This window comes from Panthera tigris, chromosome D2 (genome assembly GCF_018350195.1).
Source record: "Panthera tigris isolate Pti1 chromosome D2, P.tigris_Pti1_mat1.1, whole genome shotgun sequence".
Classification (NCBI taxonomy): domain Eukaryota; kingdom Metazoa; phylum Chordata; class Mammalia; order Carnivora; family Felidae; genus Panthera; species Panthera tigris.
The window spans coordinates 19,482,287-19,554,375 of record NC_056670.1 but is presented as its reverse complement, the minus strand read 5'-3'; the positions used below and the strand labels follow the sequence as shown (position 1 = coordinate 19,554,375).

Genomic DNA, 72,089 nt, shown 5'->3' with positions numbered 1-72,089 from the left:
CCAGCCACTATATGCCTCTACCACAACTCATAAACACTAGAGTATCTGTTTAATAATCTCTCATTTCATTTCCTTCCTTGGTATCTCTCAACTTTTAAACTTCAACAGATGTGTTAAATTCAATTCTTTTAACTAGGTACCAAAGGACAGAGGAGGCAAGAAATAGCAAATACATGTATCCCTTATTGTTTAAGTTAGTTTAGTTTCAAGGGGCACCTGGGTAGCTCAGTCAGTTAAGTGTTCGACTTCAGCTCAGGTCATGATCTCACAGCTCTTGAGTTCGGGCTCTGTGCTGACAGCTCAGAGCCTAGAGCCTGCTTCAGATTCTGTGTCTCCCTCTCACATTCTGCCCCTCCCCCACTCACACTCTGTCTCTCAAACATAAATAAAAACATTAAAAAAAAATTTTTTTAATGTTTACTTTCTGAGTTTCAGAGAATAAAGGATGCTGCACTATTCTATTTAGTTTTTTAATTTGGATAGTAGTACTTGTAATTCATAAATTATGTGGTTTTTAATGGCAATTTGGTTAAAGTCAATAACAAACCCAATTTTATTTCATAAATAAAGTACAGCCCCTGTGATTAACCTCATTCTTCCTGGACTTCTCAGACACAGAACAACTATAAAACTACTGCAGACTCCAGGTACTTCATAACGTAACTGTTTCCCCTTTTGTTTCTAGAGCTTGGAATTCATCATCCTTCCTAACAATAAGTATACAGCTGAACAGACTGAAAAATCAACAACCCTCTTGGATCCCTAAGGGAGAGAAGTTTGTTTCAAACTGCTGCCCCCTAGACTGGAGTGACACACAAGTAAATACAGGGAGTCGAAGCAACCCCTGCTGGAACCAGTGCTGGGGTACCAAAACCTCTACTGTAATTAATTAATTGCTGGATGTTCTGGCTTCAGGGGGAGCCAGTCATAAGAATGTCCTCACAGGACGCCTGGGTGGCTCAGTCAGTTAAGCGTCCGCCTCTTGGTTTCAGCTCAGGTCACCATTAGTGAGTTTGAGCCCAGCATCGGGCTCTGCGATGACAGAGTGGGATTCTCTCTCTCTCTGCCTCTCCCCTGCTGGCTCTCTTGGCCTCTCAAAATAAATAAACTTAAATTTAAAAAAAAAAAAAAAGAAGACAGTCCTCACAGTATTGTGATATACTTCTAGGAGCTAAACCAGATTTCCACAATTAATACCAGAAAAAATATTTCCCCTGCTTCTGTAAGAAAGGAAGAGAGGAAAAGAAACTATTTTGAAATGCCTGAGCACTCAACTATTAACAAGGCCTGCCTTCAGGGGAAACTAGTTAACCAGAGCCTAACTTACCTGCATGAAGGGAAAACACCCAACTCCTGCACACTCTAGTCATTCTGACTCACACCTAATGGGGAGGGGGAGTGTGGAAGAGTGAACTGAGAAACTCTTGTGAAGTTCACAGACCAGTTGCATAGGCTCACTAAAAGATCGGGACCTAATTGTAGGACTACAGAATGCTTTTCTTGACCCCCACACCTCACCACCACATTGCTAAGGCCTATTTACAGCAGTTCCTTTTATTCAGTACATTATGTCCATCAATCAAGAAAAAACTTCCAAGGCAGACTAAAAGGCAAAAAACATAATATGAAGAGACAAAGCAAGCATCAGAACCAGATATGGGAGGGATGTTGAAATTATCAGACCGGGAATTTAAAACAACTAGATTAGTATGCTAAAGGCTCCAGATTGCATGTAAGAACAGATTGGCAATGTAAAACTCGGAGATGGAAATCCCAAGAAGTAACCAAAAAAAACCAAAAAACAAAAAAAGTTAGAGATCAAAAATGCTGTAACAGAGGCGCCTGGGTGGCTCAGTCAGTTAAGTATCTGACTCTTAATCTCAGCTCAGGAGACTGGGCTCCAAGCTGGGTATGGCACCTATTAAAAAAAAGAGAGAGAGAGGAGAGAAAGGAGAGAGAGAAGAGAGACAAGAATGTTGTAATGAAACGAAGAATGTCTTTAATGGGTTTATTAGTAGACTGGACATGGCTGAAGAAAGAATCACTGGGCTAAAGGATGTAATAATAGAATCCTCAAAAATCCAAAACAAAGAGAACAAAGACTGAAAAATAAACCAAAAACTGAAGACTATCCAAGGACTATAGGACAACTTAGAACAGGTGTAACCAACATAAGATGGGAATACTAGGAGGAGAAAGAGAAAAAGAAATATATGAAAGGGAAATCCCATTATTACTGCCCAATCCTCATTTCTGGTCTCTCCACTCTTACATTGGATGGGTGCATTAAAAAGGAAGGGAGAATAAAGGAGGGAGAATAAACTTCAGTACCCACCCCTCCAAATACCCCTATGCAGACACTGTATTTCTATTGTCTTTTCTAGCTCCTTTTTACTAATTGGATCAGAAGACTAGATTGCTATCTAGATTACTGACTTAAAATGGGTGAGTCCTGAACTCTGGTGCTAGGAGAGCTCAACAAGAGTCAGGGAGACATATGTTGTCATCTCACATTAAAGTCTCAAATTTACTTTTTCAAAGAAATAGTTTTAACTCTGATGACCATTTTTTACAGTATATGTACTGGACCAGCAAGCTGACCATCTCATACCTAACACTGTTCCTACAGAAAAATGTAGTCTTTCAAGCAATAGTATTTATGTGGATTAATAACCTTAAACTGGGACCAGACTACAAATCTGAACCATGTGGGGTGTTTAATGAGGAAAAGTAGTTCATCCTATAGGACTTCTTATTTGACTAGATACAATAAAGGCATTTTTTCCTGATGTGTTAATGAAATCAGTCTATTTAGCAACATCCATAATGAAACTCATCCATAATCAAACTCACCATTACCTATAAAACAATTCAAATCAGCAGGTTATCCTAGACAAGACACAGACACAAAGATTCTTGCTATTCCTGATTTGGCTGTTTCATAACTCTGTTCCTTCAGCTTTCATTCTAGTCCTAACTACATATCTTAAATTTGGATACATTCAAAAGTAGTAACAAGGGGTTCCAAGACAGACTCAATGCCAAGTGGTCCTAGTGGCAGAAAAGAGTTATCCCATTTTTTCCTAACTGGGGTACTCCTGATGACATTCTACCATTTAGCCACATATATCAAAATAAGAAAAACTCCCAATATTCATTGTTCTATAAATTTCAGTTCTTTGCCAAAGGAAAAAACTATTTCACTGATACTCACTCTCTTTTTTATTAATGCTTTCTTTTTCAAACGTTTTTGCTGGATTTCTTTTTCCAAAGATACAATCTGACTTGGAGTTAACTGTTCTTGAATTCTGTTTATCTCTTCTTTGTATGCCTGCCAGTCTGCCCTGTAAGCATCTTCATATATCTATAAATAAAAACCCAAACATGAAGTCAATAAATTACTGCTGATAAATCAAACACAGCACACCCGCTAGGGAAAGACAATTGCATGACTTCAGATAAAGACAGACTAGGGGCACCTAGGTGGCTCAGTCAGTTGAGCGTCCGACTTCAGCTCAGGTCATGATCTCACAACTTGTGAGTTCGAGCCCCACATCGGGCTCTGTGCTGACAGCTCGGAGCCTGGAGCCTGCTTCTGATTCTGTGTCTCCCTCTCTCTCTGCCCCTCCCCCACTCATGCTCTGTCTCTCTCTGTCTCAGAAATAAATAAACATTAAAAAAAATTAAAAAAAAAAATAAACATTAAAAATAAATAAAAATTAAAAAAAAATAAAAAGACAGACTAAACCATCAAGTGAAAAATGTGCTCTGGAATCACATGTATATGGACTAAAAACATGTTTTTTTCATAAAAATGTTAACAAAGGTGAGAGTCTAACAACTAGTCTTCAGTTTCAGATACTGCCAACCCTTTGTTGCCACTGCCATACATCCATTTTCTAATCATTATGAATCAGAAAGTATGAAGTTCCTTTATAGGTAACAGATATTAAAAAAAATTTTTTAATCATCTAGTCCCTTAAAGGACATGACTATTATTCTTAACTGCAGAATAACTGGTCAGCAATACTGAAAACCAATATGCTTACTTTTTTCTCTGAATCGGGAAGTTCCCTCCATAGCTGGGCAATTTTTCTAATTAGTTCTGAATTTTTCGCATCTATAGATTGAAATAAAATGAAAAAGTCACAATTTTATGTCTCAGGATTAATTTCTAAAGACTTCTAGGAAGTCTAGCTTTAGCTCTAAGTTTTATTACAGACACCTCTATACCACATATAATTTAATACAATGATTTAGGTTTTCTTTAATTTCATACTTTATCCAGAATTGTTAAAGTCTGTTACCTAATAATTAAGAAATATGTCACATACCCTCCCAAAATTATTAGTTTAAGCAGTTGGGTAATCACTGTCTTCAAGCTTTTTTACTTCATATTTCAAACAAAAATTTTTTTCCCATCTTTCAGGAATTATTAAGTTCATAAAACCTGACTCAACAATAAAATATAATCTTGATTCACGTAACACTGCCTTGTATTTCAGTTACAGAAACACTACTTGCAACAAGCTATTCTAAAATCAAGTCATTATTCCCCATTTCCTTCCTCATCTTAACTGGAGTGGCATTTTAACAAACCACTTAGTTTGAACTACAACATTTTAAAACATGTGAGTACTTCGTAAACATGTCTCTTAAACCAATTCTTTATAATGTAGGAATTTTCATTACAGTTCATTTGGTTTTCACAAGTACCCTGTGAAAGGGCTCTAGAAATCATAAAGTTGACTATTCTTAATATAGTTATTATCTTTACACTACTATAATCACAAATGAAGGCCCACAGCCTTTCTAGGGAGTCAACAAAAATCCTACCTGGAAATCTTTTTTTTTTCAGGAAGTCAACCGATTTCCAGTGAAAAAGCTCTTGGAATTAGCAATTTGTATAGAGCTTTACAGTTTACAGAACACATCCACATAAGTTATTTCATTGCAACTTCATTAACAATTCCCTGAAGCAGGAGCTAAAGCAAGTAATAAAATGATTCATCAATGGTGCTCCAGGCCAATGGCAACTAGACCCCCAAAATTCAGCTTTTTCATCTTCTTCCCTGGGTGCTTCCACTCCACATGCTGCTATTTTAACTTTTCATTAAATGAGTAAGTCAGGAGGATAAAGTCAATGGTATTGTAATAGTCTTGTATGGTGATTGATGGTAGCTACACTTGTGGTCAGCATAGCATAATGTATACAGTTGTCCAGTCACCACTATGTTGTACACCTGAAACTAGTGTAACACTGTGCTTCAACTATACCTCAATAAAATATACATAGTAATAAGAAATAAATAAAAATACCTTTCATTAGCTCAATTATTTATAAGGAATTTGTACTTGGTAAAAAATGTCATACTTTACAGACCACTAAACGTTAATGGTTATTTTTCCGCAGTCACTGGATGCTTTCAAAGTGCAAATCAAGTTTGAAGTAAAACTGTTTAGTGGCTTCTTTATTACATCAGAAAACAGTAAATGCTCCAAAACTCCTTACCTGGGTTCTGAGCTTTAAATATGGGTAGCTGTTCTTTAGAAAATCGAACGTATGAAGTCAGAGGCTTCTTTGGATAACTATTCACGGTGGATGAAAAACATCTCGGTACATATGCAAAACTACGTATAAAGAAAATAACCAATATCAAGTATTTAAGTGCCAATATTCACTTTTAGATGAACACAGATTCCCCCCAAAAAGACGCTATCAGAATGCTATATATGGCACGGTGTTAGTGACTTTTAAAACCCTGTCCTAACCAGAGAAAAGACCTGCAAAACTGAACTCTCAAAGCTTCATCTATGCCTGTTAAGAAGGGCAGAGTGGAGGAAAGCATCTGCACTTCAGCTCCTGGACCCTGCTTTCTCAACGCCTCTACTGATGGAGGGAGACTCTGGCGCGCGACTTCGCAGAGAACTCTGAACGAGGGCTACAAGGTTGGGACAGCGCGGAGCAGCGGGAAGGAAGAGGAAAGGTGGAGGGTGGCCGGAAAGTAAGACTGCTGGATAAAGGCCTGGTCGCAAAACCACCAGCCCCTTCGCAAAGTCGCGGCATGATTCAAAGCGCCACGGTGGCCCGGACCACCTAGGAGACACAAAAAAGTGTACGAAAACGTCTACACTCCAACCCAGACCGTCCTGAGCCGTGCCGCCTCCTGAAGTGCAGGCGAGAGGTCCTTACCTGAAGGGAGAGCGCAGTCGACTTCCACAACCCGCGCAGAGGTCCGCTCCGGACTTTCCCAGTGCACTCAGCACGCTCCACACGCCCCGGAAAAGCGCCATTGCACCAACTTACAAGGCAGCGACCAGGCGCCAACGTCCTACAGCCCCGCGGCACAACAGAACTCCAACAATGACGAACAGAACCCGCTGGTGACCCTCTGTAGTTTACTCTCATGCCCGCCACTCGCAAGGCACTATGGGAAATCGGCTAACATCCGGTCAGTAGCCGGGGAGCTAGGCAGGGCAGAATTCACGCAGGCGCTGTAGTAGCTTCCCGGTGGGTGAGGTTGCAAAGGAGGAGGGCTCGGGGGCGGAGAAGGAAACCGCAGCCCGGCTTGCCTGCGGAGAGCCCTGGCCTAGAGGAGGCGCAGCTGAGCCACCTCTGCCCCCGGCCCTCCCCTCCGCATTCGGTTCCTCCGCCCGGCCTGGAGGCTGATGGAGGCACTGTGGCCACCTCACCGCAACAGTGCGGGGCTGGCTGGCGTCCGCCTGTGACGACCGAAAGGGCCAGTACGTAACAGTTTTACCGCGAGGACGCGGGATAGCTGTGCGGCCTGCGCTGCTCCGAGGTCAAGCTGGCGGGTGCTGCGCGACCAGCAGAGCCGCTGAGTTAAGGCCGCAACTGGCGCTCAGTATCCAAAACACTGCTGGGGCGGGGGAAGTGGGGCACGTTTCAAACCTAAAAATGCAGATTTCCTGGACTTGCTGCAGTGCCTGATTCAGTATATCTGTGAGGCCCGTGACTCTGTTTTCAACAGGTTCCTCATTGTTTAACAATTTCTGATGCCAGTGGTCATAGGACCACATTTAAAGCAATACTGAACTAGACCCTCGTCCCCTCCACTGCAACTATCCCAGACCCAGTCTTCAACCCTGACATCCAACCCTGCTTAATTAGTAGGGAGGAAACTTTGGCTGATTAGTCGTGCAAAGACTCTATTCCCATTATTAACGTTAAAGTCTTGATCCGGAAATGTAGCATTCCCTAAGACTCACTTTCCCCCATTGCAGATGAGGATGTTAGACTAGATTAGTTTTTTCGAAGTCCTGAGAAAGTGTGACAAATACGCCTTGAGATATTGATCAATATGCTGTATAACCATTTTCTGTGTCGGCAATGGCATGAAAAAGATTGGGAAGACCTAAACTAAAGGTACATAAGGATCAGCTTTTATATTCCAATTATTTCCTTCTGAAACAGCCTCTATTGGGTAGCTATATTTGTTAGAAAATTCTTACCACTGTAATATTAAGCTGAGAGTCAACTGCTTTCTGTAGCTTTGAAACATTGGCCCTTGATGCAACAAAGGAAAAGCCCACTTTTAAGTGGTATGTAAACAACTATCACTACTCCCTTTTCTTAGTCTCTCAGGGTTGAAAGGAACTTTCCAGGTCATCTGTTCAAACTTCTCATCTTGACATGGAAAAACAGCTTTTTTTTCTGATTACATAACTACGTACAAGGCCCCAAACTTAGGTAAAAGACACAACCTTCCCCCACTCCCAATAAAGTCTGACAGAAGGAAATAAACAATTATAATGCACTAACAAGGCAGAGGTAAGTATAGAATATACTTCCTTATAACATTTTAGCTGGGTTCTGAAATAATTTGTTTTCTCTATATTTTCTAGAATATTTTTGTTCTTTCAGTTATTTGCTAAAAAAACTATTGCAGGTTCGGCTTATCACACTGGGGTCACCAATTGCAGGTTTAGCCTATCATCAATTGTGGGTTCAGCAGAAAAGATTATTCAAGACTCCATGCAAGTCAAGAGAGATGAGAGGGAGGCTAAGGGAAATCTCCCCGACCTGATCTCCAGCTCCTGTATATATTAAGCATACATTATAGGGAGAACATTGCACAATATGTCTTTGGCTATGTGCCAGTAAGATCTATAGAAAGTGTGCACAAAAAACAAGGCATTCCCAAGACCACCAAAGAGCAGATGCAGAAAGCAGGGTGGAGAACAAGATGAGATATTCCATAGATAACATGGTCTAAGGAATTCATGAGCACAGGAAAGACCCAACCCCTAAATATGCACTAACTAGATACTGGTCAGCTGTTTTCAGCAGGGCCAGAAAGCAGTGTAATGCATTCCCTATAATCTCCTCAACTAAGACATAGCTATTTGATTTCCCACAAAACTTCTTTTGGATATTTAAAAAATCTTTTTGTTTTTTTAGAGTGTCATTTTGATCTTACTGTAAAGGTCTTATAAATCTGATCTATAATATTTGTTTTCAGCAAATACCAATATTCCTTAACAGTCATTTACATTGCAGCAAAATTGTATTCCAAATGCAGCATTTACAAAGAAAATATAATTCTACCTGCTTACTCAAATTATCTTTGAGTTTCACTTATGAAACATGAAGACTTACCACAGCCCTTCCTAGGGTTCTGTTCTTTTATTTTGTTTTAAAAGTTTATCTACTCCCATGACTTCAGCTATCAGTTATATCCTCATGGTTCCCATATCTTATATTGAATCCATTTTAGTCCCAAATCTACATAAACACTGTCTTCTGGACATTTTTACCATCATGTCTCACAGATACTTCAATTTTTCATTAACAGAATTCACTATCTTTCTCCTATTTTGAACAACTTCTCTTCTTAAGAAGCACCTGTATCCCATTTGAATCATCCAAGCTAATAACTTGATAAATCATTTTATAATATCTCCCATTGACACTGTAACTGAACTAACATGAGTTTGGTCTTTGGCGAGTCACAGATAGAAACTATACCAGATGGAATTGTGACACAAAGTAAACTTTTATTTGCAGCAAATAAGGAGATGATGGGGAATAAACTTCCAAAGCTATGACTCTCTGAGCAAGGGTGAATGAGTTCCTTTTATTTAGGGTTAGGATGAATATTTAGATAGGGAAGCTTTGTCATTGTATGTAGAGGTGGGCATAAGGTCATGCGTGCACCTTAAAGAAACATGCCTATACATACATCATATGTTATGTAAATGAGACTTGTGTTCTTCCTTGGATGGAGATTTTAGTATTATAATGAGGTAAAGGTAACTGTCAGTCATTCCATGGTCCATCTGTACAGGTGTGAGTTGGGGTTAATCTCAAATTAGTCCGGGCTGACTGAACTCTTTGCCCAGGCAGTTGTCATTGCTTGAGGGGTAGTTTTGGTTTCCTTCCCCTTGGGTCTTTTGCCTGAATTAAGAGAGAAGCTAGAAAGAAGAGCTTAAGGAAAAATGTGGGACAAAGGTCAGTAGGTACTAGCAGGTGAGCAGTAAAGGTCAGGGGTCTAGCTGGTGGCATAACTTCTTCCCCATCAACCAGCTAATGATAAGTGTTGATGATTCTACCTCATTAACCCCTCTAGTAAGTATTCCTTCTTCTCCAGTCCAATTGCTGCTGCTTTTGTTCAGGACAGTAATATGTTGGTAAGTCAGGTCTCAAAAAGAAAGCCCTAATTTGTGTTTGCTGAGGTCTGTGATATAGACACTCCTACGATGGCTGATTTCAAACTACCAACTTGGTATCATTACTCCTAAAGTTGGGAAGAGATATATATAATTGATTGTCCAGGCCAGTACCAACCAGCTCCTATGTGCCACTCACTGGTTCAGGCTCTGACATCTTTTTCCAAACTCTTACAAGTACTTTTCCTACTTTCGGGCTTACTTCCCTCCTAATCATATTCCACTCTGTCACCAAGTCAGTCTTTCTAAAAGGCAAATCTCATTTATTCACTTGTTTATTAAGACAGACTCCATGCCAGGCAATGATCATGCTTCTATATTTGAAACCTTCAGTGGCTTCTGATTGCCCATGGTATCAAGTTTAAGTTCTCATACATGGCATACAAGTCCTCCATGAACTGGCTTTTTTGTTTCCCCTATAGCTTCATTTCTCACTTCAACCTTGCTTAAAAATAATTTATTATTTAAACATCTATTTCTTCTGACTGAAACCACTTCATTTGGCTCTGAGTTTACCATTGCATGTTGTGTGATATGCCAAAGTTATGGAAATTACTGGATAAGAATACAGACTCAGAAGTTAGATCTAGGTTTGAATCCTGCTTTTGTTATTTACTAGCTGAGTGACCTTGCCAAATGACAATTTCTGTGACCCAGAGTTTTCCCTTCTGTGAAATGGGGATAATAATGTTTGATTCTTTGGATTTTTACAAAGATTAAATTAGAAAATGTACAAAAAGTTCTTAACAGAGTCCCTGGGACAGAGTAAGAGGGTCAACAAACAGTGGCTATAATTATCCTTATATTACTCATAACAATTATTATTAGCTTTTAAATAATTATAGGTATAGTATGAATTTTCCCCAAAGTCAGATTTGCATCACAAACCTGTCATTACTTTGTCATTTTCTGTCTCTATTAAATTACATACACTAATTAGTAAGTTGTGAATGTGAAAACCTGGTCTTCCAATTCATTGTCTTAATGCTTCCCCCATTGTATAAGACTATCCCTCAGACTCATTCAACATACATTATTCCAGCCCCAAATATCTTCTTTGAATCTTCTATAGTGTGTGAGCTTGTATTATTTACTTGTGACATATACTGCTCTGGTGTTTAACCTTTTTTTATGTGCAGATGGTTTTTTTTTTTTTTTTTCCCTCAATAGATGGTAAGCTCTTGAAGACAAGATCAAGTCTTATTCTTCTTCCTATCACTTATCAGTTGTAGTACCTAGTGTAGTATATTAAGCATGACAGATGGGTAAGAGGGAGGAAGGGAGGAAGAGCAAGAAAGAAAATGTAAAAAGATTTGTATCTGCACAAATTACTTATATGCAAATTTGGCCTCGTAGAAAATAGCAACTACCTGTTAGAAAATAGCAGCTGCCAATAGAAGGGACAGTTATGTGTGGAGATAGGAACCATGTAAAATTTTGGAAAATATATATGAAAATAATGATCATGGTTTATTGATACTTGGTAAAGTTGAAGATAGCAACAATAAATAGCAGCAGCAATAAATAGCAGCAGAGACCAAGATAATTCCCTACTGAATAATGGAGTTAGATACAGTGATATCACTCAAAGAAAAAATATTCCTAAAAGAAAGCAGTTTTGCTTTTGTAATTATAATGAATAAATAAACTCACTAAAATAAGAGCAATCACCTGATAGGTTTAGCACAAGGAATAGATGCATTCTGAACTCATAAGTAAATGTAGAAATAAGAAATAAGATTATACTGTAAACACCACATGTAAAGGCAATTTACTCAATTAAATAGCCCTGCATAGGTATTGGAAGTAGCACAATAAGAATAAGACATTGTTCCTGTCCCAAGGAGGTTCACTCTGATTAGGAAAACAAAGCAACAACACATGAAAATTATAAAAGTATAACAATTTAATGCAGCAAGAGGGAAAAAGCTTATCTTTTCTATAAATCAAGATTTTAATTAGTTACAGTAGAAAACTGTGTATGTAAGTTTTTCCTTCAAAAAATTTTCATTTGGGGCGCCTGGGTGGCTCAGTCCGTTGAACATCCAACTTCAGCTCAGGTTGTGATCTCACAGTTCTTGGGTTTGAGCCCCACATGGGGCTCTGTGCTGGCAGGTCAGAGTCTGGAGCCTGCTTCAGATTCTGTGTCTTCTCCTTTCTCTGCCCCTCCCTCACTCACACTCTCTGTCTTAAAAATAAATAAACATTGAAAAAAAATTTTTTTAATACATTTTCATTTACTTAGTGTCTATTATGACCACACTTGAGTTTGCCTTAAAATAGTATACAAAAGGATAGAAGGGAGAGAAAAATTAGAAAGAAAGATCTATTGCATATTAACAGTTCCCAGATATCCAAATTGGTTTATAAATTATTTCTCAAGTAGAGCAAAGTGTAGATGCAGCCTTAATTATTAACAGCATATCAAAGTTATTTTTAGCCATTGCTGTGGCAGCATTATGCAAAATAAATATAGCTTTTCTATTTTAAAGTTGATTCTATGAGTCAGCAGGAGGTAGGACAAGTAAAACAGGATAGCTATAATTTTATGCAAATTATAAAATTCAAATTCATATTGCTGGATATTCCTGAAAGCTGACATAAAGAGTGGAAGAAATCCAGAATGATTATATTGATGGAATAATGCTATTAATAAACAGGATAACTTAGAGTATTTGCCCTCACATTATTATAAAACACCTGATCGATTCAAATTATAATTTATTGCTCAAATATGTGCCAAATGTTTTTTAAGTTTTTATTTTAACTCCAGTTAGTAAACATACAGTATTATATTAGCTTCAAGTGTACATACAATATAGCAATTGAACACTTCCATACAACATCCTGTGCTTATCACAGCAAGTGCACTCCTAGGACGCGTGGGTGACTTGGTTGGTTGAGCACCTGACTCTTGATTTCTGCTCAGGTCATGATCCCAGGGTCATGGGATTGAGCCTCGTGTCAGGCTCTCTACCTGCTTAATATTCTCTCCCTTTCTCCTCTGCCCCTCTCCCCTGCTCACACTCACTCACTCTTTAACATAAACTAAATAAATAAATAAAATAAAATCACAACAAGAGCACTCCTTAATCCCCATCACTTATTTAACCCAACCCCCCACTCACCTCCCCTCTGGTATGTGCCAAACATTTTAATACATTATCTCTAATCATTCAAAATCCTACAAGTTGGAATTCTTTGTATTATACAGACATGAAAACTGGTATTCAGAGAGAGAGAGATAGGAAGGATTCTTGTTCTTGTTGCATCTTATTAAAAATTTCCACCTATGAATCCATAGTTTGCAACTTTGAAATTATATTTTATTGTATGTAAGGACAATATAAGCTAGTGAGTCATCAAGTTACAGTAGTTTATTTTTTCAATACTCATATACTGTTCTTTTCTATCCCTTAAAGGCTTTCTTGACTTCTTTAATTAATGAGTAGACTGTTAAAATAACATCTTGCAGTCTGTGGGTTCGAGCCCTGAGTTAGGCTCTGTGCTGACAGTTCAGAGCCTGGAGCCCGCTTCAGATTCTGTGTCTCCCTCTCTCTTTCCCCCTACCCCACTCATGCTTGTCTCTCTCCATCTCTCAAAAGTGAGTAAACATTAAAAATAGTAATAACATCTTAAGCTCCTTTATTCACTCATTCATTCAAAAACATTTAGGCTTGAATTTTTTTTGACTATGCACATACATCCACATGTGTGTGAATGCATTAAAAAGTATGCAAAATAATACACACAAAATTTGGCTTACTGGTGATTATACCTGAGTATTGCATGAGTGTGTAGATGGTACTCACTTTTTACTGTATATAAATCTGTATTGATTTACATTTTTTCCCAAAATATAACAGTAATATTAATCTTTTATAATATTTTTTTAAATACTGCAATAACTTCTAAAAATACAAAGATGACTAAGGCATTATCCATCTGTTTAAATCTCCCTGGGGGAGGAGGGGATGGCTTCATAAAGCAGGTGACACTTGAACTGTTTTTTCCAAGTCGGGAAGGGTGGAGGTGCATTTCAGAAAAAGGAAACAGTAATTTTCAAGTCACAGATATACATGAGAGCATGGTGTACCTTAAAAATCTGTACGTATGTAGAAAGGAGTTATATGACACAAATCCAAAAGGTTGTGAAGGTCTATGTGTAATATGCTAAGGAGTTTGTTAGCAAAAGATAAACAACTTTTTAGGTAGGTTAAACTTGTTTTTAGATAAATATCTTTGGTAGGAGCACAGAAGGTGATGGGAATGAGGAAACTTTAAAAAAGAGGAGTGAGGAGATTATTGCTATAATCCAGGAAAGAGATTGAAATTCTGAACTAGCATGCTGCTACGACTCAAAATCCAAAGGCATTTCTCAGTACAACCAGCAGGCCAAGAATGACTTTGAGGATTCTGGTATGACAGACTGTTCCAATTTAAATCCTATACTGTGGTAAATAAATATCCCTAAACACATGCTCTTATTACATAAGTTTTCTGGCTAAAAACTTACACTGACTTTTTATAGGCTATCAAATTAAGGTTTCACATCCAGTAGATCTGCCTTCTCTGCCTAATCTTTTCTCTCATTAATTGCACACAGACTTCCAAGGCCACTATTTATTTCTCTTATTTCTACTTCTACTTTATTATCTTTGCTTGGTTTCACTTATCTTAATTAATGCCTTCCCCATTTAAATATGCCATTAAAAATTCCAAGTATCTTCTGTTGCCTAATTTATTTATTTATTCAATTAATAATTGAAATCTTGTGTGCTAGATATTGTGCTAAGTGCCAGGGAGTAAAAAGTGGAAAGCACAAAGTATTTCACAGTTAATGATACTGATAATATAGCATGGTAAGGGCAATTATAAAGAGACACACTGGGGGTGGAGTGATGTCAGCATTATGGCTGAATAAGACATCCCTCATCTGTGTCCCCAACAATTTGACATTCATCCATGAATACAAGTGCCTAGGTGGGAGCTGTGGAATCTAGCACTATTTGCCAAGGGATTTGGGAGGAGTTCCACCCACCTGTGTGATGGGTAATAGGCATATTGACCTTAGTGTCAGCTGTGGACACTGCAGTGGCCTGTGAACCACTCCAGCCCCTCTAAGCCACAGTCTAGGAGTCCCTGCAAAACACTGCCTTAGACAATCAAGGCCAAAAGAGCCATGGTAGAAGTCCAGGTTTCCAGAAAAAAACTTCCAGCAAAAAAGCAAACAAACAAAAAAAAGTTTTGACACATTGGAAAAGGTAAGAGGAACAGAGTCATCACCTCTTTCTTAAGACAGCACAGCATAAGGCCAAGAGAAATCTGAGCCCACACTTTCTCCAACAAGGGAAAGTGACAGTATGTGAGTGAGCAATCCACTTCCCCAGCTGTGTAGAACACTGGTAAAGGAGCTCATTTTCCTCTCAGCCCATGCAGAACACTGAATCATAAACTTCAGGACTGGGGAGTAGGAAGAGGCTGAGGGAGTGTCAGATAGGATTCTCAGAGGGCATTAAAGGAATGTGAGTATTACCAATGGTGTTGTGGACTCCATCAAGAAACCAGCCCATCAGCTATTGGGGATGCCTCACCCATGGATCCTCCCAACTGCCATGGGCACCCCCCAGCCCTCGTTGCAACACACACACACACACACACACACACACACACACTACACACACAAATTTATACCCTGTGTCCAACTTCCTGTGTGCACTTCTGATGACAGCAGTAAGAGCAAACTTTGACATATGGCTAGTGAGCACTCATGGAGAACCACGTGGAATCTACAGGCCAAAGAGAGACCACAAACTTTAGCTTTAACGCCACCTTTGGGAAAACAAAACAGAAGCTATCAAGCACTCAACCTGGTGCATTACAGAATCAAGATAAGGCATATAAGTTTAAGAATTCTGCCACAAGAGGGAGCAAGAAGCATGGAACAGGTATATCCATAGAAGATCTAAGAAAGCCTCAGAATCCCTAGCAGGGCTGATGGAAGTTATTTCTCTCCTGAAGGTAGTAAAGACTAGAGGAGGTACTATGTCAGATGTGAAGGTGGCAATGCAAAACTTTGAGGAACATAAAAAAAATCAAGGAAAACAATGCCACCAAGGATCACAATAATCATCCAGGAACTGATGATCCCCAAAACATAGAGATCTGCAATTTACCTGGTAAAGAATTCAAATAGCTATTTTAAGGAAACTGAATGAGCTACAAAAAAAGGCGGGTGGCACCTGGGTGGCTCAGTCAGTTAAGTGTCCGACTCTTGATTTCAGCTCAGGTCCCGATCTCGTGGTCGTGAGAACATGCCCCAAGTTGGGCTCCATGATGGGCATGGAGCCTACTTAAGATTCTCTCTCTCTCTCTCTCTCTCTCTCTCTCTCTCTCTCTCTTTCTCTCCCCCCCCCCACCCACCTCTCCCTCTCTCTCTCTCTCTCCCCCCCCCCCGCAAAACACACACGCACACACAAAGACAATTCAACAAAATCAGAAAACAATACATGAAAAAAATGAGCAGTTTAACAAAGAGATAAAAATCATAAAAGACTAAAACAAATTCTGGAACTGAAGAATTCAATGAATGAAATGCAAAATGCTATGGAGAGCATCAACATCACAATGAACAAACAGAAGAAAGAACCTGTGAGTCAGAAGACAAGAACTTTGATGTTATTTAGATGGAGAACAACAACAACCACAATAAAAACAATGGAAAAGAATGAAGAAAGTCTACATAATCTATGGGATATCATACGAAGAAACATTCTGAAAATTATCGAAGTTCCAAAAGGAGAAGAGAAGGAGAAGGGGAAGAAAGCTTAAAGAAATAATTGCTGAGAAATTTCTAAATCTGGGGATATTTGGATTTCCAAGTTCATGAAGCTCATAGATCACCAAAGACCTTGAGGTCTTTCATCCATTTTGAATTTATTTTTGTGTATGTTGTAAAAAAGCGGTCTAGTTTCATTCTTTTACATGTCGTCATCCAGTTTTACCAACACCATTTGTTGAAGAGACTGTCTTTTGTCCATGGATAATCTTTCCTGCTTTGTTGAAGATGAGTTGGCCATAAAGTTATGGGTTCATTTTTGGGTTTTCTATTCTGTTCCATTGACCTATGTGTCTGTTTATGTGCCAATACCATACTTCCTTGATCACTACAGCTTTGTAATATAACTTGAAGTCCAAAATTGTGAAGCCTCCAGCTTTTTTTTTTTTTCAAGATTGCTTTGGCTATTTGGGATCTTTTGTGGTTCCATATAAATTTTGGGATTGTTTGTTCTAACTCTGAGAAAAATGCTGGTGGTATTTTGATAGGGATTGCATTAGATGTATAGATTGCTTTGGAAAGTATAGGCATTTTAACAATATTTCTTCTTCCAATCCGTGAGCATAGAATATTTTCCCATTTCTTTTTTGTGTCATTTCCAATTCCTTTTATCAGTATTTTATAGTTTTCAGAATACAGATCTTTTATCTCTTTGGCTAGGTTTATTCTGAAGTATCTTAAGGTTTTTGGTCCAGTTGTAAGTGGGAATTATTTCTTGATTTCTCCTGCTGCTCGCTATTGGTGTATAGAAATGCAACTGATTTCTGGATATGGAATGTGTCCTGTGACTTTAGTGAATTCGTTTATCAGTTCTAGCAATTATTTTGTGAAGTCTTTTGGATTTTCTGCAAATGTCATCTGCAAATAGTAAAAGTTTGACTTCTTCCTTGCTGATTTGGATGACTTTTCTTTGTGTTGTTTGATTGCTGAGGCCAAGACTTCCAGTACTGTGTTAAATAAAGAGTGGGCATCCCTGTGTTGTTCCTGACAATAGAGGAAGAGCTCTGTTTTTCCCCACCGAGGATGGGTTTTTCATATGTGACCTTTATTATGTTGAGGTATGTTCCCTTTTTCTCTACTTTTTTGAGGATTTCTGTCATGAATGGATGTTGTACTTTGCCAAATACTTCTGCATCCATTGAGAGGATCATATGGTTCTTTTCTTTTCTTAATGTGGTATATCACATTGATTGATTTGTGAATATTGAACCACCCTTGCAAACCAGGAATAAATCCCACTTGATCATGGTGAATGATTATTTTAATGTACTATTGGATTGATTTGCTAGTATTTTGTTTAGAATTTTTGCATCTGTGTTCATCAGGGATATTGGCCTGTAATTCTCTTTGTTTTAGTGGGGTCTCTGTCTGATTTTGGACTCAGTATAATGTTGGCCTCTAGAATGACTTTGGAAGTTTTTCTTCCATGTCTTCTTTCTGGAATAGTTTGAAAGAATAGGCATTGACTCCTATCTATCTATTATCTATCTATCTATCTATCTATCTATCTATCTATCTATCATCTAGCTAGCTAGCTATAATTAATTTTATTTATTTTTAAAGATCTTATTTTTAAGTAATCTCTACACCCAACATGGGGCTCAAACTCATAACCTCAAATTCAAGAGTCACACGCTCCACTGACTGAGCCAGATACATGCCCCAGTATTGACTCTTCTTCAAATGTTTGGAAGAATTCCCCTGTGAAGCCATCTGGTCCTGGACTTTTGTTTGTTGGGAGATTTTTGATTACTGATTCAATTTCTTTGCTAGTTATTGATCTGTTCATATTTTCTATCTCTTCCTGTTTCATTTTTTGTAATTTATATGTTTCTAGGAATTTATCCATTTCTTCTACATTGCCCAATATGTTGACATATAATTTTTCATAATTTTCTCTTATAATTGTTCAGATCTCTGTGGTGTTGGTTGTTGTTTCTCCTCTCTCATTTGTGATCTTTTCTTTTTGATAAGTCTGGCTAGGAGGTTATCAATTTTATTTCTTCAAAGAATCAGCTCCTGGTTTCATTGATCTGTTCTGTTGTGTTTTTTTTTTTAAGTAGTTTCGTTATCATTTATTTCTGCTCTAATCTTTGTTATTTCCCTTATTCTGCTGGTTTTAGGCTTCATTTGGTGCTTTTTTTCTAACTTCTTTAGTTGTAAGTTTAGGTTGTTTGAGATTTTTCTTGCTTATTGATGTAGGACTGTATTGCTATATGCTTCCCTCTTATGACCCCCTTGCTGCAACCCTTAGGACCATCGTGTTTTCGTTTTCATTTGTGTCCATGTATTTTTTTTTATTTATTCTTTAATTTCCTAGTTGAACCATTCATTCTTTAGTAGCATGTTGTTTAAGCTCCATGTATATGTGGTCTTTCCAATTTTTTTTATGGTTGACTTCAATTTTCATAACATTGTGGTCAGAAAATACGCATGGTATGATCTCCATCTTTTTGTCCTTGTTGAAGTCTGATTTTTGACTTAGTATGTGATCTATTCTGGAGGACATCCCATGTGCACTTGAAAAGAATGTATATTATGCTGTTTTAGGATGAATTGTTCTGAATATATCTGTTAAGTCCATCTGGTTGAGTGTCTCATTCAAAGCCCTGTTTCCTTGTTGATTTTTTGTTTACATCATGTATCATTGTTGTAAGATGGCTATTGAAGTCTCCTATTATTGTATTATTATCTATGAGTTGCTTTATGTTTGTTACTAATTATTTAACATATTTGGATGCTCTCAAGTTGGTAGCATAAATATTTACAATTGTTAGAATCTTATTGTATAGTCCCCTTTATTATGATATAGTGCGCTTCTTCATCTCTTATTATATAGTCTTTGTTTTAAAATCTAGTTTGTCTGATATAAGTATTACTACTCTGGCTTTCTTTTGACATCCACTTGAATGGTAAGTGTTTCTCTATGCCCTCACTTTCAATCTGCAGGTGTCTTTAGGTCTAAAATGAGTCTCTTGTAGGCAGTATATAGATGGGTCTTGTTTTCTCTCCAATATGATACCCTTGTCTTTTAATTTGAACATTTAGTCCATTTACATTGAGTAATTATTGGTAGATGTGTATTTAGTGCCATTTCATTACTTGTTGTTTTGTTGTTTCTGGAGATTTTCTTTGTTCTTTTCTAGTCTTTGTCACTTTTGGTCTTTCCTTCCCATTCAATTAGTCCACTTTAATATTTCTTGTAGGGCTGGTTTAGTGGTCAAGAACTCCTTTAGTTTTTGTTTTTCTGGGAAACTATCTCTCCTTCTATTCTGAATAATAGACTTCCTGGATCGAGTATTCTTGGCTATAGATTTCCCCCATTCATCATGTTGGATATATCATGCCACTCACTTCTGGCTTTCCTAGTTTCTATGGAGAGATCTGCACCTAGCCTTATGGGTCCTTCCTTGTAAGTTAGGGACTTCTTTTGTCTTGCTGCTTTAGGATCTTTTCTTTATCACTATATTTTGAAAATTTAAGTATGATATGTCTTGGTGTTAGCCTGCTTTTGTTGATCATGATGGGAGTTCTCTGTGCATCCTGGATTTGGATATCTGTTTCCTTCCCCAGATTAGGGAAGTTTTCTGCTATTATTTTTTCAAATAAACCTTCTGCCCCCCTTTTCTGTCTTGTTCTGGGACTCCTATGATACAAATGTTATTATACTTGATGGAGTCAGAGTTCCCTTACTCTACTCTTGTGATCCATCATTCTTCTTTCTCTCTTTTGTTCAGCTTTATTATTTTTCATAATTCTATCTTCTATATTACTTATTCATTCCTCCACTTCTTCCATGCTTTTATTTATTATGTCCATCTGTTTTGAATCTCAGCTATTGCATTTTTCTTTTCTGTTTTAATTCTATCTCTGCAGTAAGGGTCTCTCTGATGTTTTCCATGCTTTTCTCAAGCCCAGCAAGTATTCTTATGATTGTTGCTTTAAATTCTCCATCAGGCATATTACTTATATCTGTTTCACTTAGATCCTTGGCCCTGACCTTTTCTTGTTCTTTCTTTTGGGATGAATTCCTCCATTGTGGCATTTTGTGTTTCTTGCTCCTGAGAGTGATGTCTTTATAAAGAAGGGGTCATATAGTGTCCAGGGCCTGGTGCTTCAGAGAATGTCTGATGTGTGCTGTGTGCACTCTGCTGATGTGTTTTGGCAGCCTGTCCCTCAGGTCAGTCATATGCAGAGGTTCTCCTTGCCAGGAGTGGGTATTTTTGGACCTTGGCCAGAGTATGATGAGTTTTAACTAGGGGTACTATGGTCTCCTTGTTAAATGAGACCTGATGCTACTTCCACTAGAACTGAAGCCTTGTAGAACTCTATGGTTGGTAGGCAAGGTGTATGCATGGTTTGTTCTATTCTTCTGGAGAAGGAGCCTGCTGCTCTAGTCCCTAGGTACACTTGCCTGAAAAAAGCAGTATCAACAGAGCACAGCAGGGCAGGACTTGCTGTAAGCCAGTTATGCAACCAGTGTTGGTGTTGTGCTGTTTATTGAAGTTGGTTGATGCTGAGGGGTGGGGAAGGGAAATGGCACCAGCCAGCTGCTTTGTCCCCTAGAGGGGAGCCCATGCTTCTTGCTCTCAGGGAAGCACTCCCAGAAGAGTGAATAATTTCCCCTCCTGCATCCCAGGCATTTTTCAGATCATTGTTTTCATGCTGTCTCTGGGTTGCTTGCCCACCTGAAGCAGAACAGTGCACTTTGGGCTCTATCCCAGCCAAGCCTGGTGACTTTATAACTCCAAACTTTAGGGTCCTTGAATGGCAGGGATACTTGCACTAGTCTTCTGGGGGTGGGTCTCACCATGCTGCAACTGATGCAGGTTTGACCAACAAGGGCAGTGGCACTCAAGTTCAGGGGTATGGGATTTGGAACAAAGCAGACTAAACAGCCAGTATCTGGGTTAGTGGTCCTCAGCAGGTCTCTGCACCTATTCTGAGGGGCAGGGGAGGGAAATGATGCCCCCCTCATTCTTTGGTCACAGGAGAGGCTTCTCTGTGAATGCTACCTCTCACAGATGCACTCCAAGCAGAGCAAACATTCTCTTCCCGCGCACCTTAGGAGATCTTCAGATCATGCCCTCTGCCCCGAGGTTGCTTGCATGCCTTCTCTCCTGGAGCAGGGCAACACCTTCAGTGATCTATCCCAGCCAAACCTGCTGACGTCTGAAACTCCAGTCTTTGACCCCACTGGTTGCAAAAACTCATGAAAATATCAGTGCCTCTCGTTTTCCCAGCCATTGGCTTTGGGGAGGTGTTCTCCTTATGCATATCCCTGTGCACTCCATTCTGTCTTGCCTTTCTCCTCGACCAGGGCTCCCCCCCCCCCCGCCCCCCCGCAGCACTTACAATTTGTTTCTTCTCCCACTTCCTTCCTGTGGCTGACCTCTTCTCTCTGTCTAGTTGTGCAGTTTGTTCTGTCAGTCCTCAGGTCAATCTTGGATATTCAGCATTATTTGATAGTTATCTAGCTGTGTTTGAGATGAGCCAAGCCTAGGGTCCTCCTCCTATGCCGCCATCTAGCTCCCACCAGAAGTCAGCGGTTTTAGAAGAGGATAATGCATCTCAAAGGGGGTTTAGTCCAGAAATGTAGAGATAACTTAACATTTGAACATCAGTTAATGTAATTCATACTACATTGAGAAAAGGGATAAAAAGCACAATAATAATCTTGATTGATGTAGAAAAAGTACTCAATAAAACTTAACATGTAACTCAACAGTGGTAAAAATGATCCATAAATTAGGAATAGATGGTAATTTAGTAATAAACAGACACCATACTTAATACTGAAAAGATGAAAGCATTCCCTCAGAAATCAAGAAAGGATGCTTGCTGTCATCATTTTTATTCAGCATGATACTGGAGGTCATAGCTAATGCAACAAGGAAAGAAAAGGAAATAAGAGACATATATATATATTAGAAATGAGGAAGTTATCACTATTGACAGGTTACATAAATATAATTGCAGAAAACCTTAAAATTGTACAAACCATTAAAAAGGAATTTAACAAGGTTGCCAGATACAAGGAAAATATTATAAATTGATCTCTATACAGTAAGAACATAGAAAATGAGAAACATTTTAATACATTTTAAAAATCAGATACTAGGAATAAATCCAGTGAAAAATATGCAAGACCTCTACGCATAAAACTATAAAACATTCAACCATTAAACATGAATATATATTCATGGAATGGAGGAATTCATAAGATGTGGTAGTGACCCCAGATTTTCTCATGGAAAGGTGGGAGTCTATGTCACCTTCCCTTTGAGAGGGCTTATAACTGCTTCCACCAATGAAGTACAGCAGAAGTGACACTGTAACGTCAAAGGTTAGATCATAAAAGGTCATGCAGCTTTCTCCTTGTTCTCTTGGAACACTGCTCCCCAGATGCTCCCTCTTAGAGCTGAGCTGCCATATTGTGAGAAGCTTAAGTCACATAGAAAGTCTTTTAATAAGTGCTCTAGTAGACAATACTTGTCCAGATGCCAACATCTGAGTGAATAAACCTCCTGATGGTTTAAGCCTCCAGTCCCTAGTTGCTCCCAACTGAGGCCTAAGTATCATGGAATAGATAAGCCATCCCTACTGTGCCCCATCCCAAATCCTTATCAACAGAATCCATGAGCATAACAAAAAAGGTTTTTCCTTTACACTACTTAATTTGGGGTTATTTGTCATTCAACAATAAATAACCAGAACAAAAGATGTCTTTACTAAAACCTCTCTATAGATTCAATACAATCCCAATTAAAATCTCAGCAGAAGTGGAAAAGCTGACCCTGAGATGCATTTGGAATCACAAGGGACGTGAAGAGTCAAACTATCACAAAAGAACAAATTTGGAAGACCCATAATTCCTGATTTCAGAAGTTACTACAAAGCTACAGTAATCAATATAGTATGGTACTAACATAAAGCATGTAGATCTGTAGAATATAGAGTCCAGAAATAAACCTGTGTCTAGTTGATTTTCAACAAGAGTACCATGACCATTCAAAGGGAAAGAAAAGTCTTTTCAACAAACGGTGCAGGCCTGATCTTTGGAAGGGCTTGCTTACAAGATTGACCCTCAGCAGGCATCTAGAACTTGGTTTTGAAATTTTCTTTATGTGCAAAGGTTGTATAGGCTGTGCTAGCCTGATAAGACTGTTTAAAAACAATATGATTTATGGTGAATACTTGCTTTTCTTTTGGGAGATTAGGATTTTGGAGGGCAAAATGTGCCTATATGATTTAGTCTCCAATAAAAACTCTGGACTTTGAATTTTAAACAGGTTTCCCTAGGGAGAAACAGTGTGCCCAGGTTAATGCATTGTTGGAGGGAGTGCACTCAATGTGGCCCCTTCAAGGACAGCATAGGAAGCCTGCACATGGATTCCTCTAGACTCTAGTCTTTTCCTCTTTCTGATCCAGCTGTGTATCTTCACTGTGTCACTATAATAAATTTTAGCTAGGAGTATGACCACATGCTTAGTCTTATGAATTACATTGACACGTTGAATGTGTGGGTGCTCACGGGACTGCTAAAATGAGTGGGTCAGAAGTGCTAACACAAGTGGTGTCACAACTGTTTCTCATAATATGTATATTAAGAATTTACAATACTGTATTTCATACACAACTCATCGTGATCCTTTGCAGTAAAGAGATCGTCACACAAATAAATTATATGGGGAAAGCATAACTCAGAATAATAAAGGCAACTTCCTCCTGAGGTAAAAAAGGCACATCCCTTCCTCTACAAGTAGAACCTAATAGAGTGCTAAAGTAAGTTTTTAAAGAAATATATCTTATTGTATAAAAATGCCTCCAAATGCTAATAGTTTTAGGTGAATATTCCCTCCTTCTATTAGTTCAATTCATTTATAATTTAAAACTACATTCTTATATATAACAGGATAATGGCAGCAGAAATTTAAATGTAATACAATACAACTAAGTGGTTTAATACTCAGGTTGTCCTGAAGATACTTTTACACTAGATTATTTCTACAACCAAAAACATCAGCTGTCCACAAATTTTTAATTATCACTACTACCGAAAAAACTTCTGGTGAAAGCACATCAATTGTGTAGGAAGTTTGCCAACATCACTCAACGCACACACACACACACACACGACTAGTTATCTATACATAGCAATTTTTACAAGTGAAATCAGATGAATCGTCTCTCATCTGTGCAACTATTAGAACTATTAGAGAAGCACTATTAAAAAAATGAGAACAGGGCACCTGGGTGGCTCAATCGATTGAGCAACTGATTTCTGCTCAGGTTATGACCTCACGGTTCGTGGGTTCGAGCCCCGCATCAGGCTGTGCTGACAGCTCAAAGCCTGGAGCCTGCTTTGGATTCTGTGTCTCATTCTCTCTCTGTTCCTCCCCTGCTCGTTCTCTGTCTCTCAAAAATAGATAAACATTAAAAAAAAAAAAGAGAACTTTAGGGGTGTTTGGTGGCTCAGTCGGTTAAGTGTCAGACTTCAGCTCAGGTCATGATCTCCCGGCTTGTGAATTCGAGCCCGTGTTGGGTCTATTCTGAGGGCTCAGAGCCTGGAGCCTGCTTGGATTCTGTCTCCCTCTCTCTGCCCCTCCCCCACTCACATTCTGTCTCTCTCAAATTAAATAAACATAATAAAAAAAATTTTTTTTTAAATGAGAACTTTCACAAATGACCTGCATTATCCTTTAGGGCTAATGAATTGCATTTAAGCCTCTGTTTTAAGCAAACATTTTTTGAAAATCCTACTTTGATAGAGTAGGATACTCTACTCTATCAAACCAACAATCTCTTTCATGACCAACAATCTCTTTTAATCTAAGAGGAAAATTAATATCCCAATCTTTCCATCTTAAAAATACAGAACTGTGAGAGCAGGATCCTGCATAACATCAATGACTGAATCATATACAAAGATAAACAGATCACTGTGATAAAGTAATAAAAGAAATGAAAAACTACGTGACATTTTTTTCAAGTTTTTTTAAAAGTTACTCTTTTGAATATTAACTTTCAGGGTTCCTCTTGTTTCTGTGTTTCTTTCTCACCTGATACCTTATGATTCTTTACAATTTATAAGTAGTTGATCTACAAAGTAAATTTTTCACCTTCCTTAAATAGGTTAAGGATGGGGGGCAAGGGGATAACTTAAAGCAAAAATGAATAATCATATATGGTTTACATAGGTAGGTGTAAAGCCTGTACCACAGGAACCACATGCTTTTGAGTTAGTTGGGGGATGCAAGTCAGTTTACCCTTACAACTTGTATTACTGATTTACTATATGTGGCAGTTACAAGTGTCCAGAATCCAATTTGAATATGGTTTCCAACTGTCTTGGACCACCCAAGACTTCAAAAGGTTAAAATCCTAAATCTCCAAAGACTATTCATTTTCTTCACTCCAAAGCAGTCCCTAAATTAATGATTAATCCATGGAGGAAGTTCCCTGCTTTGAACTTGCAGTTGTACAAGGTAATTGATGCACTCTTTGTCAGCATTAAGCAAAAACAACATAACCAAAATGGTGACCTGGCTAATCATTATGCCACTGTTGAACTCTTAAGGTTTTTATTTAAGTATGGTAACTTGTGTTCACTTTTCCAGAATCTGGTCGTATAATTCAGATGTAAGCAAAGGCAAACAAGAGTTAGACAACTTTCAAAAACTTTAATAAAGAAAAAAAAAAGCCACTTCCAAAAATAAATGCCACACAAATCAAAGTTTTAAAAAAGTGGAAGATATTCAAGAAACAAAATCCTTTACTATCAAAATACACTAAATACTGAAATCTAATGATGTTGAGTGTTCAAATTCTGGGTGAATGTAGCTTATAATCATATAGGTAGTAAAGCAGTGTTTTTCATGATATGTCTGTTTCAAGACATTACTTAATAGTACTTTTTAAGCCTCTATTTTCTTAAACATCCACTTCACAATTCATTTAATTATTTTTACATTCATTTATAAAAACACATTTTCTAACAACAGGTTATTTTGTACTTTAATAATAATGATCCATGATAAAATACTTAAGTGATTTAAATGCTTCGCTAATGACTACATCAATCACAGATTCTTGTACACTTACACAGCTACTGCAATAATCCAAAGAGCTACAACTCTTCTTAAAAATGACACCCACTCAAGTTTGGTAAGCATGCTAAATAATTAGAAATGTATTTTTTTCAAGTTAAAACATTAAACTTTCTAGCTTTCTTTAAAATCTGCAAAGATAACCTGTTTATTTAAATCACTTTTTAACTGGAAATTTATAAAAACAGAGGAAAGCATCATTTTAGAATTTTCTTTATAACATCTTTAGTAAAAACTGGATGTCCTCTTTCAAACTGTGATGACACCAAATGATAAAAATCCTAGCTTTTAAAATGTTAAGAAATACAATGTCCATTTCATCTAGAGGGGCATTTTAATGAATTAAACTAATGTATTTTTCAGGTCTATGCTTTCTTCAATGTGGGTGACACTGCCTTATACTCATCACAGTACTTTAGTAAATAATCCATTTAAAATGTGATCCAAGACAAATCTCAGCATATTCTAAATTCTCTTCTATAACAAGGGACCAATGTATATCATCCTCTAGACTTTTAATACAGTAAACAGATACAAACCTAAAGAAATAGAATTTTTAGAATCAATGGCAATTAATGCTAAATACAACAGACCTCATTTCCACAATTTGGAATTAATTTTCATGCAAAATTTTATAGTTTTTATCCTTACTTATAGATAATTTATTTCTTTAAGTAATCAAGACAAATAGTAGAAAAAGCATTTTATTTATATGGAAAAAGCTACATTAATATCTGTAAAAGATGTCAATATAATATTGCCTATACAGAAAAAAAAATTCAAATGTGAATAGCAACAAATAAAAGTTACACATCTTCCTACTTAGCAGTGCAATTAATTCACATTGCAATAAAGTTAAGTCAAGTATAACAAAATCAAAACAAGTGTTTCTCCATAATCAGGATACTGAGAATTACAGTGTAAAGATCATTTCAGGTTTAAGAAATCTGCACTCAATCTACAGAATACCCTAAAACAAGGGAGACAGACAGTTAATTCATTTAATTACCAGTTGTTGGGTTTTTTCAATACTGTTCACAGGAAAAAGGTAACGAGTTTAGGTACATGTACATAGAATATATTTAGTCTATACAGTAAAAAAATACAAATTATAAAGTGAGCTAACAAAGAATGAAATCTGAATACAGATTTATAAAACTGATAACATCTTAGACAACACATACAGTATTTCTCATGTAAAAACATCTAGTTTCAGCAAAAAATAATTTGGTTGCTTTTCAGATGCACTACAGATCTTGTAAGCTGAAGATGCAGATGTCCAAGTATCTTAAAAACCATAATAAATGTCTTTCTCAATGCATACAAAATGACAAATGCTCTCATCACAGTCTTAAGGGTATTTTTGGAAGTCTGTCTTGCTTCAGAAATACATGTAAAATGGATAAAAATCAAAGATTTCATGGTACAATGAAACAGTAAACAGTGCTCAATTTACTGCTAATGTTGGAAAAAACCTAGATTTTACAGTACTCTGGTATATATGAAAATTTTTTTTGTTTTTACATTGCATATTTCTGAGTCCATTCTCTTGCATGTCTGTTGTATCTGTGGGCATACAAAAGGGATATAGTAAAAACATACAAATTGAACCTTTTAGAAGACCTGTTTACATAAAACTGTATATTCTACCATCTTAAACTTAATTGCAATAATCGTTCATATGCCAATTATTGGGTCAATGTGACTTAGACCATACATTAAATAAAACAGAAAACAAGTGATTTTTTAACTGATGGATTTCTCTACAACCAATATAAAAAAATACCTAAGTTATTAACAAAAAAATGAAGAAACCAATTTCTAACAAATCTATAAAAGCCAACCCTGAATGGGCATTAATCTGTAAACTGTAAATGAATCAATGGTACCAGCAAAATGAGGCAGCTTGAAAATTAGGTCAGGGTGGAGGCAGTTAGGGATATCTTCTCTTCTGGGGAGAAGATAAGGAATATAGTATTCAATGCTTTCCAATTATCAAATACTTTTATTTTAAATTTATTACCTAGAACTATGGATAGTTCTTTCTATCAAAAAACATGACATATCATGCAAATATAAACATGTACTATTAAATAGTAAAGGATTAAACACTATGTAGGAAGGAACAATATTTTTTATAAAAATATTTTTAAAAGATTTAAAAAAGATTTTAAAAAAATTTTAAAAGGAACAATATCTTCCATTGGAAAGATAATAAGCACAATTAAATGGACTTAAATATATTAATAATACTTATGTTTTGGCAGACTACCTAGAAATACTTCTAAGCAGAAACTAATATAAGTAAACACTTACTTTTCTTTGTCTGATTTATAGATTTGTGCAATATCTGGTACTAAGGGGTCATCAGGATTAGGATCACAAAGTAGAGAACATATGGACAATAAAACTAGATTGAAAAGAGAACATCACATTAGATAATGATCTATTTTATACAATCACATGTATGAAAATGACTTTACTGAATATAGACAATGAACTTACAAAGAAAACAAAATAAAATAAACATATTAAATTACATTTTAGATTATCTTTGGTTAGGAGCAAGTATTTTTAATATTTAAAATTATAAAATTACCATACAATGTATATAATAAAAAATTACTAAAACTTTTGAAGTTTTAAATTCTATTTGAATTTCTACTTATTTAAAAAATGTGCATCTCTAAAGTAACTATTAACAACATTTAAACTCAAGAGTTCTCTACAAAAATATTTTTAGGTAATACGTATACACCCCAAATATGGTACCTAATTCAAAACATTGTTAGAACGTATCCTAACTTTAGATATTTCTTAGAGATATTTTTGTATTTTAATGAGAAAATTATCTAATGCAGAAGATCTATGTTCTAATCAATTCAAATTAAAGCAATCAAATTACAGTTAACAGTCCAAAAACCATTTCGGACTCATGTTTATGCACTTTTTTACTTTGGTGCTATAGTTTGCCTACCAAGAAGAAACATTTGTCAGATTTTTTAATGAATCTTTTATTCCATACACATTTGTATCACTCATTTAAACATAATGTGAACAGTTATCAATACATAGCTTGTATAGTATATTAAAATATAAGTGAAAATTGAAAAAGTAGTTGTTTACTGCCATGTCAAAATACAAATTCAAATAGCTACATTTAAAAAAAAATCTAAGTATCTGAAAAAGTAAGGAACAAGGACTCTGGTTCCTCATTTTTCTGCTTCAATTGCATGCTACCACTTCTGAGGGGGTACAAGGAGTCTTTGGAACAATATTTCATCTTCACCCACCTCTATGTTCCTTTACCTTTTCCTACTCTTACAAATCCACAAGTGAATGTATAAAGCAGAGTTAATTCTTAAATGATACAGACAAGGGGTTGCTCAGGGCTAATGAGAAAACTAATATTTTATTCATCTTCCTTATCTGCCCAGTGAAACTTTATGCCTTGTATATTAAACCAATAGGGTAGATTATCTGGGCCCACATCCCTAGAAAGTTTCCATACTAAACTCATGATAAAAAGCAAAATAAACCATTTAAAACATTAAAAAGTGAAAAATGCACAAATGAACAAAAGTATAAGCTACCCTATAAAATAACCAAGAGGGAAGTTCTTCATTCCCCACTCTTGCTGTCAAGAGCCAGGTGCCCTTATTTCACGATCATGCACACAAATCAAATGTTTTAAGATAAGGAAAAAGGTAGTAATAGTTAACATTCATTTGAGTGCTTACTATGTGCCAGATGCATAGTGACCTTATATGGTAATACTATTATAATCCCCATTTTACAGATGAGGAAACTGAGGCTATTAGAAATTCTTCTTAAAGGATAGTTTCCAGAAGCCAACCATACTAATTAATATTTATAAAAAGCTGCAAGAGTTAGGAGATAAATGCTTAACATCTGGCAGTCTGCCATTTCTTTTATATGTGTAAGTACTTAAGCACTTATGCCAAATGAATTTCATTTTGTGATACCATTCCAGGAAAAGAGTATATTAATTTGAATAACCCTTCAACAGAAAATTTTTCCTACATCTACTGCATAACAGTTACACTATGTGAGATTTTTTAAAAAGGCACTAGAATCGACATGAACATTTTAAACAAATATTTTTGGTCAGAAAAGCTGCCAGTCATAATAACTAGCTGACCTGAAGGGCTACTACTTACCTAATATTTGAAATAATTATGGCTGTGGATGCTGCTTCCTATAATCCTTATCACTTTTATAAAAAATAAGTTAAACATTCAGATAGCATTTATTTAAAAGACATTTTAAATGACCATAGATTCCTCCCCTGAATCCTTCAAGAGAAATAAGTTTTCCTAAATTTTAAAAAAATTTTACAAAAAGGGAAAACTACCAAATTACTTCAGGGGCAGATGCTTCTAACTCAAAACAATATTTTGAACAGTCAGGTTCTCTTCTGCTAGAGAAACAAGACATGAATTAAGAGGGCTGGCACAGCAAATAGTATTGGCTAATAACAAAAAGGCTTCAGATAATCTAGGGTACATATCTGATAATTTAGCAAAGAACAAAACTATATATCTGTGAAAGATGAGAATCCGCAGGGATTATGTTATCAGTCATTACAATAATGTTATTGATTATTCAAAGTTTAGAATAACATGCTAAATGTAGTGCATTATTCTAAAGAGTGAAATGTGTCATTCATTTTAAATCAGTTATCAGCCTAATCAGGTATTTCCTAGATGAAGTAAAAGATATAAAGCTTTACTCATTACATCAACAATCCCACATAATAAATGAGGCAGCTGGTCCCAAAATCTTATTTTTACTCTATCTCTGTCTCTCTCTTTAAAGCCCAAACTAAAGGGGCAAAATGTCAACAGGCTTATCCAAATTTCTAGCTCTAACATTTAAGATTTCTCTCATTTTATCATTTATATTTGCCCATCAACCCCTCCCCATAAGTTAATTGCTAAAAGCAAAAGAGTAATAGAAGAACTAGGTAAGAAAAGCAAAATCAAAGCAGGAGAAAACACAGATTTTTTTTTTTAACTTTAGTCCCTGAATACTTCCGCTAATACTTCCCTAAATATTTAGTCCCTAAATATTTTTTGTCTCACTGTTATCAGCTGTTATAAATCTGATAAATGAAATTACCTTTTGATACAGTCAGAGCTGGTGACCATTGTGACCTCAGGATATCAAGACAAATACTTCCATTACTGTTTATGTTTGGATGGTAAATTTTTGTTGTGAAAGCAATCTAAAAACAAAACAAAAATGTGACAATCCATGATAGCTGGTATGACTGGCTGAGTAGTACCTGAATAATTAACCATGACTTCCATCATCCCTCAAAGTAATCCTTTTCTTAATTTGAAAATCACTGATACTTACAAGTGATGCCTGGATCTACAAATAGAGTGCTGACATTGTTCCAGAGGCAAGTTGAGGGGCCTCAGCCTATTACTTATCCTAAGGAATCTGCTAACAATTCTAATCTTCCACAAGAGTTATTGTTATATTGTTTCATAAATATAATGTTAATCAGGTGTTCTTAAAAATATAAAATAATTATTTCAAGTGACAGAATTTGTTAACAAATCTGTCCCTCCTTGATGTCACCATCATTTATTTTCTCTTCAGGTCTAGTCTAAATTTAATTTAATAAGAACATGTTTTTATTTTCCCTACCATACTTAATAAAGGGGCTGTGTCATATTTACTTTTGTAGTCCCCAATGTAACAGAACATTGGAGGTGCTCAATAAATTTTTGTTGAATACTTAAGAACTGAGAAATAAGGTCAACTTTGGAAAGATAATCCTCTGAACAGAAAAGTCTGATTTTTGGGGGCACCTGGGTGGCTCAGTCGGTTGAGTGTCCGACTTCGGCTCAGGTCATGACCTCACGGTCTGTGAGTTTGAGCCCCGCGTCGGGCTCTATGCTGACAGCTCAGAGCCTGGAGCCTGCTTCAGATTCTGTGTCTCCCTCTCTCTGCCCCTCCCCCGCTCATGCTCTGTCTCTCTCTCTCTCTGTCAAAAATAAATAAACATTAAAAATAAAAATTAAAAAAAAAAAAAAAAGAAAAGTCTGATTTTTGACCATTAAAAAATTTCCCAAACTACATATATATCTAATGAGGAGGGGGGAAAAAAGGTAAAGAAGCTAATTTATAGTATATCAGATACCACCTTTTGTTTTACAGATATAGTCCAATATTTGAGTAAGAAAGCATATTTTAGATACAGTGATTTTACAGAATAGTTTGAACATGTTAATCTACCCAAAGTCTCTGATATCATGAACATATCTTGGGGTAGAAAGTAAAATCCCTGATAAAGGAGTCACACCAATCATAAAACTAAAAATACCTTTGGTGGCTTAAAAGGATAGTCTGTCGGAAAATGTACAGTGAGAAAGAAGACTCCACCTTGATAGGCGCTATCAGGCTGAAATTACAAATATTTGCATCAGTGTTTGGTTATTATATTTATTTAATAACCTAAGATGATTTCCCCCCAAATATATTTGAAAAAAAAATGCCATCATTTTGTCATAAGTTCAAATCATTTACCTTGAAAACAGGTTTCCCTTTGCAGGTATGAAGGAAGACAACAATCATGATGGTTAAACATAAAAATCGCACACACACAGTGGTGTGACTTACTCAAACAGGTCTGTTTGTGAGTAAAGATTTTTAAAGATCAGTATACACGCAAGATTGCTTTGAGAAAAGAAGAATTTTCTGCAACAGTAATCAGTATGGGAAAAAAGGTTAGGGCTATGTTTACCTTTTTATTTATAAAACTTAAGTTCTGATAGTCCTATAAGAAAGGGGCAAGAATAGAGATAAACTAAAAAGACCAAGTTATAAAAAGGAAAGGCTAAGTAACACACAATGCAGACCTCCAATCTTCACTTAGTAACAGTTAAACCCTAAAATTCTATTTTGACTCCTTTATATTTAATTAAATTTATCATGTTAAACTACCACTTTGGTAATAACAGCAAGACTATCATTACTTCCTTAAGTTTCTGCATATACATTAGAAAACTGTACAGTGTAATTATTCTTACTATAGTGTTTAATTCTAGTTCATCAAAAATTATAAGGAATGTGGAAAATGTAAGTAATTACAATCAACAGATATGGTCTGCTCAGATATTCAAATCATATTATAGAGTGGCATGTATGCATTACTAAAATAAAGGGGGGATGAGTAACATCATTTGTAACCATTTGCTACATGTGATTCACCTAAGAAATATCTGTGAAGGGCTATAATTCAAGTGGTTAGGGTGGGCCTTTTAATAATAGTATTTTGAAGGTTCTTAGTAAGCAATGAAAAACAAATACCTAGATTCTTACTGTTGTTATTTAAATAAATATATTGCATTTTACCCTTTGGTAAGCTAACTTAATATAACAATTTAGTAATTTGAGACATTTTCCGAGGACTCCAGCTCTGAAAATTCAGTAATTGCTATTGTTTTTAAAAGTGAAACACAAGGCAATATGATTAAAACCTCTATGGCTTACTAGATACAGCTCTTTCAGGGGAGGGAAGAGAGAATGATGTTCATGGAAACATGCTACTAGTATACTCTCACCCAGAAGGTTGTCAATGCCCATTCTTATGCAATCAGTTTTTTGTGCACGAAAGAAAAGCCTGTTTCAAGTCATAACTGCCTCTTAGGTATAGAAAGAAATAATCTTAACAAAGGTGGTTAAGTGTTAAGAAAAGCCAATCATAAAATCACAGGTAATTCTGAGTTCAGTACAATACACCAAAACTAAAGACAACCAATTGTGAGGTGGCAAAGACAGATCCATTGCAGTATCTCATCCGTTCTCTCACACATGCGAACAGTGAAGAAAGTTATTGTAAACTGGTGCTTGTTACTTGCAGGTATTCCATTACTGAGTTAATGAGACTCATTTCTAACCTACAAAACTTGGTGATGTGAGAATAATGCTTAGTTCTGAACAACTGACTTTTGTGTTTAAAAACAGATGGGGCGCCTGGGTGGCTCAGTCGGTTAAGCGGCCGACTTCGGCTCAGGTCATGATCTCGCGGTCCGTGAGTTTGAGCCCCGTGTCGGCTCTGTGCTGACAGCTCAGAGCCTGGAGCCTGTTTCAGATTCTGTGTCTCCCTCTCTCTGACCCTCCCCCATTCATGCTTTGTCTCTCTTTGTCTCAAAAATAAACAAACGTTAAAAAAAAATTTTTTTTTAAACAGATAAAGCAAACACACAGCTGGTTGCACTATGCATGATCCATGACTATGTGTAATGATCAAGGATGTGGCAAAGGAAAAATCACAGTGATCCTAGCAAGTATTTGCCACCATTGCTTTAGAAAATTATCATAAATCCTTTAACTGTATTTTTCTTCCTGAGTGATTCAGAGTACAAAAAAACTCCACCTTAGCTACAAACATCTGATCAAAGGTGAAATGGCAAGAATGAAGTATGGCTGAGAGAATTAATTTCATATTTGTGAATCATACTTACAGGTCCCATAATAGTTGCTTGCCAGTGGAACACTGAAACAAACAAAGGAGTTTTGGAGTCATTAACAAGTGTTCAAACCTATATCATTAATGGTAGCAAAATCCTAGCAAGAAAGCAATGCTTACAGTCATCTCCCACAGGTCCAGCTGAACAATGAGCAGGTGGGTCACGTTGTAGATCACTTAATTCCTGTAGCAAAGCAAAAATACTTAAGGTTAATTGTTTTTCCAGTGACACAATCATAATAATTCATGAAGACACAAACTATTGTCTTTGTATAGAATAGACACAAATTACTTCAAAATAATTTTAGGCAGTTCTATTCAAAATATGAAACAGCCAATGTACTGTTACTGATTGGTAGAAGAGGATGGGAGGTATGAAATTCCTTCGTGAGATAGCTCCAAACCTTGAAAAAATTAAATTGATTACAATAGTTTTTCTCTAATATTCCTAAGGCAAAAATATTTATGAGTATCTACTGTACGCAAAGTAATTTATGTAAGTGCTAGATATATAAGAATGCTATAGAGGTGTCTTGGTAACTCAGTCTGTTAAGCATTCAACTCTTGATACCAGCTCAGGTCATGATCTCATGGTCATGAGATTGAGCCCCATCCCTGCTTGGGATTCGCTCTCTGCCCCTCCCTTGCTCATGCAAATGCTCTCTCATGTAAAAAAAAAAAAAAAAAAGCACCTATACTATAAGAATATATGAAGAACGACTTCAGTAGGTTTACAATCTACTTTGGGAGTGATGGCTGACAGCCAAATGGATATTGAAAGAACAACCTGAAGATTAAATGGAAAGAAAGGAGAGAAGTCAGGCCATATTTGAAAGCCTGGCACATTGATTCATATGCTCTTTTCTGCTCTCAAGGAAGCAAATGAAGGATCATGGAAATGACAGTTGGCCAGTCCTGGGTTGACATTCTAGTTCTGCCATAACTAGCATCACAAGCCTTGGAGAAATCATTTAACTTCCTTACCTTCACCCCAAATTTGAAAGGTATAAATTCAATATAAAAGATTATACATTAGGACTGAAGTACCCACTTCAAGTTTGGAAGATCAGAATGTCTTTGAGGAAGTGGCATCTAAGTTGAAAAATAAGGATGAATGGGAATTTGTTTTGGGAGAAATGAGTGACACTGTGAGGTAGAGTGGCAAAAGATGAGGCTGAAAATGTAGGCCAGGCAGACAACTGAGAACAATACACATCATACCAAGGATTGGGGGTTTTAAGAAGCTGCATGACCTGATTTGAAAGATGGCTGACTGGTCTTTGTATAGAACAGATTAGAGATGCAAAAGAGGAGAAGCTATTAGTATAGGTGAGAAAAATGAGGGCTTGGGGTGGAGAAGTAGCAATGAGATAAAAGTGGATAGAAATGAGATGTTTTGAAGAGCTTACCTCTCACAGGGTTTCATGATGAAATTACATGTATAGAGTTAAGGAGAGAGGTCACAGATATTTATCATGAAGATTAGTGGCAGCTAACATGTACTCCATGTTTTATTGTCCTAACCACTTCAGGGGGTAGGTGTTATTATGGTACCCATTTTACAGGTGAAGAATAAAGGCAAACGTTTCACTGTGTCTCTTTATAACTAGTATAGGGTAGAAGTAGGATTCAAAACCTGGCAAACTTCTAGCTTTTTAGCTTCACAAATGTAGATTCCATTACTGAGATGGAATACTAAAAGACAAAGTTTGTTTGGAAAGTACACATATTGAAACAGGGATCCCTGTGGTATCAAAGGGAGATTCAGTTAATCATGCATGCAGATCTGGACTTTAAAAGAGAACTAGGTTAGAAACTGGAAAATCGTTGTCTCTACCTGGTACTTAAAACTGTTGGAATGATATAAACCTTTCCATGGGAACACATTTAAATACTGAGTTTCATCAAATCTAAGATGCCATCGAACATAAATTACATCCTTATTTTCTGTACCAACAATTAAGAAGAAATGCTACCAATTAAGATACCATCAATTATAAGATGAATCCAGATTTTAGACATGCTACAATGAAAAATATGTGCACCTTAGAATCACTGTATAATTACAGCAATGAGTTCAGTGTTCTAACAGACAAATATGGAAGAGGATGTGGTAGGAAAGGCCTTCCTAAGAAAGTGACATATGAGCTTAAAACTGAGCCAAATGCAAACTCTGGTCTCCTTCTTCCAAATCTTCTCCAGTATATCTTGGTACTTTCATTTTGTTTTTGTTGCTGTTATCTTCACAGCTGGTGCTATATTCTTCTTCCTGATAAGAATTTAACACAGTTAGCAGCTTCTTTGCTCCAGGTATAGTTGAACAATAAAGAGGAAGATTTCAGTCTTTGACTTAGCAAAAATGGTCAAAAAGCAAGGCTTGGAACTTCAAGTCCAGGTGCCATTACTCACTTGCCATATGATCTTGGGCAAAACATTTTTTTTTCCTCTCTAAACCTTAGTTTTCTTCAATGTAAAGTGGCATTTGTACCTTTATCCATAGTTTCTATAACAAACAAGAGAAATGATACATGTGAAATGTACAGCAATCCCTGACATGTAGTAAGCATTCAAGTAAATGTTACGTTAATATGGAATGGATAACTGTCCAATTCTCTAGTAGCAGAATGCAATTATTGAACAGTTTAAATGACTGGGGGAGGGGTGTTCCCAAGTCAAGATCCATTTTAGATGACTGTGCTTTATTTAATAGTTTTCTAATCTGGGCTTTTAGGAGATTACTTCTGAAAATATTAATCACGTTGAGTTTTCTAAACATTAGTGTAAATGGATAAATAGGACTAGTTTGCCCTTATCTTAACTACAAAACTAGTTATTTAGAAAATGAGTTTCCATAGTTAAAAAACTGGAAGTTATAAATAACTTCCATACAGCTTTTACAGAACTATTGTATGTGTGAATATATCAAATATATATAAATACATAAATTTATTTTGTATACTAACAACTCCATATTAATTTTATTTTTAATAGCCTTGAATCATGTTCAAATTTTAAATGTTAAACTGTTCTTCAAATCTCCTTAACATATTATAGAAAAATAAAGGTTATCTTGTTTTTATATTTTTGTGCCCTGATTCCACCTCCTGTTAGGAGCAGTTAGAGCTCAGGACAAGAGAGAAAATCTCACAACTGAACTGTAAAGGTTACGTTCTTAAGTTGTCTATTTAAAGCTCACTTATTATAGGAAAGAAGCAGCTAACAGTACATCAAACATTCTTAACAGTGAGATTGATCATTAGTTACTAATAATGACACTAATGCTTAGGTGAGGAGACTAACACATCCTAGACTTTTTAGGTGTCTAAATATCTAAGGTTCTATACCTTTCTTAAACCACATCTCTAGAAATATGCCCTGATATATTTGGAAATATATAAATGAAACTATTTTGTCTAGCTACAGACAGAACCAACAGAAAACAAAAGGCTCAAAATATACTCTCCCTCACCCAGAAAACTACAGATTCCAAAACTGAATAAAGAAAAATGAGGAATTCTGAGACTTGCTAAGGGGGTGAAATATATAACAAAAACTAAAACCAAAGAAACCAAAACCCCACCCTTTTGTTCTTAGTCTATTCAGCAGCCAGTGTACTTTTAAGATAGGACACACACACACACACACACACACACACACACACACACAAAACAAGAACCACTGATCCTTGTTAAATTGTCTCTTCTGATTTAGTTTACTCCAAGTTTTTCAAAAACTGTCTTATTATTGATTTATAGTTTTTCTGATTTAATTGGCATTCTTACTTATCTACTTCTATCATCACAGCCACATAAATTTTCTATTAAAAATAATTTAGTGATTCTTATGTTATTTCAAAAGGAAATTCTAGGATTAGTAATCTCTTCCTTTGCTCCTCTCTCCACTGTCTCTTTAAGAATCATCACTGAATTATACAAATTGCTCAAGTCCATAAGATCCTCATGTAAGAGCCAAAACCTAACTTCACATTTCTTACTGCTCATGGAAGCCACTCTAAAATACAGTTCACAACCCGACCCTGGCTCTGACTTCCTGAACACTTCTTCCTATTCCACCAAGTACCTCGAAATCTAGGATGTACACTATAGGTAGTCTCCAAATAACTGCTTCATTTTAATCCCTTGCCTAGGCCTCCTCATGGCCATGCTTTTACCTCACACTGACTAAAGGTAAAAGGTCTCAAAGACAAAGCATTTAAAACCATTTATTTTTTAAAAATATTTTTATTATTTATTTTTGAGAGACAGAGAGACAGACTGAGAGCAGGGGAGGGGCAGAGAGAGAGGGAGGGGCACAGAATCCAAAGCAGGCTCCAGGCTCTGAGCTGTCAGCACAGAGCCCAACCCGGGGCTTGAACTCACAAACTGCAAGATCATGACCTGAGTCGAAGTCGGACGCTTAACTGGCTGAGCCACCCAGGCGCCCACTTTTGTAACTTTTTAAAGAAAAAATAGTGAAATTTTACTCAGGTTCTTAGGCATTTTTAAAAAGATGAAAAGACACTTTTTTCCACTACACTTATAATAAACATCTTCTCTTTTCACTAAATAATTTTTATAAGAGGAAAACCGAGGAACTATCTTAGTACATATCTTAGTACATGTACAATATATGTACTAAGGAGACATAACAAATAAATTCAGTGTGGGGTCCCAGAATGGATCCTCAAATAGGAAAAGAACAGTAGAAAAACTGGTGAAATCTGAGTTAGGTCAGGAGTTTAGTTTATAGTATTGTACTTAATGTTACTTTCTTCATTTTGATAGATGTACTATGGTTATGTAAGTTGTAGATATTAGGGAAAAATAGGTGAAGGATACATATGAATTTTTTGTATCATTTTTTGTAACTTTTCTCTAAGACTAAATTTATTTCAACGTAATAATAACGTAAAACATTTTTTTTGTAGATTTTGTACATTTTTCTAAAACTTAATCCACTACTTTCCTTCTCAAGCTTACTTCTTCTCCTGTGTTTCCTAGATCTACTAATAGAGTATTAGTCTCCCAGTCACAAGGCTCAAAAATCTCAGCATCATTTTGACTCTTTCTCTTGTCCTTCATGTATAGTCAGATGAAGAGTACAATATATTCTCAATATCTGTTACACTGCTTATCACAGTTACCTCAACAACCAATTATAGTACAACTACAATTGCTTCTCAAATCTATGCATTATGTGTAGAATAATCTTCTAAAAGCACAGCTCTATTTCATCTTCCCTTAGAAAATTTCAGTGGCTCCCACATTGTTTACTAAAACCAAACTTAACCAATGAACTCAACCCTACATACTCAATTGGGTTCTCTTTCACAAGCTTGCCCAATAATACTCCAAAGAAGTCCCATGGGTTTTCTAAAACACCTTCAGGAGGTCTATGCAGACAGCATTAATTTCATGATAAAACTAACATGTTATTTACCTTTTTTCACTCTCAATATCTCATGAGTATACAGTGGAGTTTTCCAGTTATATGGCATGTGATATTGTAACAGACTGAATTCCTAAGCAGATATGAGGATTCAACTATCATCTAATTCTTAGATTTTGATTTTTTTAATTCTTATTTATTTTGAGAGAGAGAGAGAGCACAAGCGGGGGTGGGGCAGAGAGAAAGACAGAGACCGAATCCTAAGCGGGCTCTGCACTGACAGTGCAGCTCCAATGTGGGGCTCAAACTCATGAACCGTTAGATCATGACCTGAGCCAAAGTCAAGAGTTGGATGCTTAACCAACTGACCCACCCAGGTGCCCCTGGAAAAGTTATTTTTAATAAAAATGTTACTTGATGTTAATATGTAATGGTTTTGTTATTTCTAAATTACTATTTTTAAATTTGTTTTTGTTAGCATTAGAGACTGTTAAAAACTGAGAACAAACTGAGGGTTGATGGGGGGTGGGAGGGAGGGCAGGGTGGGTGATGGGTATTGAGGAGGGCACCTTTTGGGATGAGCACTGGGTGTTGTATGGAAACCAATTTGACAGTAAATTTCATATATTAAAAAAAAAAAAAAAAAAAGAAAACCATGGGTATAAAAATCGAGAAATATCTTAAAAATTACATTATATTGTTTTGGTTTTCATAATATTCTACTTTATTTTAGTTTTCCTCCACATCTCTTTGGTATGAATATTGAGAATCTTAAATAAACATATGTGTAAGCTCTTAAAAAAAAAAAAATTTGTTTTTGTTTCTCATATGGTAAATATTAATAGATATAACCCATACAAACAAAAAAGCTCTTTGAAGCCCTCAGTGCTTTTCATACAAGGAGGTCCTAAGAACCAAAAGTTTGAGAGCATCTAGTCAGGTTTCACCTGATTACTTGGTTGTAATAAGGCTAAATTTTCTGGCCTTCACAATTTTCTTTCTCCTAAAATAATCTTCTTTCTGTTTCCCTATGCCCAAAATTTACCCATTCTCCTTAATAGTGGCCATCTTCTCAACAGTCACTGACCACAAGTTTTGGGGTCAGACTTGGATGAAATCTGGCCTTGCACTAACCTTTACTAGCTGTGTGACTCTGGGCAACTTAACCTCTTTGAGTATCAAGTGCCTCATCTGGGGACATCACTGGTAACCCTGAAGAACTATATTGAAAAGTGAATGAAAATGCAAAAGTACCTAAATATTTGGCATGTATAATAATAAGAACTTATTTCTTCCCTCCTTTTCCTCTTCTACCAGAATGTTTTTTTTTTTTTAAACTAGGGTTTTAGTGCATTTTATTGATGGATTCCTCCATAACCCTTAGCACAATGCCTTTCATATAGGGTGTGTGATATGATTTCAGCTAACCAATAAAATTTAAGGAAAAACATGATCAGCAGGGAATAGACAACTCAAATTTAAATCTTTTAGAAATACAAATGATTAGGGTGCTTGGGTGGCTCAGTCAGTTAAGCGTCCAACTTTGGCTCCATTCATGATCTCATCTCCAGTTGGAGCCCTGCATCATGCTCTGTGCTGACAGCTTGGAGCCTGGAGCTTGTTTCAGATTCTGAGTCTTGCTCACTCTCTGCCCCTCCCCCGCTCATGATCTGTCTCTCTGTGTCTCTCTTTCTCAAAAATAAATAAAAACATTAAAGAAATGCAAATAATTAGACTTGGCAACAGAATCAGAATCAATTATTCCCTTAGGTAGCCATGTAGACTACATATAATAAAAAGAGTATTGTAATAACAGGTGTTAAGAGAGAAGAGTGCAGTTCACTTAAAAACACCGAGGTGGCCTTTTAAGTAACATATAATCATACCTAAAAATGAATCTCAAAAGAATATTAATCATTAAAGTATTAAAAATCTTGCTACTGCTGCAACTATTTTCAATTTACAGAATGTATGATATTCTAGTAAAATAGCCAAAGCCACACAAAATTCTTATTAGTAATTTTTGTTTTTTTTTTCTGGTTTAGAAGACCTCATAACTCTAAATATTCCATCCTTATTGTTTATTTAGGATGCTGCTGACCTAATGTCAGGATACAGCTTTTGGTTGCTTTTCTGACAGGAGTTAGGGGTTTGTGCTGAGTTGACCAGGCTCAAAGTAGGGTATCTTCCAACCACTGGCAATCCTTGGTGACAGAGCTGCCCAGGGATAGGGTCGCAGTTTGTGGCAATGACAGAGTTTTTTGTTTTTGTTGTTTTTTGTCCCATGATTAATTTAACCAGTGGACTAATTATAGCAAACGTTTATTAAGCAGTTCCACATCCTATCTAATAGGGATTATGATTCTGTTTTTATACTATTATCCCACCTTTACCCTCTCAATGTTTTAAAGACTTAATGATATCAGGTTATGATGCTAATAAAAATCCTCCTAAGTCACCAGTCAGGCATATTTGTTGATGATTAAACTGAGGCATGAAATTCAAGGAGAACTGACTTGTGGAAAAAAATAACTTCATAAGACACAGTTTAAAAGCTATAGTAAAGAGGGCCTCTAGATTCTTAGAAACTTAAAAATGGTTCTGTCTCCAAGCAAATACATTTAAGAGTAGCCATACACCTCAAGAGTCATCTTCTGAATGTGTCTACTCAAGTTTAGAACATTCTAAGGATCTTAGAAAGTTTCTTCCTAGGACAGAAGTGTGATCTAGTAAGGAACTGGCATAGAATATCTGGACTGACACTAACTACCTTTTAAATAAAAAATAAGTACAAGTATGAAACATTAATAAATAAGGTTATATGATCTAGTAAATTCGGGAAAGCCACATATACTACCTCAAAGACTATCTCCTACTCTACCCCTTTAAACCTGTGGCACACTACAATACTATACTTAAATAAAAATAACCCTTATTTGCAAAAGGTGGATTGCTACAGCACAGAAAACTTAATGTATTTTGTTTTTGTATTAGCCAGTTATTACAAGTAGCAGTTAGGGCTGCCTCATTTTGCCACACAGGGCATAAGCCAAATCCAGGGGGTATCTTTCACACACTTTAATGGGGTGGTATCTCCCTAGGGCTCTATAAAGTTTAACTGCAGAGAGTTGCACATGAAAGAAATGGACAATATATCCTTTAAACCCAACTTAGGATATTATCACTATTTCTGATAAACAAATAGCACTTTTGATGTAGAAGCAAAAGTGATGGTGTCTGACATATGAGTGGGACCATGAGTATTTACGTTATTTATCAATGTATTTCAAATGGAAAGAAAACAATGGCAAACCTAGCCTTCAAAAATTAAAAGTGAAGTCAGCAGGATTCTAGTGGAGGAAAAGAAAAATTTTTTCAATAGATGGTCATCTAGGTATCCATATGGGAAAAAAATAAACCTTGACCTCTCCCACTTCAAACCATATCTTTGGATATGGTTCTATGGATTCTAAATAGATCATAGGTTTACATTTAAAAGATAAAATAATGCTTTTAAAAGGAAACATAAAATGTCTTCATGACCTTGGAGGAGACAGAAACTTCTTAAGCAGGACACAAACAAAGAGCACTACCCATAAGGGAAAAAATAAAAAATTTGGACTGGACTAAAATCAAGAACATTTGTTCATCGAAAGACACATTAAAAGTATTACAGGGCAAGCAAACCATCAAACAGAAGAAAATATTTGTAATATACATATCTGACAAAAGAACCACATCCAGAATACATAAAATCTTTATCTACAGATCAATTTTTAAAAGACAGATTCGAATAGGCACTTTATAAAAGAGACTGTGAAAGAAAGAAAGAAAGAAAGAAAGAAAGAAAGAAAGAAAGAGGAAAGGAGGGAGGAAGGAAGGAAGAAAAAAGAGAAGAGAAAAGGAAAGGAAAAGACAAGACAAGACAAGACAATCCAAACAGCCAATACATATATGAGAAGGGGCCTGGCTTCATTAGGCATCAACGAAAAATGTAATTAAAACCAAAATGTGATGCCACCACAAACCCAGCAGAATAGTTAAAGTGAAAAAGCCAGAAAAAATTTAAGTGTTGGCAAAGATGGTAGGCAACTGGAACTCTCATGCTGCTGGTGAATGAGGCAAAGTTTGACATTAACTACCAAAGGTAAACACAGGAATACTTAATGACCCACCAAGTTTACTGTCAGGTATATACCTAACAGAAATATGTAGAAATCTTCTAATGTTAACAGATGTCTATCAAACAATGAGACTAGTTATGAATCCATATATGAAAAGAAATTCATTATAGTCAACACACTATGTGGTGTGTGCGTGTGTGTGTGTGTGTGTGTGTGTGTCTAATGTATGGGTGTATCTTCCAATTTCATTTCCAGTGACTTTTAAAATCTAAAATTGAAATACATAGTTGATCCAATTTCCTTCTTCTCCTTTGAGACAAAGTAAGCTTAAAACAAACTAACCTTATACCTAAACACAGATCAGGCAATAAATACCATCAAACTGGTGAAAGATGCTCCAGACAAAAGTAATCTGTCAGTGAAGCAATTTTCTATTCCAATGTGATTAACATTCAAATAAAAAAACTAATTGGGGTATCTAAATTTAAAGATAAAAATATAAGATATTGTATATGAAAGGCAGATTTTGACTGGAACTATAGAAGCATTATACGTCCACAAAAATGTGTACTTAATGGATTTATATAGACTTACATGGCTAAGCACCTCTATTCCAGTTCAGATTTCTATAACCAAGTAGACACAAAGGAAAGTACTAAGAGGTCTGAAACTGAATTTTAAATTGATACAGATGGCATGTTTATAACACCCCCACAATATGCTGAGTGTTCTCCATAAAACCAACCTAGACACAGTCCCTGCCTCTAGGGAATTTAAAAATTTAAAAGTAGATGAGGCAGCCTAATTCAAAGAAAGTAAACAAATAAAAGGAAACAAAGAAGGGAATCTAAGAGAAGAGAGGCTTGCATTAATCTCTCAGTTCCCAGAAGGCTAACAGTCCAACCTGAACAGTGGAGAATGAAAGCTAACAAGTCAGAGCTGCCTTATTTATTTACCATCAAACTTAATATGACACTATGCAGTAAATATTCTCTAAAAAATTATGCTGACCAGACTGAAAAAGCTTGGTTGTTCTCTAGCTTCAATGTTCAGAAGGTCTAAATCTCTGTAATAGATACAATATATACCCCACTGGATGTGTATAAAGGACATTAATGCACAGCCTGTTCATAGGGACTGATTTACAGTCCAAAATCTAAATTACTGAACCCAAAGCATATGAAAACATTATTTCATAAACCCTGGCTCAACAGGCAATTAATTCATGTGACACAACTATCTTTACCTGAAAACTCCTAAAACAAGACAGTGATTCTTACCACATTGTATTTTTGATGTTGTCTCTAAAGGGATATATGAGCTATATTTGATTTGTCTGTAAATAAACATTCACAGGCTTACAGTTCAGACTCTGGTCTCCTTATCCAGCTGACTAGAGCCATTTCAATAGAGATATCAAACAATTGTCAGAAAGGTCTCCATATACAGAACCTCCTTAAACTCTTGAATTAAAGAACAGCTTTATTATTAACCATGCAGATTTTTCCTGGAAGACTTCAAAACGCTGATGGCATCCAATTGATTAAGTCATAGGAACTACTCATTTCAACACAATGGTCCTAGCTGCTTCACTGTCTCTGGATCAGATATATCTGGTAAAGGCTATTTATTAAAAAATCAGTCAATCAATCAATAATAATAATGCAGCCAAATTCTGCACAAAAAAAGATGAAGAAAGCAGTTATGCTACTGACTTTGTTACATCAAGATAGTATTTATTGAACCAGAGTAATAAAGAGCATAATTTGGAATAAATGTTTGAGGTCAAGATTAGGGACATCATCTACCCAATATCTCAGATCTGCAACCACTTTTTCCCAGTGATTTCTACAGCAGTCATAATGACTTTCAATTTCCCACGATATTATCTTGCCTGTAGTTTAAAACATAGCTTCCTCTTAAAGAGAAGACTCCCAGTCACCTCCTTTACATATATTTCCATCACAGGAATTACATAAATAAAAATGCATCTCAGATAAATCTAGGATATCCCAGTAAAAACTGTATTTCAGTCTTCTTTATGAAGTATTATGATAAAAATATACTTTTTCCAGTAATCCAAACTCTAAACTTTAGAATCACCATCTGATTCCTTCATCATATCCCACCCCACTCTCCCATCCCTCATATTAATCAGTACAAGTTGTTCAGATTCTCCTTCAGTCCAAATCCCTCCCACTGAAAGGGAATATAAAAAACTGAGGTCCAATGGACAAAAAAAGTCTGAGAAGAGCAAGATGAGACATTTCAGCATAAGAAGCCAAAGGTTCAAATCAGGGAGACACTATTAAAGTATCTGAGAACAGATTGGGTAGTAGGGGTCTGAAGAGACTGCCTTGACCACCGAGCCTTAGAGATCTGATCTGAAAGGCCAAGTAGGCATGGGTGGGTCAGACCAACTCAAAAAGGCCAGGGTTTCTCATATAACCCTCTTTCCAAATGTCTTCTGCCACCATCCTAGGTCAGACCCTCTTTGGATCTCACTTAAACAAGTGTAGTGGGTTAACTGACTTGTCCTATTTCTCTACCAAGACACTGTAGTTAAAATCATCTTCTCAAAGTACCAAGTTGAACCCTTTCAATATTTTTCATTAGCTTTAACATAAAATTTATAAATCCTTAAAATGGCTTATTACCAGGCCTTCTAGCATCTGACTCCTTCTCTCTGCAACCATTTTCCCCCAATGCTCTCCATACCAATCATAACTTTAAAGTCCCCAAATGCTATTTTGTCCCTTGTTTCCTTTTAGATAGAAGACTCCTAAGCACCTCCCCACCACACACACACTCATTCACTTTACCTACTTTCCTTTTACCTTTAAAGTCTCATCTTAAACACATTTTTTTAAGGTTTTGCTTGAACACTTCAAAGGGTCCCTGCTATATTCCCAGAGAACTCTATACTATGACATTCATCAGATTTGTAATTACAAATGGTAAACAATCCTATGTTCTATGAGGGCAAGAATGGATACCTAAGAATATGATTAAGAATGTTACTTCCTTACTCAAAAAAACTTCAATGGCTTCCCAAACTTTCCCAAATTTGAAGCATTAAGTACACATTTCTCATGATGAGTCTTCAAGGCCCTCCACTGTATGAACTTGCATGTCTACTATTCCCCAAATGCTTCCCAAAGGCAGGATTATCTGTTCCTTCCTAAACAAGACAAGTACTTTCTGGTGCTTTCATTTCTGTAGCTTTCTTTATGAACCTCATCTTTAAAAATGCTACCCATTCTTCCAAACCTATATCTAATTCCATCTGCATAATATTTTTCCTGATCTTCCCTAAATAAATTTGGTCTCTCCAACCTTCAACTCTCTTTCTGTTCAAATATGTTACATTTTCCTTATTGTACTTTCATAAGTCTACCCAATAATTATGGTATCTTTCTCACTATTAATAGTTTTAAATTTCTTAGGTTCATGCTAGCTATACATCACTTTTCCATGTATCTCCTTATTTCATTTTGTATATGCCTTATATACAGAAGGTACTCCATAAATGCATTAACTAGAATCCAAAAAAATCTACTACATGGAAGGTAGCTGTATAAGGCAGTTTTCTAAATATGTGGATAAAACGATCTCTATACTTTAAAGATACCTGTGAAACAGATGGAAGCTAAATGGAATTAGAAAAGCTTGTTATGTGATACTGGTACAAAAACAGAAATATATCTTATTTGCATCACAAATAACTGCTTTTTAATCAAAGAGTAAGACATCTTAAAAGACTCATTATAAATCAGAAAGGACCACGGAAACGATCTAGTTCAATGCATCATTTCTAGATAAAGAAAATAAAGACTATGAGTATCTTGGCCAAGGTCATAAAGCCAAAGTTAGAACAAAGGCTCAGACCATCTGATTTCCACTCCAGCACTCTCCCACCCTGAAACAATACTCACCTCAAGGCTACAGTAACTACAGCCCATTATTCTCAATCAATATTGGAGTCAACAATACTCTGGTACTTGAATTAAGGTCATTTGTACAGTTTCAGCCATACTCAAGAAACACAAAAGTGTGACAAGTGAGGAAATGAAAAGGGATTCTTTTTCTTTTCCCAGGAACTCTAATTTTACAAAAGGTTAGAAATGAACACTACTCCATAAGCTTTGAGGAGTGTTTTTGTTTAAAGATACTCTGAGAGGCAAGAAAAACATGATAGAAAATTACAGACAACTTTTCAAAATGCATAATACAATTCTAACACATAATGTAACATGCAACATAGAGCATTTTCAATGCTACATTATTAAAAGTTACTATTTACTTCATAGTAACAAAGAAAGGTGCTTCAGGAAAAAAAGAGAAAAAAAATGAAAGAATAAAAAGCTAGCAGCCTATTTCTTAAAAACTACTTAAAAGACCAACATATCTTTCAATATTTGTCAAATATTTATTATGTATCACTTCTTACAGTTCTATCCCAAATAACTGTTATACAGCAGGCACTTAATAAGTATTTGCATAATAAATCAATTAATCTTAGTATCACAGTAATCACAAGTATCACAGTATTCTTGAATACTGTGGTTATATATCACAAATGCTACAACTTTTAGTAGAAAACAATGAGCATTGGCAGTTTGTAGCAAATAGAACGGTTTCCAAGGCTACAGTACTTTATACTGTATATGTGAATATATATATACATATATATATGTGTATATGTGTTTCTATGTGTATGTATGTCCATTTGCTCTCTCTATATATACACACATACGAATGTGTGGCACATATTTCTGATAATACTAATTTTACCTAAGGATCTTATGCTATTGAACAATGTTTTTCATACTTTTCTTACAGCAATTCATAACAAGAAAAATATGATACATATAGTACAACCTAGCACACATACACACAGGCACAGGGCACAGGCACAAATATATAATTAAAAAAAAAAAGTTTCATGAAACACTACCACTCTTACTATACCTAAAGCATTAATATTCCATTTTCTATTCCATTTTTTAAAATGATGTTTATGACCCACTAAATTGGTTTCATCACTCCTGTTCTGGAAGCTCATAAAAGTGCAAGAAGACATCGGGAAGGTTTGGCATTCATTCCTTAGAAATAACCTAGGCTCCACAGACACCAACCAGAAACTGGCAAAATGAAGTCTGGAATTCATTAAATATTTTCATTCAAAAGCTATGTTGGGCATCTGAAGGGCATCACTATTATGGAAGGATAAAGTACAGACCATACACTGGGCCATAAAACAAATCCCAAATATTGAAAAGGAGTCAAATAACAATTTCTTTGTTCATAATGGAATTAACTCAGAATCAATAACAGAAAGCTATCTGGGGGCGCCTGGGTGGCTCAGTAGGTTAAGGGTCTGACTTCGGCTCAGGTCAGCTCCTGGCAGTTTGTCATTCTGAGCCCCACCTTGGGCTCTGCTGTCAGAGGGAAGCCCACTTCAGATCCTCCGTCCCCGTCTCTGTCTGCCCCTCCCATGCAGGCTCTGTTTCTCTCAATAATAAACATAAAAAAAAAAAAAGACCGAAAAGAGAAGAAAACTATCTGTAAAATCACAAGTATTGGGAGAATAAATAATATACTTCTAAATAACTCAAGGGTTGAAGAATCAAAAGGGAAATTAGGAAATATTTTTAACTAAATGAAAATACAACACATCAAAATTTAGGGGAAGCAAAAACACAGGCCAGAATTTTACTGGTTTAGAGAAGAACAATGAGCACAGGCCATCAGGTCTTTTTGGTTCCGTCTAAACAAAATCCAGACTCCGCTCACATAAGGAGGGTAGTCATTTGCACTGAGAATCGTCAGATTGTTTGCACTACTAAGTAAGTTTAAAGTGAAGGAAGCAACACACCAACCTTATCCCTGTTGGAAAGGTTTTCATAAATCCAAAACGATACTAGGCATCTAATAAGCAATGTGGTACACTGAAGAGAAAGAGCCACAAAACAAAACAAAACAAAACAAAACAAAACAAAACAAAACAAAAAACAGAATAATAGGAATAGAGAGCAGTGGAGGAAACATCCAGAAACACGATGGGTAGCACTAAACTAAGCTTCAGGATGGTAGCTTCCTCCCCATACAAAGGACAACTGCAGAACATAGTAGCCTCTAATACTGTGTAATGTGTTTAACAGAACCTTCAAATTCATCCCAGAACCAATTAAATGCAGAAAAAGTTCAGCTTTTCAGAGGCCATCTTGACCAAGAGTGGCTAGAAACAGAACCTGTTTTGCCTTCAGACAGATGTTCTGAGGTAGCCTGAGGATCCCTCCAATTCCCTGAAAATCTGGATTGTATATTCTAGCATCTTTTATTCCAGCATCACAAGGTTAAAAGGAGACAGGACAAGTATCTCAATACCTGTTTTTAATTAATGTAATATCAGTTCACCCACTGTTAAAAAGAAGGTGGGAAGACAGGAGAGCTAATACATTATAGACAACCATTAATTCAGTTTGATGGAAAGTATCAGGCTTATTATTTTGATTAGTAGCACTCATTAAATATGCTTTCTATGTGTATTTCAGGGAACTAAAGCATGTAAGGATGCTACTCTGCTTTAGTGGGGGCAATCCCACATCCTGCTAACTTGGTTTTTATAATATGTGTTTGGCTTCCTAAAATAGGCATAAACAGCTTCATTTAGATCTATGCTATTTATTTCCACAGAGAAGGACCTCAGAACTCTTTACCTGTAATAGGTTATCTTGTTTTTTTACACTTTTGTTGTGATTAAGAAAGAAAAATACATGATACCCAGGGTAAAAGGAAGAGTGAGCTTAATTGCAAAGATTTAGAAGCCAAAAAAACTGACATTGTGGCTTTTTAGAAAAAGAACACTTTCTTCCTTTCATCTCAAGGAAAACCACTTCATCTACCAAGAAGCATAAATACTGTGTTCTTCCTTTCTAAAATTTTTGTTAAAGTTATATCCTTCTTTTTTTTAACGTTTATTTATTTTTGAGAGACAGAGACAGAACATGAGTGGGGGAGGGGCAGAGAGAGGGAGACAATCCAAAGCACGCTCCAGGCTCTGAGCTTCTAGCTCAGACCCTGACGTGGAGTTCAAACCCACGAACTGTGAGATCATGACCTGAGCCAAAGTGGATGCTTAACAGACTGAGCCACCTGGTGCCCCAAAGTTGTATCCTTCTTTACTGAAAGAATCTGGAGTCCTAGACCTAATCTTGTAATCTGCAAGTCTTCCCCTAACATATTTGTGTCATCTGAACAGTCGACTGCTACTCAAAGCCACTAGAGGGACTAAACAGCTGTATCAGTTCATAAATAGTTTTCTCAAATGAAAACTTCACAATGAAATGATACTTTGACAGAATATTTATAACTTCCAAACAATTATTCTAAATCCCTTTGGAGGAGAAAAATTTTAAGTGATAGAACAAGAATAAACAAAGTTATATTACTCATTTACCATGTTAAATGATTCAGCATATGTTACTTGAGACCAGAGATTTAAAATGCACAACACAGTGTGATGCATCAGTGAAAATGATTAAATATGCCAAGGTTTAAATACCACTTTACATATGTATAGAATAGTCCAGTTTGCAAGTCATGACCATAAACTCACTTGACTCTATATGTCTATCAATTTAAATACAATAGATATAAGTCCATTTGGATAAGAAAAACCATGTACTAAAATGGTTAATAGCATGGAATCTAAAGCCAACTGCCTGGTTTTGAACCCTAGCACTGCCACTTATTAGATATGTGATTCTCAATACATTACTCAACTTTCTGTGCCTCTGCTTCATCATCTGCAAAACAGGGATAATAATTATTTCAACTTCTTGGATTCACTAATGGTTATATCAATTAATATATGTCAAACACTTAGAAAAGCATCTATCACAGAGTAATCATTATATATTACATGCTGGTTGTACTTAGCTACAGTATCATTATATGGATAGGGAAACAGACTAGTAAGTCACAGAGAGAGAAATAAAAAAACAGATCTTCTTCTCTTTGATGCTCTATCCACAAAGGGCTTGGTTGTTTTTTTAAGTATCCTAAGATCTCCCAGACTGATATAAAGAGTGTACTGTGGAATTGTACAAATAAAAAAATTCAGCAGCTCAAAACATTTATAAAGTTGTATTTTAATCTTCTTACATAAGAAGTTTAAGTCAAATTACTATTAAAAAAGCAAATATTCCATTTTGAGGATAGAACTGTACACTAAGGAGTAGTTATCTGTGTTGCTATATTTGCAAAACAAAACTTGTTTCACTTTTCAAAAGACCAAAAAAGCAATAATATCATATCATGATAGTATGATGATCATAACTTCAATTTATCAAATAAAAAAATCTAGAAAAAAATATACTAAGATGATAATAATGACTATATTAGGATCTCCTGTTTTTCTTCTGCTTTTCAAAACATGCAGTATTATGATATAACATTCATAATTTTAAGTGATTTCCAACAAAAGCTTATCAAGGATTAAACATAGTATTGATAAGAGAAACACTTAGAAATAATTCTAGAAAATAATAGATGCCCAGCTAAAAAACTATCCTCTTTTTTCAAATATATCTTAGGTATCTTTCCTCAGACTTTGTCCAAACTTTCTCCCTTTAGTGATTTAGGTGACTGTGATAACATCTTCTACTGTATCAAAAAATAGGGCATGGGTGTGTAAATTTATGAGCTGAAATGCAAAACTGGCACTGGATGTCTAAATAAGAGTATTAAGTCATTTAGCATACTTTACTATAAAAATATATTTTAAGCATTGATATCTACATGCTTCGTATATACATACAATTTTAATTCAATCATCTTTAATCTTTTCACATGAGGTAAAGAAATGTGAAGTCATGACTTTTTCAACATTCTCAAGTCACTTCTTCAGAGATTAACTTAAACAAAGCATTCCTTCACTCCTGGCCTCAGGTTCCTTCTCTGAATAATAATTCTCAACCTTCTTTCCACCCCAGCCTATCTGAGGGATTCAACATCTTTCCATTTACAACAGTGGGGACAGTCTGAAAACGTCCCACAGTTATTTCTAATATGCTACCCTAGAAGCAGTTCCAAAGCTATTCTGAAGCTGCCCCTACCCTCTATTCAACTCCAAAATGCAGAGTTCTCAGTAGTTCTACACAACTTTAAGGTCTGCCACTTTAGGAAAGGAAAATCACAACCCAATGACCTGGAAGGTATTGGATAGTGTTATTTTCATACATTTACAGAGAAAGGCCAAAAGTTAATATTCATCTTCTTTAATATTCATCTTCTTTGGTTGGAACATGCCAAGATTCAAATATAAATTTATATACTGATGATATAAAAAAAGGCTTTGTTACTGTTCATAAGGCAAACAGCACACCTTACCTGGAACTGGTTTCTAATCAAGGTGTGAAAAGTAAGAAAAGTGGAAAATCAAACAAAATAACACCCCTTAAAGTTTGAGGGAATGGAACATGTGACTAGTGGAAAGGGAGATTTGTGCAAGTCAACTTCTCTGATAACAAAAAAGGAAAGCCAAAGACTGACACATAGAGATGCGACATTATGTGATCCCCAATTTATTCTCCAAAATATCAATTTGTTACAGGCCTAACATCAATTTTATGTGATTTTATTTTTTACCAGGCAACTCTGTTATAAATTAAAAATATGATTTGGGTGTATTCCATATTATAAATATAAGCCAAATACATTGGTTCAGCATGGTGACTGACAACTGCCCAGTAAAGTATTCACAAATAGTGTCCATTTTCTTTGTCTACTTGCTGTGGACAAATTCTAAATTATTTAAAAGCTATGGTATATGCAAAGTCTTATGAAGAATTGTCACAAGTAGGAAAGGAGGAAATGGAATTTTAAAACTTCCTTGGAACATGTGTGTTGTTTAATTCAAATGTAAGCCAATATTACATCATCATTTGTAAGTATACAAGGCATGGCAAAGATGCTGATTAGGGCTTCAAAACTAGGATAATTTTGAATGTATAACTGCATTATCTTCAAATCAGAAAACATTAATCAATAGATGTGGAGTGTTAGCTTTTATAGTGAAAGTTAATTAGTTTTAATGATGTTAGTTTTATAGTAAAAGACCCTCAAATGGCACGCGCGCACACACACAAACACACACAGTATTTTACAGATTCAGTGTTTGAACAACAAAAAAGTCTGGACCTGAAAGTTGCTGTCCTCTGTACTAGAAGATGACAGCACAATGTATATATATCTCTATCACTTCATGCCTGAAAAACCTAATAAAAATTTTCTGTAGCACTGATTTCTTCTAAAATTATTTACAAGGCATGCTGTCTGTTGTTGGCTTAACTTGCTGAAACACTCCCCATTTAAGATATAAATTCTCAGTGTTCTCCACATAAACTGTAGCTATAAAACCTTTTTAAAACTTGTGTCAGTGAACAGACCAATAACCCAACAAAAAATAAAATTGAACAGAAAAAAAAAATGCCCCAACCCCAATTTTGTGGGATGTTCACATCTGAAACAGTAGCAATAAATACAGTATTATGCAAGAGAAGATAATTCCTTACACAGAGTTGGAATGGATAAATATTTGTCGAATGAACATACACATTTCTTCTTCATTCTATACTCATGTGTCAAAGCATCAAACAACTTAAACTGTGGCAGTTTCTTTGTGTTTCGAACTTTACATGTAAGTTTATCATAAGGGGGAAAAAACCTGTTTGGCTTGACTCACGATGAATCACAGCCAGGAGGTCATCTTGCTGTGTATCAGCAACTATGTTTTCACTACAGCTATGTGACCTGAAGTGGCAGCAGAAGAGGTACCAAAATAGAAGAGGCAAAGAGGCTTCTTCTGGCTCCTGGGCCCCAAATGGGCTTTTCCAGCCCGTTCGGGGATCTGAGCAGGAGCCAACCGCAGAGGAGAAAAAGAACAAACCCACAGTACCGAGGAGAAAGGCTGCAGGCCCACCACACCTTCCTTGCCCTCTCCCGGAGCCCGGGGAAGCAAGAACATAAGAGAACACGCTTAAGAAACAGCGTGGAGGAAACAGCATGACAGGGGCCAAAACTAGACCGGTATAGGGCAAAATCCAGTCGTGACCGTGAAGCAGATTTCGGGAAGGTCTGAAGCCCGAGAAGGATCTCCACCCTAGGGCTCCCGGCTCAGCTCCTGCGCGAGCCCGCAGCGGGGCCCCCGCCTCCAAGCACCTCCGGCCACCCGGGACCTGCTCCTGCTCCCACTTCACCTATCCAGTGCCCTCTGGCCGGTCCGGCATCTCTGGCCGGATCCCCGCCCACCCTCCCATCTCGTGCCCTCTCAGCGCGTCTTTCGGGACCATCACCCGGGTGAGTGTGGACAGGGAGCCGAAGCGCACCCCGCCGCTCCAGGCCTGGCCTCCGCACTCACTTTCTGAATCCTCTTCAGCGCCATGGGTCAGGGAGGGCGGCGGGGACACCGGCCGGTTGGGGGCGGCTGCAGGGTTCGGGGACGTAGGGTCGTCGTGGGCTCTGTTCGCTCTCCGCTCGGCTGGATCAACCCTGCAGGTCCCCGGCTCGCTGCTCGCCAACTCGCTCCGGCAGCCGGTGCCTGCTCCGAGTGCGCCCGAGCGCGAGTGTGCGCGAGTGTGCGGGAGGGGACGCCGGCGAGACTCTTTTGTTTCCGCTTTTGCTTCTGGGAAGGAGCCTGCGCCCTCCCCGCTCGCGCCCCGCCCAGCCTAGCACACTGGGAAGTGTAGTTCCAGCCGTGTCCCGGGCCGCCGGCCGCTGGCGAGGTCGAGTTACTGCTGACTTCAACCTAGGTTAAGAACTTCGCAGTCATGAGTTGGTCTTTGCAATTTGATTTTGATCAAGTTACTGAACCTGAAGTACCCAATCTGTAAAAGAGGGATAACAAATTAGGAATTTGTAAACTTACAGGGATTTCCAATATGTGCTGCAGCTGATCCTTTATTTTTACTTTTGTAGATTTCACTTTCAACCGTATAAACTGCCCAAATTTCTCACACATGCACAGACCTACCAATTATGACTCCTTTCTTACCTCCTTAGTTCCTATTTCAAAAGGCGCCCACTCTATCCTGCTCTATCCACTGCTAATCCCTCATGCCTGCTCCTCCTTGGAACTCCAAATTCTGAGGTATGCCATCACTATTGGCTCCTTCCCTTGTTGTCACAGCCCATACTCAATACGGTCTACTGACACTCCTCACTCCCTCAATTCTTATGAACTTGTGTGCTCATTAAAACCTGGCTTCTACTGGGGCGCCTGGTGACTAAATCGGTTAAGCGTCTGACTTCCAGCTCAGGTCATGATCTCAGGTTTGTGAGGATTTGTGAGTTGGAGCCCCTGGTCCGACTCTGTGCAGACAGCTTAGAGCCTGGAGCCTACTTCAGATTCTGTGTCTCCCTTTCTCTCTGCCCCTCCCATGCTCACTCTGTCTCTCTCTCTTTCTCAATAATAAATAAACATTAAAAAAAATTTTTAAACTTGGCTTCTACTTTCAGCACCGGCAGAATTGGTTTTCACAAAGGTCACACTTGAGCTTCTAATTACCAGATCCAATTCACTCCTCATCCTTCCTGATGTTTTTGAACCATTTGATGGCTGAACACCCTTTTGCTTTTCAAAGTACTCACCCACACCCATAGCACCATGGTGGGTCTTTCCCTTTTCTTTGGCTAGCTCCTATTCTCAAGAGCTGGAGTGCCCCAGAATTCCAAGTCTTGCTCTCATCATTAATATCTTCCTAGAAGATAGACCTTCTGAACTCCCATAAACTGGGAGGCACCCCAGGGTTGATGGAGGGGCATGGGCTTTGTAGACTGATCACTCTGACCCCTACCCATTGCATGACAGTGGCTAAGCCACTTTAAACTCTTTAAACCTCAGTTCCCTCCTCTGTCAATACATCCCTGGATGTATCAAAATTAATTGGTATTGATATATATAATGTGCCAGTACCTAATATGTTGGAAGTTTTCTATAAAAATTACTTCCCTTAGGGGAGCACCTGGGTGGCTCATTTGGTGAAGCGTGGGGCTCTTGATTTGGCTCAGGTCATGATTTCATGGTTTGTGAGGTCGAGCCCCACATCTATGCTGTCAGCATAGAGCCTTCTTAGAATTTTCTCTCTCCCTCTCTCTGTCTCTCTCTCTCTCTTGCTTTCTCAAAATAAACTCAAAAACCTTACTTTGCAATCCAAGGCAATCTGTACATTTAATGTAATCCCTATCAAAATACAAACAGCATTTTTTTTCAGAGAACTAGAACAAACAATCCTAAAATTTATATGAAACCAACAAAAAAACTTGAATAGCCAAAGCAAACTTAAAAAAGAAAAGCAAAGCTGGAGGCAGCACAATTCTGGGCTTCAAGTTGTATTACTTGAAGCTATAGTAGTCAAAACAGTATGGTACTGGTACAAAAAAAAGGCACACAGATCAATAGTACAGAATAGAAAATCCAGAAATAAACCACAGTTATATGGTCAATTAATCTTTGACAAAGCAGGAAAGAATATCCAATGGGAAAATGACAGTCTCTTCACCAAATGGTATTGGGAAAACTGGATAGCAACATGCAAAAGAATGAAACTGGACCACTTTTTTACACTATACACAAAAATAAATTCAAAATGGATGAAAGACCTAAATGTGAGACATGAAGCCCTAAAAGTCCTAGAACACAGGCAGTAACCTCTTTGACATTGGCTGTAGTAACTTTTTTCTAGTTATGTCTCCTGAAGCAAGGGAAACAAAAGCAAAAATAAACCATTGAGACTATATCAAAATAAAAGTTTCTGCACAGCAAAGGAAACAATCACCAAAATTAAAAGGTAACATACAGAATGGGAGAAGGCATTTGCAAATGACATATTCGATAAAGAGTATCCAAATATATAGAGAAGTTATAAAACTCAACACACACACAAATAATCCAATTAAAAGTGAGCAGAAGACATGAACAGACATTTCTCCAAAGAAAACATCCAGATGGCCAACAGTACATAAAAGATGCTCAACATCACTCATCATTAGGGAAATGCAAATCCAAACTATAATGAGGCATCAACTTATACCTGTCAGGATGGCTAAAATCAAAAATACAAGAAACAACAAAGAAACAAGAAACAACAGATGTTGGTAAGGATACAGAGAAAGGGGAACCCTTTTGCACTGCAAACTGGTGCAGCCACTGTGGAAAACAGTATGGAGGTTCCTCAAAAAGTTAAAAATAGAACTACCTTATGATCTATTAATTGCACTACTGGGTATTTTTGCCCAAAGACTACAAGAACACTAATTCAAAGGGATACATGCACCCCTATGTTTATAGCAGCATTATTTACAATAGCCAAGACATGGAAGCAGCCCAAGTATCCATCAATTGATTAATGGATAAAGAAGAGGTGATTACACACACACACACACACACACACACACACACACACACACAGTGGAATATTATTCAGCCATAAAAAAGAATGAAATGTTGCCGTTTGCAATGACATGGATGGAGCGAGAGAGTATAATGCTAAGCAAAATAAGTCAGTCAGAGAAAATGAATACCATATAATTCCACTCATGTAGAATTTAAGAAACAAAACAAATAAGCAAAGGGAAAAATAAGACAGAGAGGGGAAAAAATCAAGAAACAGACTCTTAATTACAGAGAACAAATTGATAGTTACAAGAGGGGAGGTGTGTAGGGGGATGGGTTAAATAGGTGATGGGGATTAAGGTGTGCACCTGTGATCATGAACATATGGTGATATATGGAAGTATTGATTCACTATATTGTACATCTGAAACTAAGATAACATTGTATGTTAACTAACTAGAATTAAAATAAAAACTAATAGAAAAAAATTACTTCCTTGTTTTTATCTATATGATGAAGATGATCTCTTTCCAGCCCAAACTCTCACTCCAGTTTCAGTCTTATATTTCTAAAAGCCTATTTGACATGTCCACCTTTCTTCCCTGTGGCCAGGGATCAGAATCTTTTACTACAAGGTAAGGGTGGTGGAAAGCTTTTCAGGAAGCTCAAAACAATAGCTACCATAGCATTCTAAAGGCTTACAAAGAGTAAAGAACAGAATTCTACTCATGTAACTTAAAAGAAAATGTCCAAGGGAATAGGCTAGTGGAAAAATGATAGAAATAATTTATGGGACTTTAAAGTTAATTTGGAATTCTTCCATGTAACCTCGCCCCCCCCCCCAAAAAAAAAACCCTAAGACAGGTATGGAGGCTGAGTACTCTTACTTTCCCTTTCCTGGGGTCTCCATTCTCTCTGCACATTGGCCCATTCTCCTTTTTTCAGCTCCTTCTTAGCTTCTATTATACTTGGCTTGGGTTTGCACTTTTTGACACTCATTTTTTGACACTCTTCCAAAAACTGCTCCTGCTGCTAAATGGTCAAGTACCTTTTAGTACTCCCTATTTCATTGCCCCAAAAGGAAGAATGTCAATGATACAAATCACCTTGTTACTCTAGGCTATGAATTGTCAGCTAGTGAACAAAGTATGGGTTGACCTACCCCTGGTCCAATCAGGTGTGTAGAGTTTGAAATATTTCTGGACAAAGAGACTTCTGAAACACACCAGCAAGATCTCATCCTGCAGAGAGATATATTTGGGCTATTTTGATGAACCATTTTTGTGCTTTAGAACGTGGGATCCTACCCCCATATTACTCTTCCTTTTTATAGGGAAAGTATGGTAGTGTCCTTGTACATAAGGGAGAAACAGTCTGGAATTGGTCACCAGTTACTTTGGGAAGTTGCTCTCCCAAGCTGATAGCATTTGGGTACCATGTCAGAAGTGAGGCTATGTTTAGATGCTACCACTATGGAGAAGCACTAGTTGCAGGTAGCTCATTGCAGGGAAACCCAGAGAAAACCTTTAGGGTCATTCAGTGTACAGTCCTGATCATCATTTGACAGATAACTAAAATACACACTCAAGCAGGGGATATGCTCAGAGCAATTTCATTCAAAAGGCATTGAGAGTCCAGGACATGGGCATCCATTTCTTCCTATTCCAGGGTATCCTACATACTACTAAAAGACACATTAATCATATCATTCCATTGCTTTAAAACCTCTACAGGTTTGTGTTATGGAAGCCCAATGCTTCAGCTTACTCCAAAATGCCCATTGCAATTTGTCCTTGAACCCCTCCTTTCCATCTTTAGCTTACACTCTATAGTCGATGTCATGTGCCTTTGCACAATGCATTCTGTCTGCATAGAATGACCTCCCACCATTCACCTGAAAAATTGCTACACAACCTTCAAGATCCATTTCAAATGATACATGCTTTATGGGATCCTCTTCTACCTCTATTCACTGAGGTGGTTTTATTAATATTTATATTATTCTTTTAATTCCAGAAGCAACATATTTGCAATTTAGGGATATCACTTATCTTATTCATGACTGATTATCTCAGTAGAATATGAATTCTAGGAATATATGGAAAAATATCTTTTCAAAAATGAGTTAAAATTTACACACAGTGAGACACATACATCTAAATGTACAATTTTATGAGTTTTGACAAGTGAATATACCTGTATAACAACATCACAATCCAGACATAAAACACTTCTATCACTTCAGAAAATTCCCTAGACACCCCTTCTGGTCCCATAGGGAACCACTTTTCTGATTTCTATCACCATAGATTAGTTTTGTCTGGTTTTCAATGTCATGTGCATAGAAAAATACAATACATACTCTACTGTTTTAATTTTTAAGCTTACATAATGTTTTTGAGGTTTTCCCATGTTATATGATCAGCAGTTCATTCTTTTTCATTGCTGAGTAATATTTATGGCATGACTATACTAATTTTTTTTTCTCCTATCTCAGGTTGATGAACATTTGGGTTGTTTCCAGTTTGTATTTATTATAAATAAAGCTGCTATGAATATTCATGTACATCTTGTTTTATAGACAAATTGTTGACATTTCTCTAGGACAAAATCTTAGGATTGGAATTGCTGGGTGATAGAACAGTGTATATGTTATGGAAAAAAAAAAGAGACAATAGTATATATGTATATAAGAAACCACCAAAAAGTTTTCCAAAGTGGTTGGATAATTTTTAGTTTTCACTTATGCTCTTCTTCAACCTTTCTATGTGTTATTTGGAGTTATAATGTTTTGCTTTGTTGTTGTTTTTAATTTAAATTCAAGTTAATCAAAATACAGTGTAGTATGGTTTAATTTATAAATATTTAGGCTTTTCTAGACATCATATTGTTACTAATTTCTAAGTTGTTGTGGTCAGAGAATATACTCTGTAATATTCAATCTTTTGAAGGTGATTCTTATTTCATGCCCCCACTGGGAGAACATTCCATATACACTTGCAAAAAATGTAACTTTTGCAAGTGTTGGGTACAGACTTGAAGAACTATCAATCAGGTCAAATCTTCTTTGTCCTTAGTAATTTTTGTCCAGTTCTTCCAATTACCAAGAAGAATGATAAAAATCTCCAACTGACTATAGATTTGTCTATTTCTCCCCTCAGTTCTTTCAAATTTTGCTTCATATATTTTGAAGCTCCAGTATCAGATGCATATATATCTATGATTATTAAGTCTACTTAATGACTGACTATTTTATCTTTCCAATAAGGTCCTTCTTATTTGGGGTTGTACACTTTGTCTTGAAGTCTAATTGTGTGATATTAATATAGTCCATTTTTGTGATACTTACTTGGTATAATTTTTTCTATCCATTTACTTTTAATTTATTTGTGTCTTTATATTTAAAGTTAGTTTCATTTAGACACATACAGTTGGGCTCTCTTTCCAATCAGTCTGGCAATCTATGCTTTTTTAACTTGAATGTTTAACTCATTTATATTTGATATCACTGAGTTTAGGTCTACCATTTTGCTATTTGTTTACAATTTACGTTGTCTTTTCTTTCCCTGTTCTTTCCTCCCTAATTTTTTAAATACTTAAATATTTGTTAATATCAATTATAATTCTTTGAATAGTTTTTTTTGAAGTCTTACTTGTATTATCTCATTTAATCCTGTAACAAACCTATCTCTTATAAATAATTAAAATGCAATAAAACAATAGCCAAATTATGGAAAGAGCCTAAATGTTCATCAACTGACCAATGGATAAAGAAATTGTGGTTTATATACACAATGGAATACTACATGGCAATGAGAAAGAATGAAATATGGCCTTTTGTAGCAACATGGATGGAACTGGAGAGTGTTATGCTAAGTGAAATGAGTCATACAGAGAAAGACAGATACCATATGTTTTCACTCTTATGTGGATCCTGAGAACCTTAACAGAAGACCATGGGGGAGGGGAAGAAGTAAAAAAAAAGTTAGACAGGGAGGGAGCCAAACCATAAGAGACTCTTAAAAACTGAGAACAAAATGAGGGCTGATTGGGGGTGGGAGGGAGGGTAGGGAAGGCGATGGGTATTGAGGAGGGCACCTGTTGGGATGAGCACTGGGTGGTGTATGGAAACCAATTTGACAATTAATTTCATATAAAATAAAATAAAATAAAATGCAATACATAGAATTTGGCTCATAAATGGTGGAGCTGGTATTAGGAAATGGGCAGACTAGCTAGACTACAGAGTTTCTAATTTAAAAAACAAAATCTTAGGCTTAAATGAAAGTTGAAAGTAGTATAAAATACTTTTTCTTGAACAATATCAGAGTAAGTTGCCTACATGATACCCTATCACCCATGAGTACACTAGTTTGTAATTTCAATGAAGAAGGATATTTTCCTTCATAACCACAATACAAAGATCAGGGAGCTGAAATTGACATAAACTACCATCTAATTCTCAGATCCCAATCAAATTTTTCCAGTTCCAAGAATCTTTTTTACAGAAAAAGAATCCATATCAGGATTTTGTGTTGCCTTTAAATTTTTTTAACATTTATTTTTGAAAGACAGAGAGAGAGAGAGCACCAGAAGGGGAGGAGCAGAGAGAGAGGGAGACACAGAATCTGAAGCAGGCTCCAGGCTCTGAGCTGTCAGCACAGACATGGGGCTCAAACTCATGAACTACAAGATCATGACCTGAGCCGAAGTCGGATGCCTAACCAACTGAGCCACCCAGGCGCCATTGTGTTGCCTTTAGTTGTCATGTCTTTTAGCCTTCTTCAAGCTGGAATTGTTCTTCAGTCTTTCCTAACTTTATTGACCTTTACTCTTTTGAAGATTATAGGTCATTTACTTTGTAGGATGTTCCTTAATTTGATATCTTGTCATGATTAGATCCAAGTTATGCAATTTGGGCAAGAATACTAGGGAAGTAATGCTGTAACACTTCTCAACTAATTTGAAATTCAATCTGACCCACTAATGATGATGTTCTTTTTGATCATTTGATTTAAGGTGCTGTCTAGGGGATTCTACCAGAAAAGTTACCCTTTTTTGTTTTGTTTAATAAGTATTTTATGAGTGAGGATTTCCAAGATGGAGAAGTAGTATAGAAATTCTCAGCTTGTCTTTTTCCTGAAGCACAACTAGATCAATACCAAACCATTTTGCACACCTAGGAAATTGATCTTAGAATTAACACAATAATATGCATAACTTGAGCCAAAGAACTCAGCAAGCATACAGTGCAGAGAGGTGAACTGGAGGAGAAAAAGCTGCAGAGAGCAGGGAGCTGTTTTTGGAGAGAGGACAAAGAGAAAGAGGGAGAGTGCAGCACACTGGGATCATGCAGGAAAAGCACTCCTCCTGAAAGTAGCAGGAGAGAAAGAGAAAGAGTGGAAACACTCACAAGGAACTGAACAAGAAATATATTCCCTAAAACCATTGATAGGGAAAAAGGAGAAGATTTCAATTACCATTAGGATTCTATAAAGAGTGAAGCCCAGAGTCAGAAATTCTAAAGCTCAATACCTGGCAGTGCTCTGGTGAGGATTGAATCCCCAGGAGCAGCCAGTGAGGTATGAGGAGTTTGTGCATCACACAGGGAGAAGCAGTTCCCCTGCTTAGAGTGCATTTGGTAGAGGCCATATGGCCTCCCCACAGGCAAAAGTCCCATTGGAAACTGGAGACCTGCCATGTTTGCTGGTAGTGGGACAAAGATGCCAGAGTGTGGTGAAACCTGGAGCTGGCTATGTGTTATGATTTGTCATAATCTCTGAATCTCTGCCACTGGGTAACCACATGAACCTATCCTGGGGCAAACCAGGACCCAACCGTTGTGGGTCCAAGCCACAAGGTTCTCTGAAGTAAGGAGTTTGGAAACATAGCCCCATCTGAGATAAAATTCGGGAGGGAGGTGCCACCAGGCAGACTGATGGCTTGGACACAGACAGGGTACGGGTGCTTGACTGCAGATCAATGAGAGCACAAATTTCCTGTGCCAGACACTAGGAAGTTGGATGAAGCCATTACCACCCCTCCCATGCACACACATACATGCGAACATACACGTGCCAGACAGATCCATCCCAGTAAGCAAGACAGTGCCACCAGGTGGAGAATGGAGCCATTACACCAAGCTCCACTCATCTGTGCCCTCCAAGTACATCGCACTAGAAGACCAGCACAAGTCACTCTTCCTGCTTAGTATACAGACAATAGAGTGCTTCATAGTTTGAGTTCTAGGGGAAATTGGATGTAACTTCACTTGGTTTTCATTCTGTTTGCTGGTGCACCTATTTGGGTTAGTTTGTTGTTTTTTGTTTTTGCTTCTTTGTTTAAATTGTGGTTTTTTTTTTCTCCTTTCTTTTCTTTTTCTTGGATACAGAAAGAGAAAATTTTATTTTTATTTTCTTTTTTTAAGTTTTCAAATTCTTTTTACTATATTTTCTTTTTATAAATCTTTTTATTCTATTTCACTTTCTGCATTTCATCTTATTCTATTTTATTATATACACTTTTTATAATTCTTAAACTTTTTCTTACCTTTTTTCCCTTTTTTCTTAACTTTTTTTCCCTTTTTTTCTTTTCTTTCTGTTCTTTCCCTTTTTTCTCTATTCTATTAAGTTTTGTTCAACAACCAGACCAAAACACATCTACCATCCAGGTTTCTTTATTTGATTTTTTGCGTTGTTCATAATTTTTTAATTCTTAATTCTTATTTTATTATTTTATTATATTATTATTATTTTCTTATTATTTTTCTTCCTTCAAAGTGATGAAATGAAGAAATTAACCCCAAAAGATAGAACAGGAAGAAATGAGAGCTAAGGGCGTATTCAACACAGATAGAAGTGAGATGTCTAAACTAGAGTTTAAAACCATGAATACTAGCTGGGGTTGAAAAACACATAGAATCCCTTTCTTCAGAGATAAAAGAAGGAAAATCTAGTCAGGACAAAGTTAAAAATGCTATAACCAAGATGCAATCTTGAATGGATGCCATGGTGCAGGGATGGACGAAGCAAAGCAGAGAAAAAATGATATAGAAGAGAAAATTATGGAGAATAATGAAGAAGAGAAAAAGAGGGAAACTAAGGCAAAAGAGCACAATACAATAATTAGAGAAATTAGTGACTTATTAAAAAGGAATAACATCTGAATCATAGGAGTCCCCGAAGATGAAGAGAGAGAAAAGGGGGTGGAAGGTTTAGGTGAGCAAATTATAGTGGAAAACTTTCCTAAACTGGGGAAAGACACAGACATCAAAATTCAAACACAGAAAACTCCCATTAGATTCATCTAAAACTGACCATCAGCAAGGCATATCATAGTCAAATTCATAAAATACACAGACAAGGAAAGAATTATGAAAGCAACAAGGGAAAAATAGTCTTTAACCTATAAGGTAAGACAGATCAAGTTTGCAGCAGGCCTATCCACAGAAACTCAGCAGGCCAGAAAGGAGTGGCAGGATATATTCAACCTGCTGAACTGGAAAAATATGCAGTCAAGAATTCTTTATCCAGCAAGGCTGTCATTCAAAATAGAAAGAGAGATAAAGAGCTTCACAAACAGAAACTAAAGGAGTTCATGACCACTAAACCAACCCTTCAAGAAATTTTAAGGCAGACTCTGAGGGGAGAAAAGAAGAAACAAAACAAAAAAGACCCAAACCAACAAAGTCTAGAAACACCATCAGAAACTCAACTCTACAGGCAACTTAATGGCACTAAATTCATATCTTTCAGAACTCACTCTAAATGTCAATGGACTAAACACTCTGATCAAAAGACATAGGGTATCAGAATGGATAAGAAAACAAGATCCATCTATATACTGTTTACAAGAGGCCCACTTTAGACCTAAAGACACTTTCAGATTGAAAGTAAGAGGATGGAGAACTATCTATCATGCTAATGGTCATGAAAAGAAAGCTGGAGTAGCCATACTTATATCAAACAAACTAGATATTATTTTTTTAATATAATTTATTGTCAAGTTGGCTAACATACAATGTATACAGTGTGCTCTTGGTTTTGGGGTAGATTCCCATGATTCATTGCTTACATACAACACACAGTGCTAATCCCAACAAGTGCCCTCCTCAATGCCCATCACCTATTTCCCTTCTCTCCCACTGCCCACACTAACCCTCAGTTTGTTCTCTGTATTTAAGAGTCTCTTATGGTTTGCCTCCCTCCCTCTCTGTTTGTAGCCATTTTTTCCCCTTCCCTTCCCCCATGGTCTTCCATTAAGTTTCTCAAGTTTCCCGTAGAGTAAAAACATATGATATCTATCTTTCTCTGACTGACTTATTTCACTTAGCATAATACTCTCCAGTTCCATTCATGTTGCTGCAAAGGACATGATTTCATTCTTTCTCATTGCCAAGTAGTATTCCGTTATATATATAAATCACTTCTATGTCTATTCATCACCTGCTGGACATTTAGTCTCATTCCATAATTTAGCTATTGTTGAAAGCACTGCTGTAAACCCTGGGGTACATGTGCCACTATGAACCAGCACTCCTTATCCTTTGGATAAATTCCTAGCAGTGCTATTGCTGGCTGATAGGGTAGTTTTATTTTTTTTGAGGAACCTCCACACTGTTTTCCAGAATGGCTGTGCCAGTTTGCATTCCCACCAGTAGTGCAAAAGGATTCCTGTTTCTCCACATCCTCTCCAGCATCTGTTGTTTCCTGATTTGTTCATTTTAGCCACTCTGGTGTGAGTGGTATCTCAGTGTAGTTCTGATTTGTATTTCCCTGATGATGAGTGATGTTGAGCATCTTTTCATGTGTCTGTAGGCCATCTGGATGTCTTCCTTGGAAAAGTGTCTATTCGTGTCTTCTGCTCATTTCTTCACTGGATTATTTGTTTTTTGGGTGTTGAAATTGGGAAGTTCTTTATAGATTTTGGATACTAACCCTTTATCTGATATGTCATTTATAAATATCTTTTCCCATTCTGTAAGTTGACCTTTAGTTTTGCGATTGTTTCCTTTGCAGTGCAGAAGCTTTTTATCTTGATGTTCAATAGTTCATTTTTGTTTTTAATTCCCTTGCCTTTGGAGATGTGTCAAGCAAGAAATTGCTGCGGCTGAGGTCAAAGAGGCTTTTTCCTGTTTTCTCCTCTAGGATTTTGATGGTTTCCTGTCTCACATTTAGGTTTTTCATCCATTTTGAGTTTATTTTTGTGTATGGTGTAAGAAAGTGGTCTAGTTTCATTCTTCTGCATGTTGCTGCCCAGTTCTCCAGGCACCATTTGTTAAAGAGACTGTCTTTTTTCCATTGGATACTCTTTCTTGCTTTTCCAAAGATTAGTTGGCCATACATTTGTGATTCCAATTCTGGGTTCTCTATTCCACTCCATTGGTCTATGTGTCTGTTTTAGACAAGCTAGATTTTAAAATAAAGACTGTAACAAGAGATGAAGAAGGGCATTATATCATAATTAAGCGGTCTATCCACCAAGATCTAACAATTGTAAACATTTATGCCCCCAACATATAGTACCCAAATATTTAAATCAATTAATCACAAACATAAAGAAACTCATTGATAATAATACCATAATAGTAGGGGTATTCAACACCCCACTTACAACAATGGACGGATCATCTAATCAGAAAATCAACAAGGAAACATTGGCTTTGAAAGACGTACTGAACTGGAAATAACAGATATATTCAGAACATTTCATACTAAAACAGCAGAATACATATTCTTCTGGATTGCACATGAAACATTCTCCAGAATAGATCACACATTGGGAGACAAATCAGCCCCAACAAGTACAAGATTGAGATCATATTTTCAGACTATGATGCTATGAAACTTGAAATCAATCACAAGAAAAAATTTGGAAAGATCATGATAACTTGGAGATTAAAGAACATCCTAGTAAAGAATGAATGGATTAACAAGAAATTAAAGACAAAATTAAAAAGTACACGGAAGCCAGTGAAAATGAAAACATGACAGCCCAAAACCTCTGGGATGCAGCAAAGGGGGTCATAAGAGGGAAGTATAAAGCAATCTAGGCCTTCCTAAAGAAGGAAGAAAAGTCTCAGATATACAACTTAACCTAACACCTTAAAGAGCTGGAAAAAGAACAGCAAATAAAGACCAAAACCAGCAGAAGATGGGAAATAATAAAAATTAGAGCAGAAATCGGTGATATCAAAAAAAAAAGAAAACAAAACAAAACAGTAGAACAGATCAATGAAACCAGAACTGGGTTCTTTGAAAGAATTAACAAAATGGATAAACTCCTAACCAGTTTTTGATAAACCAGTTTTATCAAAAAGAAATGGATGCAAATAAATAAAATAACGAATGAAAGAGGAGACAACACAACCAACATTGCAGAAATACAAACAATAATAAGAAAATATTATGAGTAATTGTATGCCAATAAATTGGGCAATCTGGAAGAAATGGGCAATTTCCTAGAAACATAAACTACCAAAACTGAAACAGGAAGAAAGAAAATTTGATCAGACCCATAACCAGTAAAGATATTGAATCAGTAATCAAAAATGTCCCAAAACACAAGAGTCCAGGGCCAGATGGCTTTCAAGGGCAATTCTACCAAACATTTAAAGAAGAGTTAACACCTATTCTTTTTTAACATTTTTTAAAATGTTTATTGACTTTTAAGAGAGAGAGAGATGTGGAGTGCACGCGGGGGAGGGGCAGAAAGAGAGGGAGACACAGAATCCAAAGCAGGCTCCAGGCTCTGAGCTGTCAGCCCAGGGCCCGATGTGGGGCTCAAACTCATGAACAGCAAGATCATGACCTGAGCTGAAGTCGGAGGCTTAACCAACTGAGCCACCCAGGTGCCCCATAACACCTATTCTTTTGAAGCTGTTCCAAAAAATAGTAACTGAAGGAAAACTTCCAAGCTCATTCTACAAGGCCAGCATTACCTTGATTCCAAAACCAAAGACCCCACTAAAAGAAGAACTGCAGGTCAATTTCTCTGATGAACATGGATGCATAATTTCTCAACAAGATACTAGCCAACCGGATCCAACAATACATTAAAAGAATTATTCACCATGATCAAGTGGGATTTATTCCTGGGATATAGGGCTAGTTCAATATCCACAAATCAATCAATGTGATACATCACATTAATAAAAGAAATATTAAGAACCACATGGTCCTCTCAGATGCAGAGAAAGCATCTGACAAAATACAGCATCCTTTCTTCATAAAAACCCTCAAGAGGGGTGCCTGGCTGGCTCTATCAGTTGAGTGTCCAACTTTGGTTCAGGTTGTAATCTTGCAGTAGCACAATGAGGACAACTCAAGCGGAGTCCAGCAGGTCCGTGGAGAAGAGACTAGGGGATCACCATTCCCCCACCACCACCTGAGATGGGGCCTCAGGGATCGGTCCTCGGGGCCACAGTGGATGTGGGAACAGCATACACCAAACCATGCCTCTCCCTGCTGGGTAACTCTGTACCTACTGGAGCGGGATAGATGCTGTGGACCCAGACGGCTCCATCCTCCAGACCAGCACTGCTGCACAGTGTGGATTAATTCCAGGACAATTCTAGTTATTTAGATATATTCTCCCTTCTTATTCCCCTTCTTATCTCTTCCATCCTCTAGGCTGGTTACTCTGGTTGTTGGTTTGTTTAAGCAGACATATTTAATCCATTCTCTTGATACATGTTCTACACCTCCTTCTTTACTTTCTGTATATCTGGAATAATCAAGCCATATAGTTTCTATGTCTGGGTAACTTTATCTTCATTTCTTTTTCCCCACCTCCTTATTTTCTTTCTCTCTCTCTAGATTAAACCATTAAGTCTCTCTGTCTGGTCAATGTTTTTTTTTTTTTTTCTCTTTGTCCCCACCCCTGTCATTTTTCTCTTTGTATGTGCTCTTCCATCAGCACCACCTCCACTCTGTTCTTTACTTATAGCTGGTGTTTCTGGTTTTTTTGCTTTTGGATTGTTTGGTTTTGTTTTGTTTGTGTGTGTTTTTTTTGGTCTGTTTTGTCTGTGTGTTTGTGTGTTTTGTTTCCTGTTTGTCTGTTTTCCTTTCCACAGCTATTTCAAGGAACAAATCAAAGCACACCTCGTGGAGGGTCCAAAATATCACTACAAGTAGAGAAATAAAATAACCAAAGTCACAACATAGAGGAAATAACACTCTCCAAAATACACTTCCAGAAGGGCCAGGACCCGGATGGTGTATGACCCCCACATTAATACAGTAGTGCTTGCAGGTGCAGAGCACATAACAAGATTTTTAAGGAGAGAAACCTAGCCAACACTATGAAACAGAATTCTCCTCAAAAGAAATTCCAGGAAGAAGTGACAGCTAAATAATTGATCAAAACAGATATAAACAATGTAACTAAGCAAGAATTTAGAATAATAGTCATAAGATTAATCGCTGGGCTTGAAAAAGGCATAGAAGACAGCAAAGAATCTATTGCTGAAGAGACTAAGGAACTAAAAAATAGTTATGACGAATTAAGAAATGTTATAAATGAGGTGCAAAAAAAATGGAGGTGGCCACAGCATGGATTGAAGAGGCAGAGGAGAGAATAGGTGAATTAGAAGATCAAATTATGGAAAAAGAGGAAGCTGAAAAAAAGAGATAAAAAAAATCCAGGATCAAGAAGGAAGAAATAGAGAACTAAGTGATGCAATAAAACAGAACATTATTTGTACCATAGAAGTTCCAGAAGAAGAAGAAGAGAGAGAGAAAGGGGATGAAGGCATACTTGAACAAGTCATAGCTGAGAACTTCCCCAATCTTGGGAAGGACACAGACATTGAAATCCAAAAGGCACAGAGAATTCCCTTCAGATGTAACTTGAATCGATCTTCTGCATGACATACCACAATGAAACTGGAAAAATACAAGGATAAAGAGAGAATTCTGAGAGAAGCTGGGGATAAACAGGTCTTAACATACAAATGTAGACATATAAAGTTAGTAGCAGGCCTATCTACTGAAACATGTCAGGCCAGAAAGGAATGGCAGGAAATCTTCGATGTGAT

At 36.7% G+C, this 72,089-nt stretch overlaps 2 protein-coding genes across 7 annotated transcripts in view; both read right to left on the bottom strand.

The window, feature by feature from the left end:
- Positions 1 to 6,687, bottom strand: part of TFAM (transcription factor A, mitochondrial) — a 13,953-nt gene extending 7,266 nt beyond the window's left edge. Inside the window, exons 1-5 of one of the 3 annotated variants that reach the window (XM_042960909.1) lie at positions 6,194 to 6,284; positions 5,785 to 6,097; positions 5,513 to 5,631; positions 4,050 to 4,120; positions 3,215 to 3,364 (exon numbers count right to left, since the gene is read on the bottom strand). In XM_042960909.1, coding sequence (XP_042816843.1) covers positions 3,215 to 3,364; positions 4,050 to 4,120; positions 5,513 to 5,631; positions 5,785 to 5,849 — 405 coding nt within the window. In that variant the 5' untranslated portion in view covers positions 5,850 to 6,097; positions 6,194 to 6,284. Of the gene's footprint in view, positions 1 to 3,214; positions 3,365 to 4,049; positions 4,121 to 5,512; positions 5,632 to 5,784; positions 6,098 to 6,193 lie in introns of all 3 variants that reach the window. The other 2 variants (XM_042960908.1, XM_042960910.1) reach the window with 2 other exon arrangements.
- A 20,638-nt stretch (positions 6,688 to 27,325) lies between these two features.
- On the bottom strand, positions 27,326 to 56,337 carry UBE2D1 (ubiquitin conjugating enzyme E2 D1). Of its 4 annotated transcripts, XM_042960475.1 has the most exons (9): positions 56,081 to 56,336; positions 37,553 to 37,646; positions 36,553 to 37,412; positions 35,264 to 35,327; positions 35,139 to 35,170; positions 32,996 to 33,073; positions 31,780 to 31,885; positions 28,954 to 29,047; positions 27,326 to 28,203 (listed from the first exon to the last, which is right to left on the bottom strand). In XM_042960475.1, the coding sequence occupies exons 5-9, from the start codon at positions 35,145 to 35,147 to the stop codon at positions 28,158 to 28,160; spliced, it is 333 nt and encodes a 110-aa protein (XP_042816409.1). In that variant the 5' UTR covers positions 35,148 to 35,170; positions 35,264 to 35,327; positions 36,553 to 37,412; positions 37,553 to 37,646; positions 56,081 to 56,336; the 3' UTR covers positions 27,326 to 28,157. The 4 variants fall into 4 exon arrangements, with proteins under 4 accessions (XP_042816409.1, XP_042816407.1, XP_042816405.1 ...); XM_042960473.1 differs by having other exon boundaries at positions 36,553 to 37,646; XM_042960471.1 differs by lacking the exons at positions 36,553 to 37,412; positions 37,553 to 37,646 and having other exon boundaries at positions 56,081 to 56,337.
- Between the last annotated feature and the right edge of the window lie 15,752 nt (positions 56,338 to 72,089).

What these genes read in the sequence shown, in the direction of transcription:
- UBE2D1 (XM_042960471.1), bottom strand. Translation starts at nt 56,104, where the DNA reads ATGGCGCTGAAGAGGATTCAGAAA. An exon ending in ATCCTTTTAAGCCACCAAAG is followed by an intron (nt 31,886 to 32,995) that starts GTATTTTTAGTT and finishes TTTTGTTTTTAG; the next exon opens with ATTGCTTTCACAACAAAAAT. An exon ending in AGCTCTGACTGTATCAAAAG is followed by an intron (nt 29,048 to 31,779) that starts GTAATTTCATTT and finishes TTTTCAATCTAG; the next exon opens with TTTTATTGTCCATATGTTCT.